This window comes from Oryctolagus cuniculus, chromosome 6 (assembly GCF_051225735.1).
Source record: "Oryctolagus cuniculus isolate XC-2025 breed Fujian yellow rabbit chromosome 6, ASM5122573v1, whole genome shotgun sequence".
Classification (NCBI taxonomy): Eukaryota; Metazoa; Chordata; class Mammalia; order Lagomorpha; family Leporidae; genus Oryctolagus; species Oryctolagus cuniculus.
In genome coordinates this window covers 1238750-1309831 of record NC_142872.1, presented here as the reverse complement: position 1 = coordinate 1309831, position 71082 = coordinate 1238750, and the positions used below count along the sequence as shown (strand labels likewise).

Below are 71082 nucleotides of genomic sequence, written 5' to 3'. Positions count from 1 at the left end.
GTGGGGGAGGCTGAAGCAGGTGGGACCTTGACCTCAGGAGTAGCTGACCTAGGTAGCAGGGCTGCAGCAGGCGGGACCCTGACCTCAGGAGTAACTGGCCTAGGTCGGATAGGCTGCAGCAGGTGGGACCTTTACCTAAGGAGGAGCTAGGTTAGGTCGGGTAGGCTGCAGCAGGTGGGACCTTGACCTCATGAAGAGCTGGCCTAGGCAGGGTAGGCTGCAGCATGTGGGACCTTGACCTCAGGAGGAGCTGGCCTAGGCGGGGGAGGCTGCAGCAGGTGGGACCTTGTCCTCAGGAGGAGCTGGCCTAGGCAGGGGCGGCTGCAGTAGGTGGGACCTTGACTTCAGGAGGAGCTGGCCTAGGCAGGGGAGGCTGCAGCAGTTGGGACCTTGACCTCAGGAGGAGCTAGCCTGAGTGGGGGTGGCTGCAGCAGGTGGGACCTTGACCTCAGGAGGAGCTGGCCTAGTCGGGGGCGGCTGCAGCAGGTGGGACCTGGACCTCATGAGGAGCTGGCCTAGGCAGGGCAGGCTGTAGCAGGTGGGACCTTGACCTCAGGAGGAGCTGGCCTAGGCGGGGTAGGCTGCAGCAGGTGGTACCTTGACCTCAGGAGGAGCTTGCCTGGGATGGGGAGGCTGCAGCAGTTCGGAACTTGACCTCAGGAGGAGCTGGCCTAGGCAGGGGAGTCTGTAGCTGGTGGGACCTTGAATTCAGGAGGAGCTGGCCCAGGTCGGGGATGTTGCAGCAGGTGGGACCTTGACCTCAGGAGGAGCTGACCTAGGCCGGGGAGGTTGCAGCAGTTGGGACCTTGACCTCAGGAGGAGCTGGCCTAGGCAGGGGAGGCTGTAGTAGGTGGGACCTTGATCTGAGGAGGAGCTGGCTAGGTGGGGGAGGCTGATCCAGGTGGGACCTTGACCTGAGGAGGAGCTGGCCTAGGCAGGGGAGGCTGCAGAAGATGGGACCTTGACCTCAGGAGGAGCTGGCCTAGGTGGGGGAGGCTGAACCAGGTGGGACTCTTGTTTTCTCCACCTCGTGGCAGAATTGAGGCACTCACTACAGGGCATTCCTCTGTGGATGCAAGTGTTGTTTTCATCCAAACTGCAAATACCCCCAGATGGTGTAGAAGGAAAACCTCATCCACAATTCCAGCATCACGGGAGAAGACTCCAGACTTTGATTAAAGAATTGGTAGGAAGTGGACACAAGCTTGAGAAAGGAAGATGGCAAGGAAAATAAACAGAGCATTGCAGTGATTCCAGCAGCTGAAGAGAGAAAACCGGTACTACTGTCGACAGCATGAACTCTGTAGAAGCATAAGGGCCAGTTGGGAATACAGGGAAGGACCGACTGTTGAATACTCAAAAATATTCTCATATCCAATACCATAAAATCAAGTCAATCATTCCTGTAGAAGCATTCGATGAGACCTATATAGGCCAGAAATCTGCCAAACTGATGAGTCAGTAGTTAATGAGTTTACTGAAAAAGTAAAATGAGAAGGATAATATAATTCTAGAAACTGGGGAAAGTTCTATTTAGGCCGGCTCTGTGGCTTAATAGGCTAATCCTCCGCCTGCGGCGCCAGCACACCGGGTTCTAGTCCCAGTCGGGGTGCTGGATTCTGTCCTGGTTGCCCCTCTTCCAGGCCAGCTCTCTGCTGTGGCCAGGGATTGCAGTGGAGGATGGCCCAAGTGCTTGGGCCCTGCACCCCATGGGAGACCAGGAGAAGCACCTGTCTCCTGCCATCAGATCAGCGCGGTGCACTGGCTGCGGTGGCCATTGGAGGGTGAACCAACGGCAAAAGGAAGACCTTTCTCTCTGTCTCTCTCTCTCTCACTGTCCACTCTGCCTGTCAAAAAATAATAAAAGAAAATAAAAAAAAGAAACTGGGGAAATGAACATCTTTGGATACGGATATGCGGAATGTGAATTGCCAGTAGTATTTAGTGATTCTGGAAACCCATTTGTGATTGGCTCACAGGGCACTGCCACTCTTCAGTCTTAATCTGTACCCATCACCAAACTTTGCTGAGCTGTGTGTCAGATCCGTCAAAACGGACAGCGCCATGCAAGCAGGTACCTCCCTAGACGCTCCATAAATCTAGCAAATCTTCACTAATCCACAAGACAACTGAAAATGAAGGCTCAACATCTGCAACATCTGTGCAATGAAGGCAGACAAGGGTGAGCCATTTGTAGTGAGAGGGACATGACTTTTACACTAATTTCCATGGCAGTGGCAAATCTATGTTCATTTTGTTCAAACTGAGCACGGCTGTTCAGGTCGCGGCAGGCGTGTTTCTGGCTGCTTGTTTCCAGCGATCACATTAGGAATATAAAGAGGGAGTCTTGGTTGCTGTATTTGTGTGCATGGATGTGTTTTTCATACTCAGAGGAGGAGCATGCACACGAAAGATGCTCAGCCCACCGTGGTGTAAATGTTTAAGTAACAATTATCCAAGCACCAACAGATAACAGTAATGACTGATTTCCCATGCATCAAATCCACAAGTTGTAACTCAGTCTCTATATGTCAAAAATGCGGAAGTAAAATATATTCCTAAAGATGTATTGTTTATTTCTATATTTTTAAGGATGTATTAATTTCAAAGGCAGAGTTACAGGGAGGTAGAGGCAGAGAGAGAGGTCTTTTATCTGCTGGTTCACTCCCCAAATGGTCCCAATGGTCAGAGCTGGGCCGATCCGAAGCCAGGAGCCAGGAGCTTCTTCCAGGTCTCCCGCATGGGTGCAGAGCCCAGGGTCTTGGGTCATCTTCCACTGCTTTCCCAGGCTATTAGCAGGGAGCTGGATCAGAAGTGGAGCTGCTGGGATTGCAACTGTCACCCATACAGGATGCTGGCACCGCAGGTGGAGGCTAAGCCTACCATGCCGCAGTGTCGGCCTGTATTGTTTATTTTGACTGAATAAAGCCTTCTTTTATTACTTTTCAAATATTGATGACGTTTCAAATTACAAACATACAAATAGTTTCTGATCCTGTATTTTATTCCTTTATTATTTCTGAGGAATTCTACATTTTATTCTTCAGACGTTTTTTAATAGATAAGTCCATTAAAACTCAAGTTGCACAGTTCACTTATTCCATTCACGTGTTCAGCAAATATCCCTGAGAAACTGCTGTGTGCAAACACTGTTGTGGGTGTGGTTTGGTCCCAGCCAGCAGAGCAAGGAGCTCTCATGACGAAGCTGAATTCCAGTGTCGAGAGTGGAAATAAGAACAGGTATGACCCTTGTCCTCACTATTCAGTATGACGGGAAGGGAAGGACAGTAGGAGGATGAGGGCCTCACTGTGGGTGGGAGCCTCGGGAACTGCAGGTTCGTGGTGGGAGGGACATGGGAGAGCACCCGGCCCCAGAGTGGTCTGAGCAGCCGAGGTCTGGAGGCTCAGGGAGGAGCCCGGGGCCCATGCAGTGCAGGAGCCTCGTCACTATTACACAGGCTCCGAGCACGGTGTGTGCAAGTGGATGCCCCCAACCCCAGCTGACAGCGCGTCAGCAGCCAGCTCTGATTATGCAGACGGGGATGACAGAACTGACAAGGCCTGGCTCCGGCCTTCTGTCTGTCCACTTACCTGTCTTCCCGCAGGTGGAGCAGCAGCCCCCATGCAGGGCGGCGAGAACCACAGTCTGGGGAGCGACTTCACTCTGCTGGGGCTCTTCTCCTCCCGCCAGGCCAGCCTGGTCTTCTTCCCGTTCCTAGTCTCCATCTTTGTGCTGACGGTGACAGAAAACGTGCTCATGATCTCGCTCATCCACAGGGACCCGCGGCTCCGCACCCCGATGTACCTCTTGCTCAGCCACTTGTCCCTCATGGACATCTTGCACAGTTCCAACATTGTCCCCAAGATGATCGCCGACTTCCTGTCGGGCAGCAGGACCATTTTGTTTGCAGGCTGTGGGCTGCAGGTGTTTCTGTCCCTCATCCTGCTGGGCGGTGAGTGCCTCCTCCTGGCGGCCATGACCTGTGACCGCTACGTGGCCATCTGCCACCCACTGCGCTACCCCATGCTGATGAATGAGAAGACGGCCGTTTTCCTGGCTGGGGGTGCCTGGCTCGTGGGGCTCCTCAACTCTACGGTTCACACGGCTTCCGTTCTCCTTTTCCCCTTCTGTGGCCCCAGGGCCATTGACCACTTCTTCTGCGAGGTCCCCGCCATGCTGAAGTTGTCCTGTGCAGACACATCGCGCTATGAGCGTGGCGTCTTCGTGAGTGGCGTCATCTTCTTGTTCGTTCCTTTCTGCATGATCTCTGCATCGTATGGCCGGATTCTTCACACCGTCCTCCAGATGAGATCCTCAGAGGCACGGAAGAAGGCCTTCTCCACCTGCTCCTTCCACATGGTCGTGGTGGGCATGTACTACGGGCCCTTCATCTTCACCTACATGCGACCCAGGGCCTACCACAGCCCCGGCCAGGACAAGCTCCTGGCCGTCTTCTACACCATCGTCACCCCCACACTCAACCCTGTCATCTACAGCTTCAGGAACAAGGACGTTCTGGCGGCAATGAAAACCATGCTTGGAGATCACTTCCTGCCTGAGAAGTGAACCCTGTGTTCCCATGATTTCTCTATTAACGCAGCAGGATGTCCACTGCGGGTTTCTCCTGAAAGCAAGTAAAAGCTTTGAACGCCCCACGTGTGGAAAGAAGTGGATGCTTCCAAACCCTGACAGTTATTAAGTTGTGACGTGTCTTGGCTTTTAAACTCAGGTCAGTATAGTTGCGTTTGCTTCTGTGATACTAATCACCCAGGTGCTATAAACTCCACTTGAAGTCTCCATTTTTCATCACTGAGCTTGCTTTGACATCTCTGCCTTTTAAAGTGAGAAACATACATAAACACACACATACATACATGTAAAATGTATGTATACATGATTGCAGTGAAATCAAGTTACTTTCTGCTAGAATCAAAATTATCGTTTTTAGGGCCGGCGCCGTGGCTCACTAGGCTAATCCTCCGCCTAGCGGCGCCGGCACACCGGGTTCTAGTCCCGGTCGAGGCGCTGGATTCTGTCCCGCTTGCCCCTCTTCCAGGCCAGCCCTCTGCTGTGGCCAGGGAGTGCAGTGGAGGATGGCCCAGGTGCTTGGACCCTGCACCCCATGGGAGACCAGGAAAAGCACCTGGCTCCTGGCTCCTGCCATCGGATCAGCGCAGTGCGCCGGCCGCAGCGGCCATTGGAGGGTGAACCAACGGCAAAGGAAGACCTTTCTCTCTGTCTCTCTCTCTCACTGTCCACTCTGTCAAAAAAAAAATTATCGTTTTTAAGAATATCCTGAAGTCATCTTGTTTCATGTATATATATATATATATATATATATACACACACACACATACACACACACACACATTCAGGCACAGTTGATCCACAACCAATATTTTAATGAAGAAAATAAATAAATGTTCCTATTTAGAATTCAATTAAATGACTATACCAAAAGCTAAAAAAAAATCACAGTTTATTGTGGCAAATGCTTGATTTATTTTTATTATAGCATATTAACTAAATATGTATTAAATAAACATCACCAAATGTTTAACTACATGTGAAGGGATCGTTTAAAGCTTTAATGGATGAAACATTATTTTGCCTTTCACAATGGGATAATTTAAAACATCAAGGATGTTAACTAAGTTTTGGTGAATTTGACATTATACTATATTGTAGTTGGGCATGAAATATGGCACCAAAATATTAAAATGAATTGGTCCCAGCCAGCAGAGCAAGAAGCTCTCATGACGAAGCCGAATTCCGATGGCGAGAGTGGAAATAAGAACAGGTACGACCCTTGTCCTCGCTGAGAAAATCAAATGAGACTATTGAATACATCATTAAATTATCTCCTGAAATCATGTTTGCTGATGTGGAGTATGTGGACATGTAATAAACGACTCTTGCCTAGCAGAAAAGACTTTGCAGTGATTCGGGGTTTTTCTGGCTTGCTTCTGTCCTGCAGCCTCCTCCTGTCCCTGGTGGGCTGCACTAGGAGAAGAAGGGAAAATTCTCTGCCACGATAGCATATGCAGCTATTTCTAGGAGTTGAAAGTTCACTACAGACACTGGTGTTAAAAGTACACGCATCGTATGCTGTCCATTTTTAAAGCCTCTTTTTGCTTTCCCAAGAGTCCTGACTGGGATCTGATCAGGGTGGTGAAGCTGAGAGCCAAGTCATTGCTGTCATCAGCAGGAGAAAATCCTGCCTCGGCGGAACAGACCTGAGGAAGGTGGACACCGTGAGTCAGAACTCTGAGATCTTCAAGCTCCAGACGAATATGCAGCAGCAGCAGCAGTGGGAACTGCCAGGAGGCTAACAGAACACAGAAAGAGTTCCACTGAGGTTGAGGAGAGCATAAAACTTTCGGGCAGAAAATACATAGCGACTGACACAGAGCGGCAAGAAATTCGAGGCCGAGAGTAGGAATGGTAGCTCAAACACAGGGAGCCTTCCACTATGTAATCAGCAGTGCATTAGAAAATCAATGTCCCTCACACTCTGCAATGTGACGTTCCCTGCCAGCCTCTCCTCCCATACAGAAATACAGGGGCCTGGAAACTAGAGTCAGAAAAAGTCAGGTCACCCTGGGTGCGTTCAGATGGCCGGTCCACGCGAGCAGGGGCCTTGTCCCTTCCAAGACAGACCTTGGTGATTTCTCCCCACAGAACCACTTTCTTTCCCCTACTGCTAGGTTTCTCCATATATCAACAGATGTAAATAAATTCATTAAAATAATACAGTTACTCAAGTAATTATTTTGGCAAAATGCTATATTTCTTTGAATTTAGGTTGTCTAAGCCAGCTTTTCCAGCAAACTGTTCAATCAGTCATGTAACTCACATAAACACTCAGACTGGCTCCAGCAAAGACAGATAGGTAGTTGCCATTTTCTCTCTTTTAAAAAAATATTTATTGGGCCGGCACTGTGGCACAGCGGGTTAAAGCCCTGGCATGAAGCACCGGCATCCCATATGGGTGCCGGTTGGAGTCCCAGCTGCTCCTCTTCCAATCCAGCTCTCTGCTATGGCCTGGGAAAGCAGTGGAAGACGGCCCAAATCCTTGGGCCCCTGCACCCACATGGGAGACCTGGAAGAAACTCCTGGTTCCTGCCTTTGGATCAGCACAGCTCCAGCCATTGTGGCTATCTGGGAAGTGAACCAGCGGATGGAAGACCTCTCTCTCTGTCTCTACCTCTCTCTGTAACTTTGTCCTTCAAATAAATAAAATAAATCCTTAAAAAATATTTATTTATCTGAAAGTAAGAGTTACAGAGAGAGCGGGAGAGACAGGGAGAGATCTTCCATCTTCTGGTTCACTCCCCAGATGGCTGCAATGGCCAGGGCTGGGCCAGGCTGAAGCCAAGAGCAAGGAGCTCCTCCAGGTTTCCCACGTGGATGGTAGGAGCCCATTCTTTGATGCTTTTCCCATTCTGCAAAGAAGAAAACAGTAAACACCAAATTAGCAGAATGATAAAAGTAATAAATATCTGAACAAAAAATTAAACAGAATAAAATACTAGAAAAAGTGTTGATCTGCGCAAGGTTCTTTTGTCAAAAATGAAGAGAAATTGAAAAGCTCTTAGCTGGTCTAAGAAAAAAAGATGACTGAAGTGAAATAAGAAAAAAAAACAGGAGAGACGTTAACATAGATTTCTCCAAAATTAAAATGATTATAAGATGCTACTGTGCACACTTCTATATCAGCAAATTAGATCAGCTGAAGGAAACACTGAAATTCCTAGAAATGTACAGTCTACCCAGACTGAATCAAGCAGAAATAGACAGTTGGCACACAGAGGAAGGTATTGGAGTAATAACTAAACATCATCTAGCAAGCGTGAAAAAGTCCAGGTACAGAGGGCTTCAGATTTGGATTCTAAAAAACAGTCAAATGAGAATTCGCACCGTCCTTCTTAAACTCTTATGAGAAGCAGAAGTAGGAGGAATATTTCCAAACTTATTCTGTTAGGCTAACAGCACCCTGATACCAGCACTACCCAAAGATGTCACAAAAAAACTACAGGTCAATGTGCCAGGTAAACAAAGTTGTAAAAACCCTTAATAAAATACTGGCAAATCAAGTTCAACAACTCATTAAAGTGATCAGACACCAAGGCCAAATGCAACTTTTCTTGGAATGCAAGGTAGCCTCATCATGTACAAATCAACAGTGTGACCCACAGCATTAACAGAATGAATTCAAAGCTACGTGGTACTTTCCATACATGCAGAAAAGGCATTCAACACAGCGCAGCCTACTTTCATGATAAAAACCCTCACCAAAATGAATAGAAGAAATTTATTCAACACAGTTGTTTGTGACAACTTAGAGGAAGCTGTGTGGTTGGTGTGCCATGTGTGAGAAGTTAGATGCAGAGAAAGTCACATGTGATCACTTACATGTGGAATCTACAAAATTCCAGTATATTGCAATAGATGAGGAGGATGGGGAGGTGTCGCTCAGAGTATAAAGCTTCAGTTGTGAAAGGTAAACACATCTAGATACTTAATGCACAGAATGATGACAACAGCTAGTCATATTTTAGTGTAATCTGGATTTTTTTAACTTTTATTTAATGAATATAATTTCCAAAGTACGACTTATAGATTACAATGGCTTCCCCCCCATACCGTCCCTCCCACCCACAACCCTCCCCTTTCCCACTCCCTCTCCCCTTCCATTCACATCAAGACTCATTTTCGATTATCTTAATATACAGAAGATCAGGTTAGTATACATTAAGTAAGGATTTCAACAGTTTGCTCCCACACAGAAACATAAAGTGAAAAATAATAGATGATTTTTTTTAAATGATGATGAAATCAGATCAGACCTACTGTCATGTTTAATCCCAGTGAGAGTCAAGTTGGGAATTGATAATTTCTTTTTTTTTTTTTTTTTACAGAGGATCAGTTTAGCATGCATTAAGTAAAGATTTCAACAGTTTGCACCCGCATAGAAACACAAAGTGAAATATATTGTTTGAGTACTCGTTATAGCATTAAATCTCAATGTACAGCACATTAAGGACAGAGATCCTACATGAGGAGTAAGTGCACAGTGACTCCTGTTGTTGACTTTACCAATCGACACTCCTGTCTATGGCATCAGTAATCTCCCTATGCTCCAGTCATGAGTTTCCAAGGCTATGGAAGCCCTCTGAGTTCTCCGACTCTTATCTTGTTTAGACAAGGTCATAGTCAAAGTGGAGGCTCTCTCCTCCCTTCAGAGAAAGGTACCTCCTTCTTTGAAGACCTGTTCTTTCCACTGGGATCTCACTCACAGAGATCTTTTGCCAGAGTGTCTTGGCTTTCCATGCCTGAAATACTCTCATGGGCTTTTCAGCCAGATCCGAATGCCTTTAGGGCTGATTCTGAGGCCAGAGTGCTATTTAGGACATCTGCCATTCTATGAGTCTGCTGAGTATCTCACTTCCCATGTTGGATCACTCTCCCCTTTATTTATTCTATCGGTTAGTGTTAGCAGGTACTAGACTTGTTTATGTGCTCCCTTTGACTCTTAGTCCTTTCATTATGATCAATTGTGAACTGAAATTGATCACTTGGACTAGTGAGATGGCATTGATACATGCCACCTTGATGGGATTGAATTGGAATCCCCTGGTATGTTTCTAACTCTACCATTTGGGGCAAGTCAGCTTGAGCATGTCCCAAATTATACATCTCTTCTCTCTCTTATTCCCACTCTTATGTTTACAGGGAGTAATCTGGATATTTGTCAAGATTTGGTACTCTCACAAAAAAGGGATACATATTTGAACACAAGCACTTGTTCATTGTTTACCTCTAGCAGTCATTATGCTATATACACTACATACATGCATATCAAAGTATCTTATTTTATATGTGAATTATACACAATAAACTAAAAAAGTGAAAAATAAATTTAGTGTCTTATAGATAGAAACTATATGCTTGGATCTTGGTTTTCAATCCACTCAGACATTCCGTATCTTTTAAAAATGCATTTATTTATGTATTTGCATATTTTGAGAGAGAAAGCACAAGCGCAAGCACTGCCCTCTGCTTGTGCAGTCCCCAAATGTCCACCCCAACCAGGGCCAGGTCTGGCTGAAGCCCGGAGTGGAAAACTCAACCCCAGGATCCCAGGTGAGTGGCAGGGGCGCAAGTGTTTGAGCTGTCCCTGCATTGACCGGAACCTGGAATCACGAGTGGAGTCAGGCATGGGTTCAAGTGCTCCCATGTGGAATGTGGCTGTCCGTGTGAATCCACATTTCATTACCGTCACTAAAACGCGCGAGAGGAGTTTGTTAGGAAAGAAAGCTTTATCTCAGCTTCCCATTTGGAGGATGTGGTTCAGAACTGGGTAGCCCACGCCTGGTGTCTGGTGGAGCCCAGTCTCGGTGTGTGTGGGGGGAAAATGATCGCCTGGTGAGCCAGGAAGGGAGAGAAAGCAGTTAGGCAGAATTTGCACTCAAATAGTCTGCTTCCAGAACTGCGCTCCCAGTGACCTACGGCCTCCTGCTGGCGCCACCTCCTGGCCATCCTCAATCTTTCAATCATTAACATGAAGACGTCAGAGTTGAAGCATCTACTGAAATGTCACTTTAATAAAGAATTCATAGTTGTTGTTCAGGTATAAAACAAGTTGCTTTCCAGTCCTCTTTCTGAACTTCTCACCTTGTCACTTGATAACACAGCACAATCTGATTATATGTACAACATATGGTCCTCAGCGTAAAGATGACAGGCCTTATGATTTTCAACTTTACATTAGTGCAAAAACAATGCACATTCACAAGGAACCAGACTTAAACTTTTGAGTTTTGCCCTTCTCCAGGGCACATATAACTGGACCTTATAAATTATATTTTAAAGGAACAACAATATATTGAACACTTATTCTATTTTTTAACCATTTTAATTGAAGACATCATTATTTTGAGTGAACCATAGTCGGTACGAATTCCAATTTCAAATTTACTCTTTTGACTTAAAAATGTGTTTAATTTATTCAGCTGACAAGAGAGAATGAGAGATCTTCCACCTTTTTTTTTTCTCTCTCAAATGCTCACAATAAATGAGGCCAGGCCAGGCAATACTGGGCATCAGGAATTCCATCCAGGCCTCCTCCGTTAGTGGGAGGAGGCAACATATTGGGCCATCACCTGCTGCCTGCCAGGGTTTGCTGGACGTGGGAGCAGAACTGTTACTCAAACTCAAGCAATCTGATTTGGAATGTAGGCAACCCAATGCAGTATCTTAATTACCACACCAGTTTCCAACCCCACCATTACTGGTGTTTTATCATAACATTTTAAATGATCCAACTAAATGGTCTTGATAACTTTTATGTAATGTTTCCATCAATTTAACTTCAGCATAACATTGAGAATTAGGAAACCCCACCCAATTTCTCACAAATGTCTTCTTGAGATCTAAAGATTTTTCAGATAATTGTGTTGATGCCTGTAAACATATCCAAGTTTCTTTTGATTTACTCAAATCTTGTTTAATGCAGCACCCAGAAATGTTTCCTCTGCAAGCACCATGAAACGGCAGCCACTGTGTGCATAGAAGATGCTGTCAGCAGAAAGTAGGGTAAACGCTGTGTTTGTAACCCCACTCAGCCCACTGCGGGCTGATGATTTTATGCAAGTTTATGTTGTGGGCCCTCACAACATAAGAGAATTCTTTCTCTTGGGAGAGTGAGGGTGGGGAGGTAATTAGCTTCCCATGGCTGCCCCCACTCGTGAGTTCCAATCACTGTGAAGAGGTTCCCCGTGAGATGAGCTGAGATGATGCAATCCCCAGAAGAATCAAGTCCCCACACTCACACACCTTTGGATTTAGATTGCTTTGGTTAGTATTTATTTCCTGGTGACACATGAGACAGTTATACCGGAAAATATTCCTACTGAAAGACCTATTTCTTTAGCTTAAGCATTCCATTTGTGATCCAGTACAAGGTGCTAAGTGTATCTGGTGGGTTTCCTGGTCTTTGTGAGACACCAATTAATCACCTTGAGGGTAAGTAAGTAGCTATAAAATGGATGTTTCTAAACACATAATTTAAAATATGTAACTATGGAAGATTTCATCACTTAAATTTCAGACACACATCCTTGGGTGGGCGTCAGAGGCTTGGGGCTGTTTTTGAGATCTTACAGGTGTGATGGTTCTGTTGTGTGAACAAAGATTCTTCCTCGTGTGGCTGCATCTACGAGGACTCCAGTGAACATCATTTTAATTGCATCACCACAGTGTCAGTGAGGGATCAAAACTTGTTTCTGGTTTTCTATTTAGCGTATTGTCTTTTTATGTCTTCATTAAAACTGGGCAATTTTCTCCAAGTAGTGATAAGGTAGTAGAATCTTATCAGCTTCAAAGTTAAGGTGGCTATGAAAGTCTAATTGTGAATCATAAAACAATCATTTGCAGAAAGTAAACTTTGTTTGAATTTCTCCGACCAAATGTACATTATTCTATTTTAAATAAACACTTTATGAAAGCAAGCTATTACAAAATTCTCTTCTCCTAATATATTTTGCATTTGTTGCTTGTTGCCTTTCTAGGTCCTTGTTGAGATCCAGTCCTATTGAAATACTCACTGCCACTCCACAGTTTCTCTGTTGTACTCTTACATTAATTAGATTCTATCTTCCATATTCATCATTCATCATTCAACATATGAAGCACAGTATAGTGCTTAGAAATCCAATGGGCACATGAATCAACCATTTCAAGTTTTCTTATTGTCTGGATGGATTTTTTCATACTGTGTGAGGTATCACCTCCATTTTAAGTTAACAAAAATGAATATTTTTACTTAAAAGAAAATTCCCAGGTTATATAAACTTTGAAATTAAATCTAGTACTTTGAAAGACCCAATGAAATGCAAAGCGATAGGGAAGTACAAAGGAAAGAAGGAAGGAAGGGGGGTGGGAGGGATAGAGGGAGGAAGGAAGGAAGAAGAGAGGGAAGAAAAAGAGAGAGAGAGGAAGGGAGAGGAAGGGAGGAAAGAGAAGTGAAGGAGAGAGAGGGAGAGGAGGAAGGAAGCAAATAACCAGCCCTAAGGATTTGGGGTGCATAATGAGGATAAACAGGAAAAATGCAAATGCTGGCAGCCTTAACTGTGCTCCATCTACTACCCTGAAGAAGCTCAGAGGTCAACAGTGTTTTCTGAGGGTGGGCTCATCATCCGATCACCTGATCATCTCATCGTGCTGGGGTGGGGGTGACGTGAGGGCCCACAACATAAACTTGCATAAAATCAGCAGCCCACAGTGGGCTGAGTGGGGTTACAAACACAGCGTTTACCCTACTTTCTGCTGACAGCATCTTCTGTGCACACAGTGGCTGCCGTTTCGTGGTGCTTGCAGAGGAAACATTTCTGGGTGCTGCAGCACAGGCCGTCCATGTTCACACTCTTCTAGTGGCTACAGGAGGAGGATGACAGTGATGGCTCTGATACAGTAAACGCCATAACGTGAACAGGCTCTGGCTCCTGGGAGTGAGAAGGGCTGTAAAGGAAAGATACGTCGATTACTCAGTCACCTGTTTGCCAAAAGGCACCATTCACTCTTGAGAATGTGCTTTGTGGTACCACAAAGACCATTTAATTTTCTCGGTTAGATCTGGAGCTAGTCAATTTGCCTGTTACCCTAAGAAAAATGCAATTTAATAGTATTGCTTCATTCATTTAAAACTTAACAATTTAAAAGTGCATATTGCCCTTTCACATATTTCATGTAAGGAAAATATGAAATAGATTGTCCATCATCTCAATTTTGTTAGTAACAAAGCAGAGGCTCAGAATGCGTGATTTCATCCAAAGACACAAGCTTAGCTGGTAAGTACAGGGAACGGAAGACAGATGTTTTGTGATTCTACACTCCAGCTCCCTCCACAAACATGTAATTACCTATGTATTTAATCATGTCTGATTTCTGTGAACGAATAAATAAGAATAGGATAAAAATTTGATGTTTGGAGTGCATACTAGTTACAGAGAGAAGACGTTTAGAAATAAGTGAGGCATTACCCACAGGAATGGAAGGGGCAAGGCAGCAGACATATCAAGGGCCATTGTAACCATGGTGACACACCACTATAGAATATGAAGGTTGGTGTTACAGGGACTGGAGTGGTCAGTTGGCGGTGGGTCTAGAAGCTTTGCTTACACCTTGGGAAGATTCTGGCAGATTTTGGGCAAATAATGAGTGGGAAAAGGTGGAAGATCCAGATGGAAAGACATGTGAGAAAAGGCATGTTTATGTCAAGATTTGTCATTCATCCCAAACATGAGATTTGTAGCACGAAATGTTAACATAAAAATAGTATTTGCATTACATGAACTATGGTTTATTTTAATTCTAGTTTACTAAAAATAGCAATATCCAGAAGAAAAACCTGTTGGATGTGAACTAAAAACCACCTCACTAATTTTTTTCTGATGTCCAGGTAATCAGCCATGTTGCATGATGTTGGTAAATCCTATAGCTGTTATTTTATTTTTGTTTTCTGGTTATACTATTTATCCTGATGATAGATAGTCATCAACTTCCTCTGCTATTTAGTTTCTTTCTTTCTTTCTTTCTTTCTTTCTTTCTTTCTTTCTTTCTTTCTTTCTTTCTCTTTTTTGGTAGGAGGGTTGTCTGTGTTAATCATCCAGTGTATGGTGTTCCATATTTAAAAGCAAACACAGGTCATGGAATAAATTGTTGATGAAGATTTAACATGAAAATATGTTTTTTAATTCAGCATTCCACACAAACTACTCTCCTCCCCACCTTGCAAACCATCAGAACATAATTTATAATGTGATACTTACAATGTATGAAATTCCAGAAAACAGAGGGCAACATTAAGTCAGAAAGTGGGCAAAATTATCTAGGAAACAGCAGTGTGCCTTACTGTGCTAAATGATGGGCTGACAAATGATAATACATCTTTGTCAAACTCTGACTTCCACAAAGTAAAGCTTTGCTTTACCACTAAGAGAAGGATTAAGAGTGTTTCTTAAAGCAATGTGAGATGGAGGAGTTTAGAGCTCGACCTGGGCAGTGGGGCTGCAGTGTGTCTGAGGAGCCTGGCCTGGGCAGCGGCACCAGACATGCTGGAGGAAGGCCTGTCTTGTTTTGCAGTGGGGCTCTAACTGTCCTCAGGTTGCAGCACATGGAGGACTTCCAATGGGAGCACCTCTTGTGGGGCCCATGCCTCCTTTCTTCATCACCAAGGGTAAAATTCCACAGGATTGTTCTTGAGGTGGGGTGAATGGCCCAAAGAATGAGTGACATCTGTGGAGAAACTGAGTGTGAAACACTCGTGATATAGAGAAACCTGTAATTATCTGAAGTCAGAGGAACATCTACAAAACACCAGCTCCACGGAGGAGAATCAGTTCTGCCTACCCACACATGTGTCCATAGCGAGGTCACCATGCCCAGTGCTAACAGAGCTCTGCTTTATTCTAGAGTCCGAGGTGTGAAGCCACGGAAGCCAATCTGATCAGGAGTGTTCCACCAGCAGCCATGGCCAACAGTGCTGGTGGGCATGAGTAAGAGACCCCTTCATTCAACCCCATCTTCAAAATACATTAAACATCAGTCTTTCACATTTTAGAGTATGAATCCAAACAAGACAAGCGACATTTGGTCAAGTCAAATCTGTAGTCACAACTTTTTCCAAATATTGTGGTATCAGCAATGCTGGTTTTAAAGGGTTAGCCTTCAAACAGTCCCATACGATTTGGAAAACAGTTTCCATACTGACGTGCTTTTTCTTTTGGAGCTGCGCGGCGTTCCCAAGGATGCCATGTTTGGAGAATTGCACCGGCACAGAATTCGTGCTCCTGGGCCTGCTGCAGTACAGCCCCGCCCACTTCTGTCTCCTTGCCCTCATCACTGTGATGTTCTTTGTCACACTGACTGGAAACAGCCTCCTGATTCTGCTGATCCTGGTGGACCCGCAGCTCCACACCCCCATGTACCTGTTCTGTTGGCAGCTCTCTCTCATCGACATCCTCTTCACACTCGCCATCATCCCCAAGACGGTGTCTGACTACCTGCTGCACAGGATGCTCATTTCTGCTGCTGGCTGTGGCACGCAAATCTTCCTGGGGTTGGCGTTAGGTGGAACTGAGTGTCTCCTCTTGGGCCTCATGGCCTACGACCGATACATTGCCATCTGCAAACCTCTTCACTACCCGCTCCTCATGAACTGGGCCCTCTGCAGGCAGGTGACAGCCAGCTCATGGGCGAGTGGAGCTGTCAATGCCTTGATTCACACCGTTTACACCATGAGACTCCCCTTCTGTGGGCCCAGAGAGATCCATCATTTCTACTGCGAACTTCCTGGTGTCCTGCGTCTCTCCTGTGAGGACACCTCTGCCTATGAGATGGGTGTGTTGATCAGCACCACGGTTCTGCTCCTTATCCCTTTCTCAGCCATCCTCGCCTCCTACTCACTCATCCTGATCACCATCATCCAAATGACTTCTGCCGAGGGCCGGAAGAAAGCTTTCTCCACCTGCTCGTCCCACTTGATGGTGGTCAGCCTGTATTACAGTGCCATCATTTTCATGTATATGAGGCCAATCTCTTCCCACACTTCAGGCCAAGACAAGGTAGCATCTGTCTTCTACACCATTCTGACTCCCATGCTCAATCCCATGATCTACAGTCTTCGAAACAGGGATGTGATGGGGGCCCTGGGAAGAATCCTAGGGGAGTGCTTGTCATGTATGAAAGCGCAGATGTGAAGAGCCGGGGTGGGGGATCCCAAGGTTACAGAAGGTGTCCACCAGGTGTTTCTTTGTGACCTTTCTTGACCTAACCACGCACCCATATCTACCTCTCCATCCATGTTGAGTGACATCTTTTCACTTGGAAGCAAAGTGTGCTCTGTCTCAGGACAAAGGCACAAAATTAAAAAAAAAAGAGAGAGAGAGAGAAGAAAATTTACTTTCATTGCAACCCTTTTAAAACTACATACCAAGGGACTGATGCTGTGGCATAGTAGGTTAAGCCTCCACCTATGACTCTGGCATCCCATATGGGTGACAGTTGTAGTCCTGGCTGCTCCACTTCCAATCCAGCTCCCTGCTAATGGCCTGGGAGAGCAGTGGGAGGATGGCCCAGGTGCTTGGGCCCCCATGCCTACATGGAGGACCCAAAGGAGGCTCCTGGCTTCAGATCGGCCCAGATCCAGCCATTGTAGTCATTTGGGAGTACACCAGCAGATGGAGCACCTCTCTCTCTCTCCCCCTCCCTGTCTGTAGCTGTCCCTCTCAAATAAATAATTTTTAAAAGAAAATTATAGGGGCCGGCACTGTGGCATAGCAGATAAAGAGCCGCCTGCAATGCTGGCATCCCATATGGGGACCTCCCAGCTCTCTGCTATGCCTGGGAAAGCATCAGAAGATGGCCCAAGTCCTTGGGCCCCTGCACCCATGTGGGAGACCCAGAAGAAGCTCCCAGCTCCTGGCTTCAGATTGGCCCAGCTCCAGCCATTGTGGCCAATTGGGGAGTGAACCAGAGGATGGAAGACCTCTCTCTCTCTCTCTCTGCTTCTCCTTCTCTCTTTCTCTCTGTAACTCTGACTTTCAAATACATAAATAAATCTTTTTAAAAAAGAAAGAAAACTACATACTCGATACCATTTTGTTAATAGTAACTACTTGCACTGACTTGGTGTTATATAAAGCATTTGTATCAAAGGCAAGGCTTCACAGACACCGGATTGCCCATATTTCCATGAGATTTTAGTAACAGCCATGTGATTAGCTCTGGGCAGTGAACGCTGGGACAGAGCAAGAGGCATCATTTCCTGTCTCCTCTGTCTTTTCAAACAGTGGAGCCCCTGGAACTCGTGGGGCAGAGGAGGGGCAGACCCAGTGGCATCAGAGTGTGGCTCTGTATGCCAACACCGCCTATTGCCATGGTTAATGCCAGGTGCCCTCACTAGCATGGCCAAGTACACTAGCAGGCTTTTTCTGATGCTCCTTAGGCTCAAGGGGCCACACAGAGCCAAGTTCTGCGGCAAGCACACGCCCTTGTTAACGATTTTGATGATTCCTCTGTACATGTGGAAGCCAACGTTCATGTTTAGAAATATAAAAAACTAGACCAAATCAACACATTTCTAAACTTTCTGGGGCTTCCCAAGACAACAGGAATTTTCCCTGTAGTTAAATACTGGCAGATTATTTGTCTAGACTTCCCTTCATGCCTCGGAGCCGGTGTTTACCAGTGCTGCAAGATTGTCTGTGGTTTCATCTGCCACGGCTGTGTGTTGTGTTGAGGACTTCGCTGGCTTGGTGCCTGTGTTGGGATTTTCCAGGTCTTTGGATTCTGTTCACTTTTATTTCATTCACACTTTGCTTTCTGAAAGGGACCACTATGAATTAGTTTACTGTTTCTCAGTAATTGAATCATCTAATCTCAAAACACTCCACTTTGACTCACAGAATGAAAATGAAGTAGCAAGCTTGCCCCTGCCAGGTGTCTGAAGGCCATCTGGAGGTGTGGTGGGTCGGCACGGGGTGCACACTCGGCCTGTGAGAACTCCTCTGCCCTCCTCTTCTTCCTTCTCCCTGAGACCCAGCAAGGACACGCATGGCTGGAGCGTGCAGATCTCAGGATGGGGACTCTTTGTGGTCTCAGAGCCACCTGGGCAAAGTTATCTAAATAGGAGCATGGGGCCCACTACATGCATAAATTAATGGAAAGGCATCCTAAGTTCATGGATTGGAACACTCACTGTTGTTCAAATGACAACACTACTCAAAATCATTTACAAATTCGATACAATCTGTATAAAAATCTCAATGCTACTTTTTACAGAAATAGAAAATGATATCTTGAAATTAATTTTAAATCTCAATCAAAGCATTAAAGCAAGTTTACAATGATTAAAGTAGGACAGTTTATCCTCCCTGATTTCAAAACTAACTGCAAAGCAACAGTCAAAAATACTCATTGCACTGACTTTAGCAATGATTTCTTGGATTATATCAAAGTCACAGGTCATGAAAGACAAATAGTTAACTTGTAATCCATAAAAATTAAAAATGTTTGTACCTCAAAGAACGCTTTCAACAGATTGAAAAGATGACACATGCAATTGGAGAAAATATTTGTAATTAATACGGACAACATACAAATATCCAAACTATATAAGTAACTCTACCTTAGTACCAACAATGGTCAAAAAGATTTAAATGGGCAGAGGATTTAATTACAGATTTTTCCAAAGAATATACACAGTGGGGCTGGCGCTGTGCCGCAGCAGGTTAATCCTCCGCCTGCATTGCCATCATCCCATATGGGCACTGGTTCTAGTCATGGCTGCTCCTCTTCCGACCAGCTCTCTGCTATGGTCTGGGAAAGCAGTGGAAGATGGCCCAAGTCCTTGGGCCCCTGAACTCTCACGGGAGACCCAGAAGAATCTTCTAACTCCTGGCTTTGGATCAGCACAGCTCCGGCCACCACAGCCTTTGTGGAGTGAACCACAGATGGAAGACCTTTTTATCTGTCTCTCTGTCTCTCACTGTCTGTAACTCTGCCTCTCAAATAAATAAAATCTTTTTAAAAATATACACAGTGGACAAGTTCATGATAAGATGGTCAATTTATGAGCAATTAGGGAAATGCAAATGAAAGCCACAATGAGATAAACCCTCATCCCTTTAGGAAACCTATTATCAAAAAAAAAAAAAAAGAGGAGACAATGAGTGCTGGCACAGGTGACAGGACTTGGACAAATCGGGGTCCTTGTGCATTGTTGATGGGGATTTTAAATGATAGCCACTGTGAAAAACAGCATGGTGTGTCCTCAAAGTGTTAAAACAGAGCTAGTCTATGGCCAGAAATTCTACTTCTGGGTGTAAATGAGACTTGAAAGCCAGTGCTCAAACATACTGTAAACACAGTTCATAGCACTGTGACCCACGGTAGCCCAAGTGTGGACAGGATCCAAGTGCCAGAGGACAACTGGAGAGCATGTGACGAGTCAGTGCTGTGGAGCATTCTGTGGCCGCGTGCTGCCACACAGGCCAGACTGGAGAGCACGTTCCCAAGTGAATGAGTCCTGTTTTGTGTGGAGGAGCGCTCAGAAGAGGTGGTTCCCACAGCTCGGACTGAGGAACAGGGAGCAGGACTGGGGCGGGGGCAGCAGGAGGCCCTGGTTCAGGGCGAGGGGGATGGTGCTGACCAGCACACAGAGGTATGCATCTAATGTCATGGAATAGAACAGCACACACAATTACTGTGCAAACTTATGTGATGTGTGTTTTACCACAGCAAAAAAGCTAGGGAATAGAAAGGTTAAACTGTACCAATAGGCACTTCTCCAAGAAAAACACACCAGTAATTCAATTACTGGAAACCATGGGAAAAATATAAGACCATTCAGGGCATTATCTGTAATAAAAAATGTATAATGTTTGATAGTTTCTAACTAGTATCTCCCAAAGTGATTAATGCTATCCTTTTATTACCTATTTTGAAACTTAAAAAATACTTTAATCGTTTACTAGTGATTTTTGACATAATGAGAATAGTACCTAATTCTTTAATTATTCCCCAACTCAATATTGTAAGAATTTCTGGGAATATATTTGTATTAAATTTATCACATTCACTTTAATGTACTAAACTGGCTAACCAATAAAATCACAGCTGACAAATAAATTAATATATGTAGACACATTCCTGCATGTAATTACTGAATTAAAATGTTACAATATATGACTCCATACAGTTTTGAGATATATTGGAAGACACAGAATAAATATATCAAATTCTCCATTGAGTTCACAGTTAATATGCCTAGGAAACATTTAAGGAAATTAGAAGAACTCAATCCGTGACCTTGGTCTTGTGTTATTACTGACTTATTCTCAGTGGACATTCCTGAGGGAACACACACACACACACACACACACACTCATCTCCACCTGAAAAGTGCTGCAGTAGTGGCTGCTGCGAGTCTTCGTGGGGAAACCTAAGATGTCAAGTACAGGGGTGAGAGGTGAGGACACACATGGGGCTGAAAAAAATATCCAGAGAAATTCAGCGAGAAAAATGACTGTTCGTATGACAGCAGGATGACTTCAGCTATCCAATCCTGTGAGTCTGAAAGTGCAGAGGTACAAAGAAGCATAGGCTAAATGCATTTTTATTTATTACGTAAAAGTTGGGATTTTTTGAAAGAGGTTAAGAGAAGTTTTATTAGAATTAATTAAGTATTGTTATTTACAATTTATTAAGTAGTAGATTAAGCAATTAACTTAACAAGAGAACTTGGAAAGAAAATTATATTTGACTGAGATGAACATAAAAGATAGGTGGATAGATAGATACTTTTCCCATCAAAATTGAAAAAGAAAATGGGCTACTCAAATACTTATAAACCCTTTAAAAAACAGGACACTCATTTTAAACCTAAAGCAAAGATTACTACACAACTCTTTAAAGAGTATCTTTTGGTTCCTTAATGCCCAGGGTGATATAACAACAAAACTGAAAACACAGCAAATGACAGACATTATCTAGACAATTTTTGACTAGTTTTACAGTGAATAAGATCAATGTCTGCACCAAATTATACTACATTCATTTTTTTTAAAAAACAGGCAGAGTGGATAGTGAGAGAGAGAGACAGAGAGAAAGGTCTTCTTTTTGCCATTGGTTCACCCTCCAATGGCCGCCACGGCTGGCGCGCTGCGGCCGGCGCACCGCGCTGATCCGATGGCAGGAGCCAGGAGCCAGGTGCTTCTCCTGGTCTCCCATGGGGTGCAGGGCCCTAGCACTTGGGCCATCCTCCACTGCCTTCCCGGACCACAGCAGAGAGCTGGCCTGGAAGAGGGGCAACTGGGGAAGAATCCGGTGCCCCGACCGGGACTAGAACCCGGTGTGCCGGCGCCACTAGGTGGAGGATTAGCCTATTGAGCCACGGCACCAGCCAAATTATACTACATTCTTAAAACATCGTCCATTTACACATAATAATGAAAATGAGTGAGGATATGTGCTAAAATATTCATGAACTCTAATGGTATTTCAAAATGTGAAAGAATTTATTTAGCCTTAAATGCATGCAAAATACTGAAAGAAAGAATAAAGTTTGGGAGGCAGATGCTGTGCACCATGTCCAGACCTGAGACAGACCCCTGGGCAAGTCACAGTCACCTTCAGATGGGCCGGGGTCGTGGATGATGTCCCCAGGAGTGGGCGCCTCCGTGTCAGTGCAGGGCATGGGAAGACAGGTGCCTGTATCTTTGGTGGATTGCCGTCTGCACTAAAATCATTCCAAACCACAACGATCTGTGCAAGGAAATGCGTATATAACCTGTGTGGCTGTGGTGATGTTCAGAAGCAGATCCGAGCTGGAGTCTGGGTAGGAATGGCTGAGTTTGTACAACAGGAAGAGGTTCAGGAGCTAACCTGTAAAGACACTCCCTGATTAAATGGAGCTGGGTTCTGAGGCGGGTTGGGTCCTAGCAGATGAGGATTTCTATGGTTCCTGTGAAGAGGTTGGAAGCTAAGGTATGAGAGCCCAAATCCTTGGCAGTGGTTGTGGAGGCTGCGACTCCTGCTTCTTCCCTGGAGTTTTGTAGCTTTTTGCTCTGCAGTGAGGGCACAGAAGAGAACAACTTTACATATCTAGAAATTGGCAATCAGAATTCACCATATATTTTTAAAATTATGAGTGAAATAATGCCCCCTGATTTTAAGAGAGGTTGACCCTGCCCTGTTGTGCCAGGAACACCCAAGAAAGGGATTTTATTTTTCAATGTGAGTGATAGGTGGCTGCAGACTTGAGGTAAGCCTTGGCATAAAAACATGGAAGAAAGATCACTCTTAGGGGTTATAAAAATATATTCAGATACGAGTCCATAATTTATTCATTTACATCAATTTCTATGCATATGCTTCTAGTATAAGATGTGATATTGATGACATTTCAATCTGCAGGGAAATAAAATACCCATATCATAATAAAGTCATTTGGAAATATATTATTCTCTAAATTCACAGAATACCATAAAGTCTTGTGGTCATGCACGTTTGCTTCCTCAAAGTTTATTTATGAGGTAGAAAATGGGATGCCTTTTTCAAACTATTCTGTTCTTTATAGAAAAGCTGAACTATTTCATGAATGAGGAAGTCAGCTAAAACAGTGAATTATAAATGGATTAGTGCTTCACGTGTAACTGTGGACTCTGCTTCCAGGGAAACCTGAACAAACGCTTCATGGAACACCACAATCACACGTGCCCTGATTTCATCCTCCTGGGCTTGTTCCCCCGCTCAGGGGCTGGGCTGCTCCTCTTCCTCCTGGCTGCTCTCGCTTTCCTCGTGGCCCTGCTGGGCAACCTGTGCATGGCCCTGCTCATCCTGCTGGATGCTCGTCTCCACTCCCCCATGTATCTCCTCCTCAGTCAGCTCGCCCTCACCGACCTCAGTTACAGCTCCACCATCGTCCCCAAGATGGCTGCAGACTTCCTGTCTGGGAACACGGCTATCTCCTGCACTGGGTGTGGCCTTCAGAGTTTCTTCTTCTTGACTTTAGGCGGTGCAGAAGCCCTGCTCCTGACATGCATGGCCTACGATCGCTACGTGGCCATCTGCTGCCCTCTCCACTACGCCGTCCGCATGAACAGGAGAGTGTGTGCACTGATGGTGACAGCGTCCTGGATGATGGGCTCCCTCAACTCCTGTGCTCACACTGCCTATGCACTGCACATCCCCTACTGCCGGTCCCGGGCCATCGACCACTTCTTCTGCGACGTCCCAGCCATGCTGACCCTGGCCTGCGTGGACACCTGGGCCTACGAGTACACAGTGTTCGTGAGCACCGCCCTCTTCCTGGTGCTGCCTTTCCTCGGCATCGTGTGCTCCTACGGCCGGGTCCTCCTTGCCGTCTCCCGCATGCACGCAGGGGCAGGGCGGAAGAAGGCCTACTCGACCTGCAGCACCCACCTCACCGTGGTCACGTTCTACTATGCACCTTTTGCTTACACCTATCTACGCCCAAAGTCCTTTCGTTCCCCGGCAGAGGACAAGGCCCTGGCTGTCTTCTACACCATCCTCACCCCCATGCTCAACCCCATCATCTACAGCCTCAGGAACAAGGAAGTGACAGGGGCCTTGAGAAGGGCGACTCAGAGAATCTGCCCTGTGAACGTGTAGACCAGGTTCTCGTCCGAGGTTCCCAGGACTGAGTGCAGAGTCTTTCAGAAGTGTGTGTGTATGGAAGCTGTTATTTCCCACCTAGAGTGGAAGGACTAACAACCACATGGAGAAAAAAATACCACTCACCTGGACAAAACAGCCCTATACATGCGTGTCTGCCTCCAGACTTAGCCTTCATCTTCATGGAGTTTTTGTCTGTTGATATCAAATGTATTTATTTACCACTGATACTCCTAAGTTGTCAATGAAGGTTATTTCTTGCCCTGTAGAAATGATAATAGAAATTGCCTAACAGAAGGGGTATTCAGCATCATTTCTGCCTTCCATTTCTTTTCTGATAATTTTCCATTTTGATTTTTAGTAAATCTAAAACAGACTGATGGCTGTTTTCTGAATGACTAAATCTAATTGAAATCATTAAATTCATTGTTTCTTTCCTTGTAGTCATTTAGCTTTCCTGGACCAGTTCCTCCTACCTTCAGTGTAGGCAACTTTTCCTTTTCGCAATTCAGTAGAGTTTGCCAAGATTCTGGAGTTCTTATGCTCTCATGGCTGGGAGAGGACGTGGCTTTGCTTTGTGTGGGGTCATGGATCTTAGTGCTTCGAAGTCTGGTCTGCTCTAGTCAACAACCCCTTCAAAAACATTGCGATAAATTCCTGATAAATTATTTCATTTATTTATTTATTTATTTTTATTATTTTATTTTTGACAGGCAGAGTGGACAGTGAGAGAGAGAGAGAGAGAAAGGTCTTCCTTTGCCGTTGGTTCACCCTCCAATGGCCGCCGCTGCAGCCGGCGCACCGCGCTGATCCGATGGCAGGAGCCAGGAGCCAGGTGCTTTTCCAGGTCTCCCATGGGGTGCAGGGCCCAAGCACCTGGGCCATCCTCCACTGCACTCCCTGGCCATAGCAGAGAGCTGGCCTGGAAGAGGGGCAACCGGGACAGAATCCGGCGCCCCGACCGGGACTAGAACCCGGTGTGCCGGCGCCGCAAGGTGGAGGATTAGCCTATTGAGCCACGGCGCCGGCCCCTGATAAATTATTTCAAAATAAATATTTTAGTACATCTATAGCTGGTAATTCTCAAAAATGAAGCTTTTCTTAAGATATCTAACTTTATACAAATCAATTTCATGCATGCAAACTTGAATTCATTTGAATATAAACTTAATCACTACCATTTCAATGATTTTTTTCACTTTGGGAGTGACTTGGAGAAATCAGACAAAAAAATAGTAGTTGCACGCTTCAGATGCCTTTATGCATTCCATCACTGTATCTTCCATTGCAAGGTAAATTAGTTTACAAAATTTTCTTTGTCATTAACAATTAGTTCACCTGGATCTTAATATGAAAAGCATTATTTTCCATTAAGAAACCTTCAGTTTTAATTGTTTCTTTTGAAAAGGATACGGGCTCTGAGGGAGTTCCCATCTCCTGCCCCCCGCATGCCCACAGCATCCATGACGGGCTGGGCTGAAGCCAAGGGCTGAGAACCCGGTCCTGGCTTCCCATGCAGGTGGCAGGGGCCCAACTCCTTGAGCAACCACCTGCTGCCCCCCAGGCTTTGCATTAGCAGGAAGCTGGAATCCAGAGCACAGCTGGGACCCAAACCCAGGCACTCTGAGTGGAATGCAAGCCTCTTAAATGGGTCTTAACCACTAAGGTAACAATCCACCCTAGTTTTCTTTTGTTAATTTGTAAATATTTTAAAAATTTATTTCTATTTCAGAAGTTGTAGCTATTTCTTTGCAATGCAGTGGATTTTAAAGCCATGGACTTGCAATGAACTCTGAGAGCCTGCCATGCTTTACTACAGTGGTCATGTGCACACTTTCATTTTCTTCTAATTTACAAAATAAATGAAATAGTTATTTTTAATTTTTATCATTTTAATTTTTGATGAAGAAAGTCGAATATCTAAGCTCCCTGGTGTGCCCTGCCTTAGCATTCAGATCAGGGAGTTAATGTTAAAGCAACACTACAGGGATGGGCTCTGGGCAGAAGAGTCATCCTCCCACCAGGAGTCAGTTTGCTGCCCACACGAGCCCTCTTGCATCCCAGCCAGTGCCTCTCCCACCCACTCTGCTACACCTGCTGCTGCCATCACCACTGATCTCACCACAGCCATTCCCTTGGGACCCGTGGTGTCCAGAACTGTTTGTTCCGATGTGGATGTGTGTATGCGCATGTGTGTGCAGTTGGGGAGCCCAGGTGCAGGCACCACAGCTGGACTGCAGCCGTGTGCTGATGCTGCCCTTAAACTGCTCCCGTGCACGCTCAGACATGGAGTGAAGAATTCCAGTCTGGCAACAGCAGAGCCATCAGTCTCATCCGGGTCCCTTCTCACTGCACGTGCACATGTCCCACACTACGGGGACTGCCCCTCATTCTCTAATTGCATCGTGGCCTCAGACAACAAGGTGTGCCGCGTCAGTTTGGATGATTTTGTTGCTGAGTGCAGGTACATGTGTACATTGTGTAAAAAGCCATAACTCAAGGGCGAGGTGCTGAAACAGAGAAAGCAAGTTTATCAGAGTACTGGTAAACCTAGGAGAGGGGGACGAGCATCCTGCTGAGACTGTCTGTCTGTCCTTTATAGCTGGTTTTACATCCCAGTGGCTGGACAGAGAGGGACAAAGCCAAAAGGTGAGAATGGCTGCAGACCCTTAGCAATGGTATCACTGGAACTCTCTGTCCTTCTTGAATTGACTTCAAAGATGGGGTCAGGTGAAATTGCTTCTTCTCGAGGTTCTATGTTGGTGTTTGCTTGGTGTTACGCTAAAGTCACAAATAATTTTAATTAAATGAAACTGATTCATGCCCATGGTACAAATGTCATGTGATTGAAAGATTTTGAAAAAGACAGGAAAAATATTTTAAATCTTAGGACACATAAAACCTTTTAAAACCATGATTAAAAATTCATAATTTAAAACGATGAGGGCAAACACTTAGCACAGCAGTTAAAAAACTGATAACACTTGTGATCCAGCTTAATGCTAACACAAGAGGTAATGTCTCAAATTCTGTGGACCTGCGATCCCCACAAAGACCCGGACACCAGTATGCTTTCTGGAGGGCACCTGGTTTTGCCATGAGAGAAGGCCTGTATATGGTCTGTTCCCTCCAATCAGTTCTATGAGCCACCAGTGGCAGGTCCAGCTCCCTCTAAAGCTAATTCCCAAGCCCATTCTTCCACTCCATGTAGTCGCTTGGATTGTCCTGCAGGGGCCCCCCGATTTGTCTCTGTGTCCTGCTGGAGGCTTTACTCCCTGCGCAGATTGAGAGCTGTCCTCGGTAGAGCTCCAAACCTGTGACCTCTGTGTTACTGCAGATTGTATTTCTCCTGACATTTTTGACAAACTATCATTCAACAGTAATATAGAGTAGGTAGGAATCACTTTCATTTAATTAAAAGTATTGGTTAAATTCGGATGCCAGTTGTACACCACTCTAAAACATGAGGAATGCAAACAGAGTGTCCCGGTACCGTGTCCCAGAACACACTGTCTTTCAGGTCTGTTTCATTTCCACTTGGTATATTTCATGCTTCCACTGAAAAGCCAAGGGAGGGAAAATCAACAATTATGTGTGGATTTATGCTAGTGAGCAGTCGCTTCCATGAACTTGCTCCTGCATTAAACACAACGACCGTGGGTCAGATCAGGGAGCCCCTGAACAGCTGTCTCCATTCCAACCGTGGACAGGGTGTGGGATCAGGTGAGCCGCTGACAGGTCCTCCACAAAATCCAAAGACAGTGTTTCAGCTCAGATAAATCCTGAGAGATATCCCCATTCTGTCCAATAACACTGGGTCAGTTCACATGATGCCAATTGTGTAGCATTCAGAACTTGAGGAACACAAGCTGTTTCTAAAGTTGATTATGTCACATTAACACACTAGAAGCTATAAACTGCATACGTGGCTCATGCAATATTTGGGCTGGGAAGCAACAGTCTGGTCTGTTCAAACACCATGGAGAGGGGCACAGGGGATGGGAGTAGGCAGCCAGGACTACTGCTTCTGGGAAGGGAAAATCCCGAACACTCTGGTCATGGCCCCCAGGACCTCCTTGTTCCTGAGGCTATAGATGATGGGGTTGAGCATGGGAGTGAGGATGGTGTAGAAGACAGCCAGGGCCTTGTCCTCTGCTGGGGAGCGCAGGTTCCTGGGACGCAGATAGGTGTAGACAAAGGGCGCGTAGTAACAGGTCACCACAGTTAGATGAGTGGAACACGTGGTGAAGGCTTTGGTTCTCCCCTGTTGTGAGCGCATTTGGAAGACAGCCAAGAGAACCCTACCATAGGAAGCAGTGATGCCCAGGAAAGGCAGGAGGAGAAAGAGACTGGTGCTCACAAAGACCATGTACTCGTACACCCAGGTGTCCATGCAGGCCAAAGGCAGCATGGCTGGGACGTCGCAGAAGAAGTGGTCAATGGCCCTGGACCTGCAGTAAGGAATGTGCAGGGCGTAGGCTGTGTGTGCCAAGGAGTTGAGAGAGCCCAGGGCCCAGGATCCTAGGATCATCTTAATGCACAGGCGCCTGCTCATGCGCACTGGGTAGTGCAGGGGGTGGCAGATGGCCACGCACCGGTCGTAGGCCATGGAGGCCAGGAGCAAGCCTTCTGAGCATGCCATGGTAAGGAAGAAGAAACTCTGCACCCCACAGCCCAGGAAGGAGATGGCTTTCTGTCCAGAGATGAAGTTGAAGGCCATCTTGGGCACAGTGCTGGAGATGTGCATCAGGTCCATGAGCGAGAGCTGGCTGAGCAGGATGTACATGGGCGTGTGCAGCCGGGTGTCCATGTGGATTAGGTGGATCATGGTTGAGTTGCCCGCCATTGCGAGAAGGAACACCAAGATGATGAGTGACAGGAGCAGGGCACCGGTTGGGTTTTGGGGAAACAGCCCCAACAAAGTGAAGTCACTGGAAGTGTGGTTCCATCTCTCCATGAATGCCAACCCCCTGTCTGCCTGAAAGGAAGAAGAGAAACCAGCGGGAAGCACAGAGGGGTGAGGAACCAGGGAACAGAGCCTTGGCTGTCTTTTCTTGGGGTGAACTTCCCTGTAGCTCTGCAGCCGACTGGGATCTAGTTCATTGTCAGAACCCTTGGCCCAGTCCAACCACCTCTAGCAAGTGCCTCAGCAAGTCAGGGAACCCAGGGGCTTCAAAGGGTTCATGGGAAATGGAGTTGAGAGACAGGTTCATTTTGCTGCAAAAACATGGCCTTCATGCATGGATTTCACAGCACACATTCTCCATGGATCATTTGGTGACCTCTGCTCTGACCTGCCTCTGGGCTCTGTGTCTGACCCGCAGCACCAAGGCTGTCAAGATAAACAGAGAGAGCGTCCTCCTGAGCCTCCTGGCCACGCACAGCCCTCCCACATGCTCTCAGGCCACGGGCACTGAGTGAACCAGGATTGCCCACACTGCCCAACCTCTCCATGTATTCATTCACAGTAGAAGCTGCCATGCGTGACTCGGAAACTTGCTGAAGGTCTAGATCCTAGGTCCTCCATTACCCCACCCTCACCTACATCTGAATTCCTGATCTCCCTCAAAGGCCCCAGGGGCTCCTGCCCAATGACCCTGTGGCTGGCCTCTGAGACTCATCCCTTCCCAAATCCTTTCTTTTTTTTTTTTTTTTTTAATTTTTGACAGGCAGAGTGGACAGTGAGAGAGAGAGAGACAGAGAGAAAGGTCTTCCCTTGCCGTTGGTTCACCCTCCAATGGCCGCCGCGGCCGGCGCGCTGCGGCCGGAGCACCGCGCTGATCCGATGGCAGGAGCCAGGAGCCAGGTGCTTCTCCTGGTCTCCCATGGGGTGCAGGGCCCAAGCACCTGGGCCATCCTCCACTGCACTCCCTGGCCACAGCAGAGGGCTGGCCTGGAAGAGGGGCAACCGGGACAGAATCCGGCGCCCCGACCGGGACTAGAACCCGGTGTGCCGGCGCCGCTAGGCGGAGGATTAGCCTAGTGAGCCGCGGCGCCGGCCTCCAAATCCTTTCTTTATGGTCAAGGCCCCATAGTCCAATAAGACTCGGTGGACTCCAGGCCAGTCTTCCATGTGGGTGGAAGGGACCCAGGCACTTAGACCCTCACCTGCTGCCTCCCAGGGGCATTGTCAGGAAGCTGGACATCGTCATACATTGACCTGGGTGCTGCTCGGGTTCTTTATTTCCCAGTTGCAAAGAATAGCGAAGTAACAGCTTGTGGTGATCATTTACTTTCAGAGCCTGAAAATCAACTGGACCCTCCTGTGGCTTTGCTAATTTTGACGGAAACGCTGAGTGAGGGTTTGCCAGAGCTAATGTGGAATTGATATTACAGATGAGTGACGGACAATGCTGTCAATAAAGAGTGCACAAGAAAGGACTGGATGGGGCAGATACCACCGGGCAAGGCTGCCTGCTTGGGTGACAGAGTCCTTGCTTCCTCTACCATTTAAAACTGAAAATGCATCCTCCCTGGGGACAGCGTGTGATGAGCAGGTAAAGTCATTGGTTCAGCTCTCCAGGCCATATGGGAGCTACGCATTGAATTGAACCAAGTACTTGCCTCAGAACTACGTTTGTGTGAGAGTTCTCTCTTATAAAGTGAAAGCAGATCAGTTAAGATTATTCTTGCACATAGAAGCCCTGGAAATAAGCAGAGCAGAGCCTCCTCTGGCTGCTTTCTTCATTGCTTTTTAAACTCAGGTTTAGATTCAAGGGAAGAAAGAGTCCAGCAAGGCTCCCAGCAGGTGTGGGCTCCACAGCAAGCCCTGAGCACAAGGGACTGAAAGTTTCCCTGTTCTCAGGCTTCCTGTTCAGAGGGAGACACAGGTTCACGTCTTGATGTCTGCTGTGCAGACTGGAGCTGGACACCTGATGGCTGTCACTACAGCCCCTGTGTTTCCTAGGCTGAAACCACACACGATGCCGGACAATGGAAGCGTGGTTGTTTTCAGGATCCTGGACTTGCAGCCTCAAGACCTGGGTTCTGGAGCTGGGCTCAGGGTCTATTTCCATTGATACCTCACCACCCTATTGGGCAGGGGCCATGACGTGCTGCACCAGAGTCACAGGAAACACCACCTCCGCGGTCCTACTTGCACCTGGAGAATACTGTTCCTGTGACTGTGGAGTGGGCCCAAGCTTAGTACCTCCCTTGGACATCTAGAAAGTTTATCGCTGAAATTTATGTACATTTTAAAAGAAAGAGATGAAAAGATCCATGAGCTATTATATGTAAGCATAGAAAATGAAGGTCCTGAACTTATTTTCCAGAAGTGAAGAGTGATCCACTCTTTCAAAAAGACTTCCAGACCATCAGCCCAAGACCAACAAGCCATTCGCCCGAGGCTCCGCTCACTTCCTGCCGACAGCTTGGCAGACAGAACTGAGTGAGCTGTGCACACAGCTTGTCCCCAGCAAGGGTCAGTCTCCTTGTCATTCCCTACTTAGCCCCTGAGAGGCCTCTTGCCCAGAGAATTCAGTTCTGAGCCTGGCTTCGCAGGCGAGAGCAGGTGCACCTTAGACTCACTTTTGGCGTCGGCAGTTTTTCATGGAGCTGCCTGTTTCCTGGACAGCACAGCCATTTCCTTGTGCTAGAGAAACTGCATCTCCATCATAACTCCTTGGGTTAAAGCTAACCCAGGTGTCAGGATTCAGCAGTGTTACTGGGACCTGCTTTGTCTCAGGTCCAGAGCGTATGTACTGGAAGAAGGAGCAGTTTTAGTGTGACACACTTCGTGCTGACAGCCCATTGAAATTTTACAATGTCCCAGTGCCACACGGTGCTCACACAGCGTGTCACCAAGGCAAAGATGAACGGACGTGTCACTGATCGATGGGCCCCTCATCAAACCAAAATCTGCTACAACTGTGAGAATCTCATAATCTGAAAAAAAATCCATGGAAGGGAAGTCCTGAGAAACGGTGTCATGCCTCCTTCCCCCACCCCAGCCCTTCTCCTTACATTAAAATCAGAAAACACCTCCGCCGCCCCTTGTGCACTCTTCCTCTTCCGCGTGTGCCATGCTGAGTGAACCCATCTCCCTCTCCTTCCACCTTGCTCCTAGAAAACAGACAGATGTTTCTCACGCAGCTTGCTCAGGTCCTGCGTGGAGCCCGGGGGCGTGAGGTGCTGTGCTTTACGTGCAGGGCCTCACCCCATCACCTCGACACATTCCTCCCTCTCCGCTAATTGATCCCCAATGTCCAAGTCCATGGGGACCCACGCCTCAGCCTTTCCACCTGCCCTGCTGGGCTGCAGATCAGCGCAGTCCTAGACTTGGATGGGTCAGCACCCCAGCTCCTCTGCTGCATTTGGCTGCTGCTCAGAGTGAGATGAAGAGAGGACACGGCTACCGCCTGAGCACGTGACCGCAGTGCTTGCGGGGCTTCGTCTGTCAGGGACTCAGGGTTACAGATGCAGAAAGTGTGTGTCCAAGTGCTCAACTGAGCGAAGTGGAGCTGGAACCATGGATAATTTCCTGACCCCTCTCTGCCGGGTTTGCAGAGGAATTACTGGGAATGGCGACTAAATAAATGTTGTTATGACAGAAGTGCTTTCTCCCATTTGTACTAGGGCAAACGGGGACCCATGAAAACAGGGATCAGCTGGTTGCAATATGTGGTGCCATCCAGCACGCTCCCACTCCAGATTGGCGCACCGTGGACAGGGAAGCAATGCAGGCAGGGAGACTGGAGACTTCACGTCTTTACAACAGGGGCTTCAGGGCACTGTAGGAACTAAGGGAGACAGCACAGTGTCTTCTTCCCAGGCAGGGATCAGCAGGCTCCATGAAGTCGAACCATCTCACACAGCCATCGAAAGGATATCCAGTGACACATACAAGTCTGTCTTCTGGATCGTGGCTTGTGCCCTAGGGTCTTGTAACATGTTCTCGGTAATATCAGTGCCGATTAAGACACAATGCCACACAGGACAAAACTGGCCAAAGGAGCTCTGCTGCTTGACACGTGGGATTGGAGGAGCTATGCACAGGCAGAGGTCTCATGGCCACTGTTGTCTTCTACTGGCACCCTCGGCAGTGCTGTCCCTGCATCTACCTGGAAGACTCCAGCTCAGTGAAGGCCACCTCAGCCTGGCAGTAGCCCTGCCCCACACAGGAAGTGAAACTCACCTCAGGGAACCCCAAACCCCGACACAGGCTCTCTGCCAGGTCACAGTCACTAAAAATAGTAATCCAGGCCTCCCCCACGCCCCCCTAAACACCAGCCCACTTTCACAGTCCTTAGAATCAACCGGGAGAAGAAAATGCAGGGGCTGGTGCTGTGGTGTAGTGGGTAAAGCTGCTGTCTGCAGTGCCGGCATCCCATATGGGCATGGGTTCAAGTCCCAGCTGCTCCACTTCTGATCCAGCTCTCCGCAATGTCCTAGGAAAGTTGCGGAACATGGCCCCAGTGCTTGGGCCCCTGCATCTGTGTGGGAGACCTGGAGGAAACTCCAAGCTCCTGGCTTTGGATGGGCTCAGCTCCAACCATTTCTACCATCTGGGAAGTAAACCAGCAGATGGAAGATCTCTCCTCTCTCTCCCTCTTTGCCTCTGCCTCTCTGTAATTCTACCTTTCAGGGGCTTGCACCATGGTGCAGTAGGTTAATCCTCCACCTGTGGCTCCAGCATCCCATATGGGCACTGGCTCTAGTCCCAGCTGCTCCTCTTCCAATCCAGCTCTCAGCAATGGCCTGGGAAACCAGCGAAGGATGTCCTAAGTGCTTGGGCCCCTGCACCTTCGTGGGAAACTCGGGAGAAGCTTCTGGTTCCTGGTTTCAGATCAGCTCAGTTCCGGCCACTGGGACCATTTGGGGAGTGAACCAGAGGATGGAAGGCCTTTCTCTCTACCTTTCCTTCTCTCTGTCTGAAAATCTACCTCTCAAATAAATGAATACATTCTTTAAAAAAAAAAAAAGAAGGAAAGTGCATCCAGAATTCAAATTCTCTTGGACTGAGCATCCAGCCGCCCTCCCTCCAGGCCTCACCCTTGGCCTTGCTTCCGTGGGTGAGCATGGAGGGACTTGCTCTGCCCACAGCTACCCTCTGTAGGGTCCACTCCTCCTGAGCCTCTCCTCACTCCACTCTGTGCTGCACCATCCTCATCCTCATCCACACAGGGACATGAATTCCCAGGAGAACTGTCTGTGCTGCTGAAACTGGTGTGAAGTCGGAGCCCCTGCCCAGAGGCTGAGACTCAGCCATAGCAGTGGGAGTTGTGGTCAGGAAGGGGGGTGCTGGGGGCAGGAAAGGGGTTTCCAGAGTCTCAACTATGAGGAGCCCGAGGGTGAGTGAGTTGCTGCTGTGGCATCTCCATAAGCCCACTCCGTAAGGAATAACCACAGTTGGGTTAACCATGGTGAAGAGGCTTTCTGAGAAGAAAGGAAGGAAGGAGGGAAGGAGGGAAGGAGGGAAGGAGGGAAGGAGGGAAGGAAAGAAAGAAAAAAGAAGAGAGAAGGAGAGGGAGAGATGATGAGGGAAGTATCATTATATTCTTGGAATTGCACCTATGGACTGTATGGAATGTATTCTGTCTGTATTAATAGCATTTTAACAAGAGAATTGGTGAGAACTGTGTTGTAGTAATTATCCCGCATTTTATGTGACCCTGAGAATCTAATATATTAATAAATTTCTTTTTTTTTTTTTGACAGGCAGAGTGGACAGTGAGAGAGAGAGAGACAGAGAGAAAGGTCTTCCTTTGCCGTTGGTTCACCCTGCAATTTCCGCCATGGCCGGCGCGCTGTGGCTGGTGCACCGCACTGATCCAATAGCAGGAGCCAGGTACTTATCCTGGTCTCCCATGGGGTGCAGGGCCCAAGTACTTGGGCCATCCTCCACTGCACTCCCTGGCCACAGCAGAGGGCTGGCCTGGAAGAGGGGCATCCGGGACAGAATCCAGCGCCCCGACCGGGACTAGAACCCGGTGTGCTGGCGCCGCAAGGCAGAGGATTAGCCTAGTGAGCCGGGGCGCCAGCCAATAAATTTCTTTTAAAAATAGAAGAAATCCAGGACAAAAGGGAAATATCGTTCTGAGACTCTACTTTCAACCAAGAAGTACAGTGACTAGCTCAGAAGGTCATTGAATTTTTAACTTTTTGAACTAGTTGCACACTATTTTTCACAGTGGCTTTATCATTTTGCATTTCTTTCTTTGGGTCTTTTTTTGATAGGTAATGAGAGAGAGAGAGAGAGAGAGAGAGAGAGAGAGAGAGAAACTTCCATCTGCTGGTTCACTTTCCAAAAGCCTGCAACAGTCAAGTCTGGGTCAGGCCAAAGCCAGGAGCCTGAAGCTCCATTCTGGTCTCCCACATAGGTGGTAGGGGCCAAGCTCCCAGGCTATCTTCCATTGCCTTCCCATGGTGAATAAGCAGGAAGCTGCACTTGAACCAGCACTCTGATATGGGCATGAACACTGCAGTAGCCTGTTACTCCACATGCAGTCCTTCCATCCACTTTTACATTTCTACCTGAGGTCCCAGACCTCACCAGCACTTGCTCTGTCTCTTCTTCGCACAGTGGCATCCCTGACGCTTGTGAGATCTTGTGATGGCTGTGATTTGCATGTCCCCCATGACTCATGGTGCTCAGTGCTGTGGTTGGACGGAGTTTCCCTCCCGAGATTCCTTGAAGCCCTAAAGTTTGACATGAATGGTTAATGAATTAATATTAATTGCTGACAGACTAAGCATGGCGTCTGCAGGCACTGGACGAGACACCAGCTTCTCTTGCTACTGCCTCCCATTCCACATGGAAGTCGGGAGACTGTGTTCCCTATCTCAGTGCTTCTGGGCTGACCACATGATCCTCTTCGGCTCCTGCCATACCTCAACGGGGGTTCAACACTGTAAATCTCCCTCCCTAGGAAGCTCCTCTCACACACTTAGGGGCGTAAAAAATCTGCCTAATGATCCCTGTAGACCGAGGTTTCTATCAGTTTGTAAATCTGTATATCTGATCTGGATACCAGCAGGCTCTGGTCTCTCAGACTCCTTCCCTTGCCTTGGGGTTTCTTTGTCCTGCTTGGGTGATTGCAAGTCAGCTTCCTGACCCAGCAGCCCACAGTGTCCCCACCACAGGGCTCATGAGGTCAGCTGTCTCCTCCACAGCTAACAGCTCCATGTTAGCTCCTGGATTAAGGATTTTTTTTTCTTTCCACAGGAATCCCAGGCCCTGAAAACAAAAGACAGCAGCCTACAGGTAGCCCCCAAGGAAACCAAAGCCTATTTGCCATTGCTGAAATTCCCAAATGAATGCAATGTCAATGTCACTAACCAGTCACAGGAGGGCCCCACACACAGCAGAGCAACCAGAGCCCCACACAGGAGCGGAGCACGTGCCCATCCACGCCACTTTCCACATGCACAACCCCTCGCTCCTCAGGAAACCTAGGAACTCGGAGACAGCTGTCTGGTTTCTGACTCTGAGCTTTAGAAAATAAATACCTCCTTCCTTCCACCAGCTGCTCAGCTGTGATTAGCTCCACGGTGGGACAGGGGGCTCAGGAAGAGACATGAGACTCATTTAGAATGGCTATTCTGGGTCACGGAATGGGTAAGGGATGGAAGCAAGATTAAAAGCAAAGCAAAACGGAAGGAAAACTAATCACACAGATTTGAGACTTGATTATCAAAGCATTGAAAAGCAGCTCAGGATTCACTCAAAGTTCACTTTTAGGTAGTTCATTTTTTACAAAAAGATTTTATTTGCTTATTTGAGACGTAGAGCTACAGATAGAGAGCGGGGAGAGACATGCCTTCTACAGGCCTTTCATCTGCTAGTTCACTCCCCAAATGGCTGCAATGACCAGAGATGGGCCAATCCAAAGCCAAGAGCCAGGAACTTCTTCTGGGTCTCCCATGCGGGCGCAGGGGCCCAAGTGCTTGGGCCATCTTCTACTGCTTTTCCAGGCCACAGCAGAGAGCTGGATCAGAAGAGGAGCAGCCAGGACTAGAACTGGCACCCATAAGGCAGGCCAGCACCCCAGGCAATCTTAGCCTACTACACCACAGCACCAGCCCCTAGCTAGTTCATTTAAGGTGATGTTTCTCAGCATGCAAAGAACAAGGCTTCAAAGGGTTCCTGGTGTTCCCCTGAAGTTTGAGAACCAGAAAACTAAAGTGATCTGAGCACTGGATTCTTCTATGGTGCTGGTTCTGAGCACCACGGACCTGCTTGCATTGCTATAAGATGGAGACACTGACACGTACAAGGGCTGTTTCGAAAATCAAGTCAAGCGCATGCAAGTTCTAAAATGCCCGGTGTTCTCACTCGCACCTGGAAATGATTGACAGGTAAAACCTATCCGTGTCATCACGACACTTAAGAAGTTGAGCAGTGTCTATTTCAGGCAATCTGGTGACACCCACGGAGGGTCCAGGTCTGCACTTGCCTGCCCCTTGCTCTGCCATTCTCACCTGGCGGGCCTCTTCTGCTTCCCACACAATCTGGGAGCTAAATCAGCTCACCACATTAGTTTCTGCTAGACAACAATTAAATACCTGATCCCCTGACAATGCTGTTTGCCTTTTAAAGTGGCTTTGCTCCAGGGAAGTCGTTCTGGAGGTGCAGGGAGTTAGGAGCAGCCAGAGAGGATTTTAAATAAGGCCTGAGGCCAAGGGCATGAGCAGTGTGAACCGCAGCCACCCTGTGGGAAGACGCCAGGGGAATCCATGGCTCACCGACCTGGGCTGCTCACAGGTGGGTGTGATCAGAAAGCAGTTAGGGTCAGATGTGCTGCTCCATGAACAACACAAGTGTCTCCCTTTCTCTCTCTGAAGGATGCACATCTAGGTGGACAGCTGTCCATCTCCTATTCCTGGAAGAGGGCAGTTTCTCCCACTTCTGGGAAAACAGCGTGTGTGTGTATGTGTGTGTGTGTGTGTACATGCCCATACATATACTCTAAACTGTTTCTAAAAAGTGTCTATATGGTTTTAACTTTTCCTCTCATTTGCAGGCATCTTAATGAATATCAGAATACAGCAGCATCCACATTCTCATGAATTTATTACACAGCCTTTTAGTTAAGGAATAAATATTTCTCTAAAAGCATGAGTGCAGCTGTTTATCCATAATGCCCCAAACACTTCATTTAAAATAGACTTGAATGAATTTTAGCAAGATGATCAAGCTGCATTACATGAAAGAAAAATTAAGTAGTAAATTTAAATTGATTTTTGTATACAATTATTTGATTGCTCCAGCACCCTGAAAAGTCTAATTTATTACATATTACACACAGGGTTTTATCAGTGTAAGAGAACAGAGTCAGTTGTTTGTTATGTTACCTATGTTACCAGTGAATGGCAGGGTTCTTGTCTTCGCGCAAGAAAGAATTCAGGCATGAGACAGAGAGTAGTGGAAAGTAAAATAGCAAGGTTTATTAGGGCAGGGACATCCGTAAGAACGGATGGGCACCTCTCCAGACAGAGCCTGAGAGAGAGTGCCCAGTCGCTCAGATTAGGGGAGAGCGGGGTTACATGGTTGAGTGGAATACACCTGGCCAGGCCAGGCAGGAGGCTCAGCAGAGAGGCACAGTCCAGTTGAGGCTCGGTTTTTTTAAGGAGATGGGTCTTTGTCTTCACAGATCTCCTCCTGAAACAAAAGACTTTATGGATGTAAATACTAAAACTCCTATCTGAGTTTTCCCTTGAAGGTATCAGACAGGAGGAAACCTGGCTGGCACCACCCTGAGTTAGAAGAAGGGTGAGCAAGACCCCCTGGAGAATCAGGATCTGGAGCAGGGTATTTGAAATGCAGATGCTGCACTGCATCTGGAAGATTATCAGGCAGAAGGGGCGGGGACCCCCAGCTGGCAGGTTATTGGGTAGAAGGGGGCAGGGCAGGATGCAGATACTGGACTCCCCCCCCCCAAAAAAAAAAAACGTTATCAGGATGACTTTGAGATGCATAGATGTCTTCTCTTTAGGCCTTTATGTCACACACTCATATCTGACTTCCTACCTAACAGTTACATTTCTGCTTTACAGAGTCACAGTTCCAAATGAAAGTGATAGAGTTAGCTGGAGACACACTTGTGTCTCTCTGTATTGTGTCGGATGCTCCCCTCTCTCTCTCCTGTCCCACTTGTACCTCTAGTCTTGGAATATTTAATTCTGAAAAGGTTATAACCATCTGCAATGCAGAATTTATTCTTTTCAAATCTTTAGATCTTACCTTCTCATTGCAACAGCCTTAGAGCAAATCATCAAATTGCCATTGTGTGCTGTGACTTTTAAGCTTGTGGTATGTAAAAAATAAAAGGCAACATAGGATATAGACTTAAAAAAAGTTGAAATTAAAATAAACTGAGAATATGCTAAATGATTTTTTGCAACTATTAAAAAAATCTTCCATGTGCAAGACATTTATCTCTTCGAATAATCTGTTTAGAAGATTTATAATTTGAAACATACAAATCAACAAAGAAGTAAAAAATAACTTAAAGCAACTTGTTCTGCATTCCACAGAGAATGACAGCCATGATTCTTTGCTTTCCCATGATTTAATGTTTGACTTCTAGCACACAATGTGTATTTCATATGCAGTACTCAGAAAATATCATTCCGTGTTCTTTGCAAGTCCTGTCACAAAGCACAGTTGTGAACCTGCTGTACTTGGAATGCCATGACTCCTAACCAAGCCCTGTCTTCCCAAGTCCCCTGTTCTTTTATAGCAATCAAAGGAGTGGGAAGGTGGCTTCAAGTTATGGTGGAGGCAAAGGAAGCTACAGCCAAGGAGTCAGCGGCTGTGGCAATAAGGAGAGAAAGATGCTTTCAATGCTGTTTGTGTGAGCACCAAAAACATAAAACAAGGGGCTGCGCAGGCTAGACAGAAGGCTGAGAAAGTCAAGAAGACTGGACAAAACATTAGGTGAAGTCTTGGCCTGTTTTGCCTGTTTCCCTTCACTTCACTTCAGCAAGCCACCCCAAAGACACTGGTGGTTTTTTGTTAATTAACAGATAAGTTTATTTTGAAACCATGTGTGGCCTTTCTTTTTCATAAAGTGCATTTTCCACACATTTTTTTCCTGATAACTTACTTTTTCCATGTTATGAGTGTTAGATCTGCTTGCATCTGAATGTACTTGTGGCACACACAGCAATTTTTAAAAAGATTTATTTGATTTATTTGAAAGGCAGAGTTACAGAGAGAGAGAGAGAGAGAGAGAGAGAGAATCTTCCATCTGCTGGTTCCTGCACCAAATGGCCACAATGGTCAGGGCTGAATTATCCTGAAGCTAGGAGCCAGGAGCTTCTTCCGGGTCTTCCACACGGGTGCAGGGGCCCAAACACTTGGGCCATCTGCTGCTGCTTTCCCAGGCACAGTAATAGAGAGCTGGGTTGGAAGTGGAGCAGCAGGGACATGAATGGGTACCCATGTGGGACGCCGGTGCCACAGGCTGTGGCTTAACCTGCAACGCCATATCACCTGCCCCACAGCAACTCACTGAGCCACAGACACTGCCCTTCTGCAGCCCCCGGCTGGGAGGCAGCTGTGCAGAAGCGGGGCTCCAGCTGCCCCAAGCTCCCGAGCTCCCGGCATCAGGGGAGTCACAGCATCAAGCCAGAGACAGCACAGTCCTGGCTTTGTGCAAATGCAGAGCCTCGGGGCATTGTTTGCCTCAGAGAGGAGCTGACTTTTTGCAGCTCTGTGCTCTTCTGTTCCTGCAAGTTTGCAGGTCATGTTCTTACTACGCAGCTCAAAAACCATAAAGAGCTGGTGGGGAGCACTTAGCCTGGCAGCTAAGACGCTGCTTGGGAGACCCGTGTTCCGCAGAGCAGTGCTGGGACTGAGTCCTCCTCCTCTTCAAGTCCAGCTTCTTCTCATGCACACCCTGGGAGGCAGCAGGTGATGGTTCTAGTAGTTGGGTCCCTGCCACATACATGGGAGAACCAGATGGAGTTCTGGGCTCCTGGCTTCAGCCCTGGCCCAGCCCAGCTGTTGCTGGCATTGGGATTGAACCAGCAGATGTCTGTCATCTATCCTCTATCTATCATCTCTCAATCATCTATCTCTGTTTCTCAAAATAAGTAAATTAATAACTTAAGAAAATTATAAACTTCAGAAATGCTTTTCTTATGCTCAATGTATTACAGCCTGCAAGCTGTGAGCCAATGGAACTGTGCTCATCTTTGTGGGCTCAGTAACTTTGCATATCCTTAAACACATGAATAGTTGATGAAATACTGAGATCTTTTTAAAGTATAGGCCTAGTATCAATTTAGGTATTTCTTTTTAAATGCACTTGTTTTTCTTTCTGAATCTGCTCTTCCTCTGTGAGTAACAACAGTGCTCCCTGGAGCTGTGTCCCGCACTCCTCACCATCTCCCTCCTGCCACCGGCAGACAGCCCCGTGCTCCCCTGCTCTGCTGCCAGGCTTCCAGGTCTCCGTGGTGCTGCACTTTGGCACGAGACTGCGCAGCATTTCTCTACAAACCCCTGTAGGCTTGGGAAGAAATCCTGCTTCTTCTGTGAAGTGTGGGCCAGGTGCTGAAGGGTTCAGAGCAGGAAGCATCAGACAAGAATGTCTGCGTCTTAACGATCTGGTTAAAGAGCCGGTTAGTGAGCGATCAGAGAATTTTCATCAATTACTTAGGAAACTATTACAGCTTAAAGGAAGATGCTCTTTTATTTACATGCATATATTTCATTCTGTGAGCATTCTGATTCACATGAAAACAAGTAACTTCTCTTGTTTATTTTTCTGAGGACCCTAATTTAAGTTTCCAAACACTGAAGACAAATCATCTGTGACTCAAACAAATATAAGCAGCATTTTTCCAAGTGACTTTTTTTTCTCAGCTGGTTAATTTTGGTTTAAGCATAGTAAAAACTCAATAATAGCAGTACAAGCAATATAAAAATGGCAAACGTGATCCTCGGCCATTATTTAATCCTGGACAGAGTGGAGTACATTCTCGACATCTGTTAAAACATTATAAAACTGAGTTAGAAGGGTATTCACAAAGTTCTGGAAAAACGGAATTTAAAACTAAGCTTATTTTGGTGCAAAAACTTTTGATATCCATGCATTTTTCACCAGAATATGTGTTTCCACGAACTTTTTGAAGGCCTCTTGTACGTGCAAGGCCAGATGGTGGCGAGTGGGTGGGAAGCCCCCGGGCCTTGCAGTCCACGGCCAGTGCAAGTCCAGCAGTTATGTAAGCACAGTCAGTGCGTCCAGACAGTGACCCTGCCTCTCTGCTCCTCCCATTTGCAGACATCATGGAGAAGAGAAACGCCACCTCAGACTTCATTCTCCTGGGGTTCTTCAACCACACAAGACTCCACCGCTTTCTCTTCACAGTGGTGCTGGCAGTAGCCACTGCCTCCGTGGTGGGCAATGCACTCATGCTGCTCCTGATTGCCCGGGACCGCCGGCTCCACACGCCCATGTACTTCCTCCTGAGCCAGCTCTCCCTCATGGACGTCATGCTGGTTTCCACCACGGTGCCCAAAATGGCTGCCGACTACTTGACCGGAAGGAAGTCCATCTCCCGCACGGGGTGTGGGTCGCAGATTTTCTTCTTCCTGACCCTGGCCGGCGGGGAGAGCTTCCTCCTGGCGGCCATGTCCTACGACCGCTATGTGGCAATTTGCCACCCACTGCGCTACCTGGTTCTCATGAGCTGGCGCTTATGTCTGCAAGTGACCGTGGGGTCGTGGATCCTGGGGGCTGCTGACGGCCTCCTGCAGGCTGCCGTCACCCTGAGCTTCCCGTTTTGCAGGTCACGTGAGATCAACCACTTCTTCTGCGAGGCTCCCGAACTGATGCGCCTGGCCTGTGCCCGCTCGTCTGTCTTTGAGTATGCCATGTACATCTGCTGCGTGTTGATGCTCCTGGTCCCCTTCTCCCTCATCCTGATCTCCTACAGCCTCATCCTGGCTGCTGTTCTCCACATGCGCTCCACAGAAGCCTGCAAGAAGGCCTTGGCCACCTGCTCTTCCCACCTGACTGTGGTGGGCCTCTTCTATGGAGCCGCCATGTTTGTCTACATGAGACCCAGGTCCTCCAGGTCAGCCAGCCATGACAAGGCTGTGTCGGCCTTCTACACCATCTTCACACCCATGCTGAACCCCCTCATCTACAGCCTGAGGAACAGCGAGGTCAAGGGCGCCCTGGAGAGATGGTTTGCGATATCCGTAACTCCAAAATGCCAGCACACTTAGGCCCATTGTTTAAGATGAGCTTAACTGCCTGAACTGAACATTTTAAATGTGACATTTTCTCTATTTTAATAATGAATTAGGCGAAAGTAAAGCTTATGAATCAGCATGAAAAGTTGCTAAGAACTGAGTCAATTGTATAGAGAAATTTAATGTCTGAGCATTTATTTTTATTTATTTGTTTGAGAGACAGAGAGAGAGTCAGAAAAAAAAGAGAAAAAATACAGATAGATCAGTGGTAGCCAGGTAGACATGAACCTATGTCTGTATGAAGGGGCCAAAGAAAAAAAATAAAAATTTCTGTGTGGTAGAATGATGAAAAATGTAGAAACATGTCAGAATTCATGGATCAAAAGCCTTGTCTTTGTTCAGTAGCTGGTTGGGTGGATCCCAGCCCTCTCTCTGAGGGAAGCTTCGAGGAATCTCATCTATCCTTCACCAAGGGGGCTATTATGAAGTTCTGGGAGGGATTCCATATCCAGTAAGCCCTGCACCCAGAGGGATTCTACAGAGAGGTACAGGGATTGTTGTGTCCGGTATGAGACCCTCCTCAAAACAACTCACAAATGGCAGACTGATGCAACAGCAAGAGGATTTATTACCAGCTTCTTACCAGCACAAACAACGTAGCACAGAGCTGAGGTGAAAAGCCCCATCCCTCTCCCTCCCAGCATTTTTATGCACTCGAGTAAACAAGTACATAGGTCACTACACAGGTAGGTGAGTTCCTTATTATCTATGCATTTCATTGGTGCATTTGAGCAACTCAGGGGCTAGGTGTCACACAGGAATGCAGAAGAATCTAAATTCCAGGAATAGTTTCACTCCCATACTCTTAGGCCTGTCTTTTTCTGGCTTAAAATAAAGCCTGTCATGGAGGAACGGTGGTTCTCCCAACAGGTCCTAAAAGCTCCTGAGACCAAGATTTAGCTTGACTTTAATATGTTGCCCCATATTTTATATCACTTAATCTTAACATACTGCACACTATTAAGTCTTCACTCCAAATGTACTTAATCTAAGCTAACTTAGGGTTTGAATTAATTACTCATACCTGAACTCCACAGGAGCAGAACTAGAAGACCCTGCCCCAGCCATGGAAACTGCAGTGAATGCAGACTGGGCTCTTGGTTCTTTACCAAGAGGTCTGCCTGGTCTGTCAGGTGTACTCTCTTCATCATACGTGGCTAGCATGCTTACTGCTTTAAAAAAAAAGAAATACAGATAGAGCTTCCATCCACTGGTTCATTCTCCAAATGCCCACAATGGTCAAGAGTGGACCAGGGCTGAAAGCAGGAGCCAGGTCCTTCAACCTGTTGGTGTCAGAGGTCCACCCACATAAGCAATTATCTGCTGCCTTCCAGGGTGCTTGTTAGCAGGAAACTGGAATGGGGAGTGGAGTCAGGACTCGAACCCAGACACTTCATAAAGATTTTCAGCATCCCAACTAGTGTCTGAACCATCTGGCCAAACACTCCACTCCACGGCAGACCCCGACTGCATCATCAAGCACCCACACTCTGCTCCATGTTAAACAATGTCTGTGTCCTCTGCAGAATGTGGTTTCCTGTGTGTATATTCTTTGAATTTTTGAGAACTGCATTCAGGGACTCTTCCAAGGAAAAATAAGAAAATCTCTCATTAGCTATAATCTAAAATAAAGGCAGGTGATGTCGGCAAGACGGCAGAATAAGGAAGTCAGCCACTGCTGTCCACACATGAACAAGAATCCTGCACGTACACAGCCAATTCTGTTTGTGGGAACCTCAAAAGTTGGGTAGGGGACAGTGAAACCTCAGTGGAGTCCAAGATGTGGGCAGGCTGTTCTGAGGGTGCAGACCCCAGCAGAGGTGGATAGACTAACTGCTGTCAACTTCCAATGCAGAAACAACCCTGCTCCCCAGGCAGTTTGGCTGCGGCTCTTTTGGCCTTGAGCCTGGGGCCAAAATCTTCCACCAAGGGGTGGAGGAGGAACCACGAACGTCAGAGCAGAAAGGCTCATCTATCCGTCAGTGCTGGCAGCTGGCAGTGGAGCTGAGTTGCTCGCACCCAGGCCCCACCCCCTGGGCCATGATCACTCACTTACCCAGGCTTCACAGCAAGGGAGCATCCAGGGCAGGCTCACTGGGCCCCACTCCACAGCAGACCCCGAACTGCATCATCTGCATTGAGCCATCTGGGTGCCTCCAGTGATGCTTCAAGAAGAAAACAACATTCCCCGAGTCATTTATGTCTCCATACATTAACAGTGAAAAATAAGCACACATAGTTTGAAAATCTCTGCTTACACTTGGACCCCTAAATACCTAAAACACTCAGGAGTTATGTCTTGTAAGTTGCATGTGATCCCAATTCTGGAAATTAAAAAAAAGCAGCTGGTAGAAACTTAATGAATACGTACATTGAGAAAGAGTTTCAGCAGTATCACTCTCAGTCTCAGGCTGAACACAGCTGATCTTAATTTCTGTACACCACTTTTCCCAAAAGTTAGCATGACCACTGGAAGAATTATTTTACATACACATCAAGAAATTTCAAGAGGATAATTAGTTTTTCAACAAATTTATACTTTTGATACTGGAGAAATTGCAGGGTTCTTGTCTTCGCACAAGAAAGAATTCATGTGTGAGACAGAGAGTAGTGGGAGGTAAAATAGCAAGGTTTATTAGGGAAGGGACATCCGTAAGGATGGATGGGGAGAGACTGGGTGGGGGGGGAGGGTGGAGGTTACATGGTTGAGTGGAGAGATTACACCTGGCCAGACCAGGCGGGCGGCTCAGCAGAGAGGCAGAGGGCTGAACGCGCAGTCCGGTTGAGGCCGGGGGGGGTTTTTAAGGAGATGGGTCTTTGTCTTCACACATCTCCTCCTGAAACAAAGGATTTTATGGCTGTAAATATTAAGAAACTCCTATCTGAGTTTTCCCTTGAAGGTATGAGACAGGAGGAAACCTAGCTGGTGCCATCCTGGGTTCAGAGGAAGGGTGAGCAGGACCCCCTAGAGAATGGGGATCTGGAGCAGGGTGTTTGAAATGCAGATACTGGGCTGCATCTGGGAGATTGTGGAAGATTTGTCAGGCAGAAGGGGCGGGGACCTCCACCTGGCAGCTTATCAGGTAGAAGGGGGCAGGGCAGGATTCGAAGACCGGGCTGCACCTGAAACATTGTCAGGATGACTTTGAGATGCAGCATATGCTGGACATAGATGTCTTCTCTTTAGGCCTTTATGTCACACACACATAAGCTCATAACTGACTTCCTACCTAACACTTTGACTTCTACTTAATAAAATACATGACAATGAATTTTTGAGATGAGTTCTGCCCCTAATCCAAAAGTTATACTCTATCTTTCAGAAAATAAACAGAAAAACAAGCCAAAAAGAACATACAGGATCTTCATGACTTGGGGTAAAGCAATCTATGAAAGAGAGCAGAAAACAAAAACCACGAAAGAAAAGGCTCTAAATTGCACTTTACTAGTATTTGAAACATTGTAATAATCCACAAAGGTCATCACAATATAGGTCATGGGCTAGGGAAAAAGGTTTTCAAAGCAGGTATCTGAGAAAGGACCTACTAAAGAATGCAGAAATAAACTCTGAAAACTTAACACCAAAAATACAAACACAAATTTTAATGGTATATACTTTGAAAAGTCTCATAGAAAATGAAATGATATGCATATGGCCCAGAATCACTTTTAAATAATTAGAATGGAAATGCAACTTGAAGCCAAACTGAGATACTACTGGACATCAACAAACAGGCTTGGCATTTGGATGGGTTCAAGTTCTAGCTCTACTTCCAAGACCAGCTTCCTGCTAATGCACACCTTAGGAGGCAGCAGGAGATGACTCCAGGACTGAAGTCTCTTCCACCCACATGCAGGATTGAGTTTCTGACTCCCAGCTTTGGCCTGGCCTGACCTAGACCTGCCTGTTTGTGGGCATTTGGGGGAGTGAACCAGCAGATGGGAGATCTCTCTGTCTGACTGGCTCTCTCTGGCTCTCTCCCTATCAAATCAATAAAATAAATGCATAAAATTTTTTTTAAAGATTTATTTATTTATTTGAAAGGCAGAGTTACAGAGAGGCAGCGGCAGAGAGAGAGAAAAAGATGTCTTCCATCCACTGGTTCACTCCCCAAATGGCCTCAACAGCCAGAGCTGGGCCAATCTGAAGCCAGGAGTCTGGAGCTTCTTCTGGGTCTCCCACAAGGGTACAGGGGCCCAAGGACTTGGGCCATCTTCCACTGTTTTCCCAGGCCATAGCAGAGAGTTGTATGAGAAGAGGAGCAGCCGGGGCTTGAACCAGCACCCATATGGGATGCCAGCACTGCAGGTGGCAACTTTTCCTGCTTTGTCACAGTGCTGACCCCTGTATAAAGATTTTTAAAACTAACATAAAATATTATAAAAACATGGAGTGGTCAGGGATCTTACTTATTGATGTGAGATAGATGTACAGCCACTTTGGAAAATAGTTGGCTGAAGAAGTAATTTTACTCCAGGATATCCAAGAAAAATAAAATGAAAACATGCTTGCAAATGTACTTGCTAATGAATTTTTATTGCAAGTACTTCATTGGAAAGAGCTCATTAACATGGGACTGAATCAGCCAGTATAGTCACATGGATACAATGGAATCATGCTCTTAAATAAAGCCAGACCCGGGATCTGCACATTCCCCTGTTTCCTGCCCCATCAGTACTGTTTTCAGTCAGTGTTGAGTTCTCTCCATCCCCATGAATGAACGTGGAGAGAAGCCAAGCATTCCCCTGTTGGTGACAAATGCACTTCTTCCTTTCACCAGGCAGCCCAGCTGTGGAAGTACCAGTATTTTGTGGCTAGTGCGGAAAATATTTTTTTCTTTTCTTTCTGGAACTGTCTGATAAGAACTCGGAGTACGTTTGGAGACCAGTGGGACTGCCCAGCTGTGGTTTCTCTTTGAGGAGGTGACATTTGAGCATAGATGTTCAGTAAGTGAGGTGAGGAAACACATTGTGGAGAGAGTTCCAATAGAGAAGAAACCCGAGGCCTGGAGACAGAGCTTTGCATGTGGAAACTCCTGCTTGGCGTGGTAGAAGGGTGTGCACAGCAGGGGACTGTGGGTACAGGGAGAGCCCTGGGGCACCAGCCAGGCAACTTGCTGGAGCAGGCAGTGGCTGTGGGGTTGGTTTGTATTTCCTGAATGTGACAGAAATGTACTGGACAGTAGAGAGTAAGGAAGCGTGCACTCTGCATTAAATCAAATGCTAACCAACACCCTCAGCCTTCTCCCAGGAGGCCAGAATTTTCACAAAGTGACCTTCAGTAAGCCAGGCTCTTGAATGCTGTCTAGCAGATTCCACTTCTGTGAGGGTGGAAGGCAGTCTTTCTCCTTGTTCCAGAGATTTTTAGCCAGGAAAAAACTTCATCTCGATGTGCGTCTTGCCTTTGATATTTAAGTGTGCTTGTAATTTTCTTGCATGCATCAAAACTAATTACTGGTATTGCCCAGCATGAAGAGATGTCAGGAGGTTGCTGTTTGGGTACTGAAGGGTGTTTACTGTTCCTACGGTGCTTAATATGCCTTCGGGAAAGTACCTGAAATGATTTTAAGGATTACAAGAACAAAGAATAAGAAGTTTAATTGGTTGTGTGTCCCATAGTTACTTATTGTAAAAAGCAATCAAAACCAAAGGGAAAATATCCAAATTAATAATGGAGCCCAAGAAGGTAACTGGATCCCCTCACAAAACTTGCTGACTTCACTAATTAATCAGCTAAAAAAAAAACAACAAACAACAACAACAACAAAAAAAAAAAAAAAAAAAAAAACAAGATGACATTGTCCAAAGAAAGCATCTTTACAAGCTCAAATTAGATGGAGGGCACATCCAGGGGCCTCATTCCCTGGAGTCAGCCGAAAGGAGGCTGTGCCCTCTCCGAGCTGCCACTGCTGGAGGATCTTCCAGCCCCCACATCAGGAAGTTAGAGGACAGACAGCCTCATCAGCAGCCAAGGCACTTCCCAGACCCCCTCCCCATCTCACCCCAGGGATAGGTCCCAGTCTCCTGCCCTCTCCTGGAGGAAGTGTGTCCCTGCAGCGAATATCCCAGAGTTTACCTCTCCCACCCAAGGAACTGCAACCTAAGACACCTGCCCCAGGGAACCGGCATTAAAGCAATACACAGGTATTTTTAGGGGTCACTCCCCAAGACTGGGATCGAGAAGGGGCTAAAATGCTCACATCCCAGTCTCTCCCTGGAAGGTGCGCCTGCATTTTCCCAGCTACTGTTCAGAGCTGGGCTCTGGTCTATGCTGCATACAGGCGCCAACCAGACAAGCATAGCCCTCTGGGGTCCTGACGGGTGTCCCTGCCCCTGCGCATGCCAGCGCTGAAACCAGGTCCGCAGATTTTCCCTGGGAGGAGTCTGTGTACATTTCCAGTGCCACGACTGCCGGGGCCAAGGGTTGGTTTCCTTGGTCTCCTGGCTCTGCAGGCTGCCAGTGGTCTGCACCCCCAGCCCTCCTTGACTGGGAAACTGAGAGGTGGCCTCCAAGGGCCCCTCCAGAGCTTTCCCGGGCAGGACCAGGGGCGAGAGCAGGCAGTAGGCATTTGCTGGAGGTCCTTCCCCAGCTTGGTGCTGGGATAGCAAGGGAGGCACCGGCTGTTGCTCGACCTGAGGACAGAAGGAAGTGGGACACTGAGCCAGCATCCACGCCGTTCCAGCTGGACAGACAGGCCGCAGCTCTGCCTCTGGGAACACTGGCAGTGCTCGGCACAGCACCATCTCCTGGGACCCCTCACAGCAGAGACAGAGTTCTAGAAGCACAGCAACACTCCTCCTGCAATGAGTGATGGGATCCTTTCCTGACAGGTTTGGGAGATGCTGTTTATATTTTATCTCACACGCAGAAATCAACACGGGGAGACGAGCAGAGTGAAGAAACAGGGCATGTGTGCCAAATACAAGAGAAACTGAATTTGTGGAAGCCGTCCTTAATGAAATGGAGGTGTGGGGTTCCTCTGACAGGGAGCTCCATGGACGGGCGCACCAAGCTCAGGGAGGTCAGAAGTGCAGGGCGAACAAATCGAATGTCAGAGACGGAGTGCATGACAAAAAGTGGGGCAGGCATTTGGCCTGGGGGTTACGTAGCGGCTTAAGATGCAACAGCTCATGCAGAGGGCCTGGGTTTGGGTCCTGGCTCTGCTCCCTTCTTCAGCTACATGCTGATGCGCCCTGCACCCTGGGAGGTGACAGGTGACACGAGTGAGTAGGTTTCTAAATCCGTATGGGAAACCTGGTCCCTGGCTTCAGCTTGGCCCAGTCCCAGGCATTGCATTGACAAGTGAACCAATGGGAGCACCCCCCCGCCCCATAAAACCCCATGTGTATGTGTGTCTCCCAAATAAATAAGTAAAATTTAAAAATAAAATATATGCCAGAAATTATGGAGCTGAAGAATACACTAACTGAAAGACCAGCACAAGCTGAGAAGAGTGAGACTGAAGCTAAGTCATCAGGAGTCATGGCGTGGGGCAGACTGATGGGCCAGGGACTATGGGACACCACCAAGTGGAATCCCACATGCATTCCAGAGCTCCAGAGGCCACATGTGAAGAAGTAGCAGCAGAGCACATCCCGCAAGTGGAGAGACAGAAACACATCCAGGAAGCCAGAAGGACACAGGGTGGGATGGATCCAGAGACCCACACTGGGAAACATCAAAATCAAACTGTCGGAGTGCTGTGGCATAGCAGGTAAAGCCTTTGCCTTCAGTGCTGGCATCGCCTATGGGCACTGGTTCGAGTCCCGGCTGCTCGACTTTTGATCCAGCTCTCTGCTGTAGCCTGGGAAAGCAGTAGAAGACCCCTGCACCTGCATGGGAGACCTAAAAGAAGCTCCTGGCTCCTGGCTTCAGTTTGGCCCATCTCCAGGCACTGTGACCATCTGGGGATTGAACCAGCAGATGGAAGACACCCCCCTCTCGGCCTTTCAAGTAAATAAATACAAATCAAACTGTCAGAACCTACAGGGAAAGGGTTTTGAAACAGCGAGAAAAGAAACTTGCTACGCACAAGGGAACTCCACAGACTGCAGCTGGTGTCTCAGCACGAGCTTTGCAGGCTAGAAAGAACCAGGAAAATACACTCAAAATTCTAGAAACTCAACAACCTGCCTTTCAAAACCATAGTGCAGATAGACTTTTTCAGACAAATAGAATCTGAGGTAGCACAGACACAGCACCTGCCTTATTAGCAGTGATAAATAGTTCTTCACAATGAACGAGAGGGATGCCAATCTAACACAAAACTACAAGAAGCATAAAATGCCCTGGTAAAAGCCAATACATCATCAACTTCTTAATATCTCAGCACTGAAATGGTAACAGGTAAATCAACTGGATTCCTAGGATGAGGGCTGGAAGACACAGCTACAAAAAACAACACAGCCACAATAATTTGTAAAGAGGGGAAACTATAAAACAATAAACTGTAACCTCCAAAGCACAAAACAAGGCAGGGAAGTAGAACCGTAGGATTTGTGTGCAAAGTCCACTTGTTTTCAGCCTGAAATCCTCACATACACACATAAGATGTTTTATGAGAGCCTGGGGGTGTCCACAAATGACCGACCTATGGTATACAAACAAGGATTTAAAAAAGACACAGATCATGTTGCTACAGAAGAGCATCAGGCCCTGAAGGAAGACACGAGAGGAAAGAAAGCAGGTACAACACCACCAGGAAGCCAGTGTAATGAGGTGGCACAAGCGAGTGCTTGTTTCTCGCTGCTGACTGCGTGTAGATGGACTTACTCCCCTGATCAAAGATGCAGTCCCAGGGCAGGCCTTCAGCCCAGCAGCCAAGATGCCCCCTGAAGTGCCTGGTTCCAGTCAGGACTCCTCCACTTCAGGTTCAGCATCCTGGTAATTCATGCCCTGGGATGCAGCACCCAGGGGCTCAAGTACTTGGGTCCCAGACAACCATGGAGGGAGATGTAGACTGAGTTCAGGACTCCTGGCTTCACAGCTGTGGTGGGCATTTGAGGAGTGAGCCTGTGTCTTTCAAGTAAAATGAAAATAAATTTTTAGAAAATTTTAAGATGCAATTATAATGTATCCTGATGTTGTGGGACAATGAGGGCAATCTGCTCCTGTCTCATGCCTAAGAATTTCTACATGGATGAGGCAGTGAGCAAAGTGAGATCTGAAAGGAAGAAACAGTCTGCTCCAATCAGTGAGGAGGGGAGTATAAGGCAGGCACTGCCCAAGGGAGCCTGCAAGTGCTGCTCTTTTATACACAAAGTGGCTCTCTCTGATTGGCCCCCTTTTGAGAAATGAGTACAGATTTAACCAATCAGGAAGAGGCCAGAATAACAGCCAGTCAGCAGGCAGGAATTGGTAACTGTATCTTAGCTTGCTTTCACTCACTCCTCTGGCGATCCCCAGGTGAGCCTCCATAGGTTGTGGAGTTCTGGAGCCATTGATACAGGAGCAGTGGCAGGAGGAGCTTGCAGCTCTAGTGGTTCAGGTCTGTACTTTGTCTCTGCGGCAGATCCTTCTTGCCAGATTCTTCAGGAGCAGCACAGCCCTCAGTACCACAGCTCTCAGAGCTCAGTGTCACAGCCCTTAGTGCCACAGCTGTCAGACCTCCATGTCACAGCTCTGTCACAGGCTTCAGTGTCAGTCACAGCTCTCAGTGCCACAGCTCTGAGTGTGATTACCCTCTCCTTCTTGTTGAGTCACTGCTTCTCGCCCCTGCCAGGCATGTAGACCGTTGCCACCTTCTGGGTCACAGTGTCTCTTCTCTGCTGACTCCACAGAGTGATGCTGCTGTCTCTGGGCTGCTACGTATCCTTCAGTGAACAGACAAGGAGTGACAAGGCCCTCTCGCAGCCCATAGGACCTGAAGGACTGGCTGCCCTGAGGTGCTTTGCAAGACTGCCTTATTCAGACTTTTATGCGTTTCTAAAGCTGGAATGTCTCCCTGATTGGTCGATCTGCTAATGAGGCATACTAGGTGAACCAATCAGGGAACTGATATTGGAGTAGCCGGTTTTGCACAGAAGTTTGGGGAATTCTCAATTAGGTCCGTTCAGCAGACTCAACAACTTCTGAAGAGCACATTGCATTTGTTTCTCCAGTCCCTGTCTGCCTTTCCTCAGATCCCAAGAGTTCCATCATGTCTTTTCTTTCCTATGTTTCCTATGTTTCTCTTTCCTTTCCAGGGGCCCCTGGAGTCCTAGCACCATGAGAGTTACTCCACCGCTAAGGACACACACAGATGAAATTCAGGGGCTGAACAAAGATCTGCGAATGAAAGCCAGACAGATCAAACAAAACAGACATTTGGGTAAAAAGACCTAAGAAAGACCACTAAATAATGATGGCTGGGTTGATTTCCCAAGATGATATAACAATTTGGAATGTATATGCTCCCAACAGTGTAACAACTAAATGTATAAAGCAAATATGAATAGATCTGAACAGAGAGATGGGCTGCGAACCATCACAATCATCGTAGACTTCAACATTACACTTCAAGTAACAGGTCATCCAGCAGGAAGATCAATAAGGAAATAAGGGATTTGAATGCACTTTAGACAAAACAAACCCAGCAGACATTCACACACCAAAACTTATGGGATGCAACAAAAGCAGCTCACAGACAGAAGTTCATAGCAAGAAATGCCTAGATCAAATATGAACAAAGAACTTCGAGGAACTAGAAAGAAAAGAAGTAAACTAACAGAAGGAAGAAAGCAACAAAAACTAGAGCAGAAATAAATATATTAAAGAATAGAAAAACAACAGAAACAATTAAATAGTCATTTTTAAAAAGGTAAACAAACACAGAAAATGCTTACCTACACTGAGAAAACAAAACAGAAGATTCAAGTAAACAAACCAGAAATGAAAGAAAATAAATCACAAATGATAAAGATCATCAAAGATGTTTACAAACAATGTAAGTCTAAAAATCAGATAAATTTGAGTAAATCAATAAATGATCAGAAAAAATCTACCAAGATTGAATCATGGAGAAATGGAAAGTGTAAAGAAACCAGTAATGACTAAAGAGACTAAAACAATAATAAAAATCTTCCATTGACAAAAGGCCTAGACTTTATGGCTCCATGGCTGAATTATTTTTAAAAATTATTTATTTATTTATTTATTTTAAAGGGAAAGAGACAGAGAGAAAGAAAGAGAGATCTTCAACTGTTGGTTGACTCCCCAAATGGCTACAACAGCCCAAGCTGAGCCAGGACAAATCCAGGAGCCAGGAACTTCATTCAGGTTGCCCCTGTGGGCTGCAGGGACTCAAGTACTTCAGCCACCATCTGCTGCTTTCCAGGTTCACTAGCTCAGGGCCTGGACTGGAAGCACAGTAGCCAGGACTCAGACTGTCAAAACAACATGAGTGTAGACACCCCAGGCAGTGGCTTAACCTGCTGTGCCACAATGCCAACCCCACAGATGGCCGAATTCTACCAAATAGTTCAATAAGTACCAGCACCAATGTTTCTTTTTTCTTTTTTTCTTTTCTTTTCTTTTTTTTTTACAGAGAGAAAGGTCTTCCTTCCGTTGCTTCACCTCACAAATGACTGCTACAGCCAGCGCTGCGCAGATCCGAAGCCAGGAGCCAGGTGCTTCTTCCTGGTCTCCCACACAGGTGCAGGCGCCCAAGTGCTTGGGCCATCCTCCACTGCACTCCCGGGCCACAGCAGAAAGCTGGACTGGAAGAGGAGCAGCCGGAACTAGAACCTGGCACCCATATGGGATGACAGCACTGCAGGCAGAGGATTAGCCAATTGAGCCATGGCACTGGCCCCCCAATGTTTCTCAAACAGTCCCAAAAATTGAGCAGGAAGAAATCTTTGCAAATTAATTTTGCTAGGCCAACACAGCCCTGACACCAAAACCAGAAATGGGCAATACAAGAAAATAAAATTATGGACCAATATTCCTAATGAAGATAAATGCAAAAATGTTTGACAAAATACCAGCAAGCTGAATTTAGCAGAGTATCCAAGGGTCATTGCCAAAATCAGGTGGGATTTCTCCCTGTGATGTAGGATGGTACATCACAAGTAAGTCTGTAAATTATTTATCATTTTAACAAAATGAAAGGGAAAACAACTTCATATCACTCCAGTAGCTGCAGAACAATGCTTTGCCAATATTCAACATTCATCATGATAAATATTATAAACAAATTATTTCTAGAAGGAATATACTTCGACACAACAAAGGTCATATATGACAAGCCCACAGCCAGCTTCATAAATGAAAATAGGAAGCTGAATGTTTCCTTTAAGTCAGGGAAAATGTAAGGCTGTCCACTCTCATCATTTCAGTTCAACACAGGACTGTAAATCTTAGCAAGGCAATCTTGAACAAAAGCAGCTAAGCTAGAGGGCATCATGCTACTGATTTCAAACTATATACCAAAGCTATACTAGTTAAAGTAGCATGGCACTGGCATAAAATTAAACATAATTACAACAGGGTGTCCAAAAATGAACCCACAAGCTTATGGTCAATTGATTTTTGATGAAGAAGGTGCAAGGACACCTAACATACAAAAATTGCCTCATGTAAGACCTGCAATTGTAAAGCTACAGAAGAAAGTGTGGGTCTGACACTGGGGCAGCTGGTCAAGCCACCACTTGAGATGCTGGCATCCCCTAGTAGAGGGCCTCTCCACTTCTGATCCAGCTCCATGCTGATGTGCCTGGGAAGGCCGCAGACGATGGCCCTGCCTCCTACATGGGAGACATGGATGGAGTTCTTAGAGGCTGCAACCAGCCTGGCCCAGTCCCAGTTGTGACCACTGGGCAGTGAACCAGCAGATGAAAGAATGCTCTCTTTCTCACTCTCTCTCTCTCTCTCTTTGTTTGTGCCTCCCTCTGACACTCTGCCTTACAAAAAATAAATAAATAAACCTTAAAAACAATAGAAAAAATAGAAAAACAACAGGACATTGGAATAGGTATAAAATACTTGAGAATAAAATAACGGCAAGCCAAGCATGGGATAAAGGATTAATATTCAAAACACACAAGGAATTTAAACAAACTATTATCAAAGAAAATCCCCAATGACCCAACATAAAAATGGGAAATAAGGGCCTGGCGCATGGCACAGCTATGCCGGCATTCCGTGCGGACACGGGTTCAAGTCCTGGCTGTTATCACCTGTACAGGAGCAGGGAAGCGAGGGAGCTGATGGGGAGCTGCTGTGTTGAGTGAGGAAAAGCGTACTCAGACAGGTGGGGACTGTCCACTATTGTCCCGAGGCTACTGTCACTGCCCCAGCAGTAGACAGAGGAAAGCAAAGCAGGATTAGGACAGGCCCTGGGCCCTGCTGCTGCCTGCGTCTCAGGCATCTAATAAAGAAGTAGCCCGGGGAGACACGTTGTAGACCACGTGCTAGGTGTCCACGTACTCATGATGTCACCCCCACTCCTCTCTGTGTGTTTCAAACATTCTCAAACTAAGGACTTCTTCCTTTTTTTACATAATTCTGTGCAGCTGATGGGATTGCTAAAATGCTCAAAATCCAGGACAATCATGCTGGATTCTCAGTCTCCGATGCCCTGTGCAACGTGAGCTGGGGAACACACCCCTTGGGAATGCGTGGGAAACAGGCTCTCAGTGTGCAGGGGGCCACCACATTTCTTATGGTAGATGCTACATCTATGACATCTACAAGGGAAATCTGTGCTTCTCTGTAACAGTGATACACTAGCCTACTTTCCTCTGTGCTTGTGAGTCTGAATTAACTTCCTGCCACTCCAGTAGCACTGTGGCTGAAAGCATTTTGCTGTTACAAGCTTGTCCTGTGGCTGGTAACTTTCCTATGCAGGCACAGGCTGGCAGCCGCTGACCAGTTTGGCGCAGAATTCAGAGAGCAGGGACTTCACAGCTCCCAGACTCCTTTCCCTGCCAAGTGTCACCACAGCAACCTCTCAACTTTGTCTCCTGTGCATTTTTGCTCCAAGGATCCCCATGGATCCCTGGGAACTTCCCTAAATCTTCCAATATGTTAAGGCTCCAATTAATCCCAAATCCCAAAGGGACAAATAAAGTTGCAACTCTTGCTAATTGGGAGGCTCTAACAGCCCTGTGTGCTCTGCCTTGCCAACCTCATTAAAAGTTTTCCACTGCAGTCCCCAGCGCCTGACTTAACGAGACTCCATCACTGCTCTCCCAATTAAGGCCCTTCCCGCCCCAGAGGAGCAGGGACACAGAGCTGGCGGCTTTGCGCCTTTCTTTCCTTGTTAGTCAATGTCCCCAGTCCCGCAGGTGTGGGGAAAGTGAAGCCACTTTTGTGATTACGTCGGCTTGACTTTCAACTTCCTTTCACCAGCTGTTGCTCATGATCTGTTGAGTCTCTCAGACATGTTACCCTGCACAGAAACCAAAACAGACATGTATGGAGGACAGCACAGTACATCCCACACACCCAGGAGTGGCTGGGAGGGACGGGGTGGCAGCCTGGCGGTCAGTGGGACCCTGGGACGTCCAGCCTGTCTTCTTCTTGATACTTCAACATGCAGGCATTGAGGACACTGCGCCTGAAGCCTCTCATTTCACCTGTTCTACATCTACAGAGGGCTGAGGCCCTGTCCAAGGGGCAGCAGGCATCACTGGCATTCTCTCAGGGACAGGCAGGCATCCTGGTGTGGGGGGCACTGTGGGTTCCTAAATCCTGAGACCCCAGATCCAAGAATTCAGGTCCCCAGCTTTCCCGCTTTGACTTCCTGTAGCCCCCGGTCAGCCACGCGGTGCTGGGGGCAGGGCAGAGGGCCCTCTCTAAACACTCGCATTTCCCCAGTCCTGACGAAGCCTCTGGGGCATGCTGTGCCATCCCAGGGACCACTCCTGTTCTTGCAGCACCCTGAGAGGCAGGGAATGTGTCTCCTGGCGCCAGAGGTGAGTGGAGGAACGCCTCTCTGTGAAAGGTTTTGTTGGTTTGGAGACTTGGATTTGAGCTATGCCGTTAGGTCTGTTGGTCACCATGCAACTCTATGGCCCTCATAACAGAATGCAAAACAGGTGGGGACATCTCTCCTTGCAGTCTTGCTCTGGGATCTCTTCCACGGCCATTCCTGAGGGAGGGGCATGAGGTAAGATGCACTTCTTCCCATGGGCCTCGGTTGTGAATATCTGGCTGCCTCGTGCCTGCTCCGGCAGGCATGCCATGGCCTGCCCGGCACTGGCACCCAGGCAGAAGCACAAGATCTCCCCGTCCTTCTGCTCACCTGAAGGTCTGTCTTCCAGATCCAGAGACTGTGCCACTGCCCAGCCCAGGGCAACCTGCTGTTCTCCATCTGGGGAGTCTGGGAGCCAAGTTCTAATGTCCCTCGAGGCCACATATCCTGACTTTTGCTGCATTTCTCATGAGCTGCTGGGCATTTGTCTCCAGGGCTGTAAAGAGCTATGGCCTGAGGCTGTGATAGGAAATCAGAAGAGAATTGGCAACCCCGTTCTCACTTCTCTATGGTCTTCACATTCTCACCTGCAGCCTGAACCAACAGGATTTGAAGGCGGTGGGTGAAAGCAGTGGCTGTTTCCAGACTGCGGTGCTTGTGAACAATGATCCAGGAAGGGTCTCCTGCAAGCCCGCAGGGTGCACCTCCGTGGGGCCTGTTTCTGGTTACAGCTGGAGGCTGAGCTGTGGGTCTGTTTATTCATGCACTCTGTCTCACTGCCTAGAGCCAAGCTGCTTTCTCAGAGGGCTGCACCCATCAGGCATCCACCCTCCCAGACCAGCATTCTCTGAGCTTGCCTCTTCACACCAACACAGTAAGCGGCACGCAGAACTGCTGACTGCGTGTGTGCCGTTCAAAAGCGTGGAAGCAGATGAGCTCCCATGGGCAATTTCTCCTCTTTCCTATCTCCCCTGAGGAGGACAGTGCACGTGTCTTCTGAAATCACACCACTAGTGACCTGGTGGTGGCGGGCTAGGGCCACGTCTCTTCCCTTCCTTCCCTGGCCGCACCCTTGGAGGGTCCTCTCTGCTGATGTGGCGGAGCCTGAGCCAATGTTTCAGGCTTCACCTTCTGCAGTCCTGGGACAGGGATGCTTACAGGAGGCGTGCTCTGGGAGAAGGTCCTCAAGACGGGATGGGTGTGCCACTGCTGATGGGGGTGTGGTGTCGATGCCCATGGAATGCAGGGGTGCTGAGCCTGGGGGAACGACATAAGAAGCACTGGAAACACAAGGATCTGGGATACGGCATCACTGCCCTCTGATCAGAAGGGAAACAGGAGCACTGCTATGCTGACTGTAATCATCTCTGTGTTAATTTCCCATAGGACACAGCAATGGAATTCACAGAAATGCTTCACACTGTCGCTGTCATCCCGTTGGTCCCCTGAGCTGTGCAGTTAGGGCCAGTGGGATAAGGAAGTGGAAGCTTTCATTACCCTCCCCGCGGGCAACAGTGAAATCAGAAGCAACAGTGCATTCCAGGAGGGGCATTTCAGAGACTGTTGTTGTGACATCGGAGCCCTGCTCAATCATAGCAGCATAGCATGGTCCCCACGGGGGAGAGCGGAGTGAGGCAAATGGAGTTGGCAGGGGCTTAATTGCTGATGCCTTGCTGGGTACGGTGCTCTTACTGCAGCAGGAAGAAGTTTGCGTGGGGCTCGGTGCGTGTCCAGCTGCATGTAAACACAAGTGGGTGTGAGTCGGCAAGAGAAAGACTCAACTTCTCCCATGCTCTGCCCTCAGGTGCTGATGAGAAACCGGTTTCACCCTTAGCTTCCAGTAACGCCTCTTTTTTCTAAATGGGATTCCTAACCTTAATGTATGGGTGTATCTTTAAATAGTAATATGTCACCTTGGATATTGCCTTACAACAAATGTTATTGTCACACAGCATAGGTGGACTTCCATTATCAATTGGAAATGCACTGTCATTTATGTTCTAGCACTTCATTGTATTTAAGTTGTTAAAATTAGCAACAAATGTATATATCTTCATTGTGCCTATTTCAGATCTGGCCCTGCATGTTCTCAGAGTTGTGTCTATGCGGAACACCTGTCCTCCAGCTGCCTGCCTGGTCTGTGGTGTTGATGTGTGGCAGTGTGTTCAGTCTTGGATGAGAACCACGAGCACTAAGTCATGCATGGACTCCTGGGGCAGAGTCGTGGCACCTGTGTTGGTGCACACGCATTGTGTGGGGGAACAGTGTACTCAGCACGAGCACGCACCAGGGGAGAGAGCGTGAGGAATTCTGCACATGGATTCCTCAGGATTCTTTCCCCTGTGGCCCCCTTGTACATCCTCACTGTTTCCTTGTGGTAAACTTTAATGTGAATACAGCCACACACGGAGGCTTGTGTGCCTTCCTTGTGAATGTGTGGGTAGTTTGGGGAACCTGCAAAGCAGGTGACTATGGAAACGGCCCCCAAATAAGAAAGCCAAGAACCTGTCCCATCAGCCAGCACTCAGGGACAGAAGTGGACAGAATCAACATGGTCATTGGCCCAGCAGGTGCAGGACAATGAGACTGGAAATAAAAGGTTTGGATATTGGATCATTGTTACCAGAGAAATTGCAGGGTTCTTGTCTTCGCACAAGAAATAATTCAAGCATGAGACAGAGAGTAGTGGGAGGTAAAATAGCAAGGTTTATTAGGGAAGGGACATCCGTAAGGATGGATGGGGAGAGACTGGGGGGGGGGGTGGCTGGAGGTTACATGGTTGAGTGGAGAGAATACACCTGGCCAGACCAGGTGGGCGGCTCAGCAGAAAGGCAGAGGGCTGAGCGCACAGTCTGGTTGAGGCGGGAGGGGGGGGGGTGGGGGGGGAGGGTTAAGGAGATGGGATGGGTCTTTGTCTTCACACATCTCCTCCTGAAACAAAGGATTTTATGGCTGTAAATACTAAGAAGCTCCTATCTGAGTTTTCCCTTGAAGGTATCAGACAGGAGGAAGCCTAGCTGGTGCCATCCTGGGTTCAGAGGAAGGGTGAGCAGGACCCCCTAGAGAATGGGGATCTGGAGCAGAGTGTTTGAAATGCAGATACTGGGCTGCATCTGGGAGATTGTGGAAGATTTCTCAGGCAGAAGGGGCAGGAACCTCCACCTGGCAGGTTATCATGTAGAAGGGGGCAGGGCAGGATGCGAACACTGGGCTGCCCCTGAAGCATTATCGGGATGACATCAAGTCTTCTCCAGAGGCCTTTGTCACACACACATAAGCTCATACCTAACTTCCTGCCTAACAGTCATGAGTACTAAACTGACAATGGAAGGAAGTTAAATCATGAGGGCTGATAAACACAGGTTGTTAGAGAAATCCTCATGAAATTAAAGAAAATGTGTAACATGAGGAAGAATCATTTTTAGTTGTCACAAGTAAGTCACAGGCTAGCTCCTCCTTCTCTAGGATGTTTTATTTCCTTTTACATATGCTTGAATCTGTGCAAGAAGTGTGAGTATTTCAGAATTTTCCTCATTCGGGCAGTTCCCTACACCTACAAGAGGAGGCTGGATTCAGGTCATATGGAAAAGCATGGACCAAAGGTTAGCTAGAAGCAGATTCCACCTTCTTGCTGGTGCGCACCCTGGAAGACAGGTGTGATGATTCAGGTTGCTGGGTCCCTGCCACCCATGTGAGAGACTTGGGTTCAGTTCTCCTAGCCACAGGTTTTGCAGGCACTTGGAGAGTGAACCAGTGGGTATGAGATTTCTCTCTCCCTTTCTAAACTCAGCCAACCCTCAGCCTTTCATATATAAAGTAATTTTTTAAGTCAAAAAATGTTCCTTGTGATTAGGTTAGGTATAAATTGTGCTCTCGGTACCCTCAGGTCCCCTGATCTGTGACCTTAGTTACATCTGCAAAGTAAATTTGTTAAATTGAATCAAGTGTGGCAAAACACTGCCTCCACAGGGAGTGAGCCAAAGCCCTACAATGTATAAGCCAGCTGTAACCCAAGGGTACACTCCTGTACCAGTCAGGTGATGCTCCACCAACTGCAGCTGCCAAAACTCAGCCAGTCAGAGGCTGGAGGCTACCAAACTAGACCAAGCATGGCGAACACCACGCTGCAGCGACTCAGACTCTGCACTGCTTCTCCAGCTGTGAACACAGCCTGCACCCTGGTAGTTTGGAACATTCTCAACCACTTTGCCCCTGAGTGCTGCCTGCTGAATGAAACCTTTTGCTGCTCTCAGTTCAACTCTGTGGAATATAACTTGTATAACTTTTAGCAATATTCAAGTCCAGTTTTTGCATTCATAGATGATGAATTAAAAATGTGTAAGACAAGAATGATACAAATCTCTCTAGAATATGTGGAAGATTATTTTCCAAAGTTTACTTATCAGGACAGTCAACTAAGCATTTGTCAATGAAGCACTACAAGTTAACCCAAGTGAGGGTTCTACAAGGGAACCTGACAGGTGACTTCATCGACACAAATAGTGAAAACATAGATTTAGTATTGAATTACATGATTACTAAATGAACCATCTCCATAAAGATGATTATAAAAATACAGAAAGGTCATAAAAAAGGATGTGAAAGAATCAGACATAGGTCAGAACTACCAACAAATGTAGCATCATCTGCTAGTCAACAAATAACACTGACACTAACAATGAGCAATCAAAACACAAATTTAGGAAAACAAGCCCATTTATAACAGAATCAGCATAAGTAAAACATGTGACACTCCAATAATAACATTTTGTAATATATATACCACAAAACTACAAAATATTCAAGAAAGAAAGGCTGAAATGAAAAAACACAAAGATATCTGGTATCTGTTAATTAGCAGAGTTATTGTTAAAGTAAAAATAGTCCCCAAATTGATCAGCACATGGAATAGCGTCCCTATCATTTTTTCAGAAACAGAAAGCTGATCCCAATGTTTATATGAGAATTCAAGAGGCCCAGAATAGCAGAAACAGACAGCCAAGAATAAAAAGTAAGAGGACCCACTATAATACCCAAGGCTGGCTGGCCGCGGCTCACTAGGCTAATCCTCTGCCTTGCAGCACCGGCACACCGGGTTCTAGTCCCGGTCGGGGTGCTGGATTCTGTCCCGGTTACCCCTCTTCCAGGCCAGCTCTCTGCTGTGGCCCGGAGTGCAGTGGAGGATGTCCCAAGTGCTTGGGCCCTGCACCCCATGGGAGACCAGGATAAGTACCTGGCTCCTGCCTTCGGATCAGCGCGGTGCACCGGCCGCAGTGCACCGGCCGTGGTGGCCATTGGAGGGTGAACCAACGGCAAAGGAAGACCTTTCTCTCTGTCTCTCTCTCTCACTGTCCACTCTGCCTGTCAAAAAAAAAAAAAAAACCCAAGGCCGTATAATATTAACATAAGATAGATATACAGATCCGTGAAACAGAATTCAGAGTCCAGAAATATATATATATATATATATATATATATATATAGTCAATTGATCACTGAGAGGAGTATAGAGAATTCAGTAGGGAAAACATGAACTCTGAACTAGCGGTGCAGTGACAACCAGATCCATGCCAGAGTGGAGCTGAACACCTGCCTCATGGCAGGTACACAAGGAAATCACATCAACACGGACCAGCGACATACACAGGAGATAAAACCGTAGCACTCTTAGAAGGAAACATAGGCTTAAATCTTTCTGATTTATTTGGGTCTAGATTCCAGAGAATATAAAGAGCTCTCATAAATCAACACCAAAGAGACAAATAATCCAATTTAAATGGCCTGAGTAGGCATTTCTTCAAGGAAGATACACAAATGATCAACAATAAATGAAAAAAAAATGCCAAGCATCATTAGTCAGGAAGTACAAATCAACAAGGACCAGATACAGTGGCTGCAATCCAAAAGTGGGAAGTGACAAACGTTGGTGAGAATATGGAGAAACTGGGTCTTTCTACACTGCTGGTGCAAATGTCAGAGTTTGCAGTCACCGTGGAAAACAATTGGGCAGCTTCTCAAAAATCTTAACAGTGACAGCGGCAGGAATTTGGTGGTTAAGGTGCTAGGTGGAGTACCTGCAGCCTGTGTCCGGGGCCTGGGATCACTCCCTGCCAATGCACATCTGGGAGGCTGTGCTGATGGCTCAAGTAGCTGGCTCCCTGACTGGAGCTGAGTTCTGTTTCCTGGCTTTTGCTGGCTGCAGCCCTGGCAGCTGAGATCATTTGAGGAATAAACCAATGGATTGGACATCTCCCTCATTTCCTTCTGTCTCTCTGCCTTTCAAGTAAATTAAATTTAAAAATTAGAAAGAATTACCGTATGACTGAGCAATTTCACTGCTGTGTAAACCCAAGAGATTTGAACACACTGCACACACAGATTTATATGGGTACGCATAGTACTTATTATTCATAATAGCCAATAAGTGAAAATACCCCAAATGACTATCAATGGTTGAGTGAATAAAGAAAATGTGGCACAGCCTTTCAAAGGAATACTATGATTTGCACCAAACAAATGAACTGATGCACTTCATCAAGAATGAATGATTAACAAGGATTCTTTTAGTGGCCACAAGAGGCAAAATCGCAGACAAAAGCAGTGGCTGCCTGGAAAAGCAGTGGGAGGGAGAGGGGAAGTGCTTACGCTTGCGAGTTTTCTTTATGGAGAACAAAAATGTTTGTAATTAGATAGCTTGATATTCACACTAAAATCCACTGAATTGTGCATATTAATCCACTGACTTTTATGGCACGTGAATTTCATCTGAAGGACGTATTGGGGACATTCTACTTAGTGCCTTCAAGGATGAGGCAGATCATAATATGTGGTCATGTCATTAAAACATAAAATCCAGGTTTATTTCAAACAGTAAAACTAAATCAACTTACTCAGAGCAGTAAAATATTCCACGGCAGAGACTGAATGAGCAGCATGTGACAGAAACCAGTGCTGTCTCCTTGGAGCAGGCAACGATTGTCCTCAATTCTCAGGGATGCAGAGGGCTCGGACCCGCAGTCTGCAATCTGCTAACAATCCCTGTGTAGACAGAGGATTAGACACGAGTCAGCAATCTGCTAACAATATCTGTGTAGACAGAGAATTAGACACGCTGTCTGCAATCTGCTAACGATCCCTGTGTAGACAGAGGATTACACACACAGTCTGCAAGCTGCTAACAATATATGTGTAGACAGAGGATTAGACACGCTGTCTGCAATCTGCTAACAATATCTGTGTAGACAGAGGATTAGACATGAGTCTGTAATCTGCTAACAATATCTGTGTAGACAGAGGCTTAGACACGCTGTCTGCAATCTGCTAAGGATCCCTGTGTAGACAGAGGATTAGACACGAGTCAGCAATCTGCTAACAATATCTGTGTAGACAGAGGATTAAACACGCTGTCTGCAATCTGCTAACGATCCCTGTGTAGACAGGATTAAACACACTGTCTGCAATCTGCTAACGATCCCTGTGTAGACAGGATTAGACACACTGTCTGCAATCTGCTAACAATATCTGTGTAGACAGAGGATTAGACACGAGTCAGCAATCTGCTAACAATATCTGTGTAGACAGAGGATTAGACACGCTGTCTGCAATCTGCTAACGATCCCTGTGTAGACAGAGGATTAAACACGCTGTCTGCAATCTGCTAACAATATATGTGTAGACAGAGGATTAGACACACTGTCTGCAATCTGCTAACAATATATGTGTAGACAGAGGATTAGACACACTGTCTGCAATCTGCTAACAATATCTGTGTAGACAGAGGATTAGACACGAGTCAGCAATCTGCTAACGATCCCTGTGTAGACAGAGGATTAGACATGCTGTCTGCAATCTGCTAACAATATCTGTGTAGACAGAGGATTAGACACGCTGTCTGCAATCTGCTAACAATATATGTGTAGACAGAGGATTAGACATGAGTCTGCAATCTGCTAACAATATCTGTGTAGACAGAGGATTAGACACGAGTCTGCAATCTGCTAACGATCCCTGTGTAGACAGAGGATTAGACACGAGTCTGCAATCTGCTAACAATATCTGTGTAGACAGAGGATTAGACACGAGTCAGCAATCTGCTAACGATCCCTGTGTAGACAGAGGATTAAACACGCTGTCTGCAATCTGCTAACAATATATGTGTAGACAGAGGATTAGACACACTGTCTGCAATCTGCTAACAATATCTGTGTAGACAGAGGATTAGACACGCTGTCTGCAATCTGCTAACGATCCCTGTGTAGACAGAGGATTAGACACGCTGTCTGCAATCTGCTAACGATCCCTGTGTAGACAGAGGATTAGACATGCTGTCTGCAATCTGCTAACAATCCCTGTGTAGACAGAGGATTAGACACACTGTCTGCAATCTGCTAACAATCCCTGTGTAGACAGGATTAGACACACTGTCTACAATCTGCTCCATCAGTGTCCAGATCAGTGGCAGACACAGCAGTGCAGACTGTAACAAATGGGATCAAGATCCTGAAGGAGACAAAAATACTTTAATTGTATGAATGTTTTTTAATAACATGCATTATCCATGAACTTTTTAAATACCCCTCAAATGCATGGATTTAAAAATGTTTGCATCAAATAATTTTATCTTTGATTCGTTTATCCCGTGAATGTTTTGAAGTACATCATATTTATTGGTTCACTTCCTGATGCACTCAGAGAGATCGTTCATTCAGCTATAAGCTATCAATACACCTGCCAAAGGAAATTGAGGCTATCCAGAGGAATATCTTAAGCCATTTTTTCAGAGAATCATCAGATCTGGAAAAATTATTACTATTAAACATAAATAAGCATATTAATTTTCAGGCTTTATGGAATGTAAAGAAATAGAAGAGTATACAATAGGTTGAAAAAGAATGGTATGAGGCTGGCGCTGTGACATAGCTGGCGAAGCCACCACTTGTAGGGCCGGCATCCCAAATGGGTGCTGGTTTGAGTCCTGGCTGCTCCATTTCCAATCCAGCTCTATGCTATGGCCTGGGAAAGCAGTAGAAAGGGGCCCAAGTCCTTGGGCCCCTGTACCCGCGTGGAAGCTCCAGCCATCTGGGAAGTGAACCAGCAGATGGAAGACCTCTCTCTCTCTCTCTCTCCCTCTCTCTCTCTCTCTCTCTCATATTGTCATCAAAACTTCTGGAATGTTAGCAGGAGATTACTGCATCCAAATCTTATCCCATTATTTTGTCCTTCCTTTGCTTAATTATGTGTGAATTATTTGTGAAACCAATTAACTGATATCTGACTGGAGGAAGGAAAATAATGCTTTATTTTATGAAAAGTGAGAGTAAGAGAAGTATTCAGGAATGAAATAAAAATTATATTTAAGAGTGAAAATACTTTACATGATTTTCATATTTGTGAAGGAAAAGGTAAAACCATCACATACAGACTTTAAAAATAATTATGTGGAACCACAATGACTAAGAATTCAAGGAGATAGTCCACGATTATTTTATCTAACTGTGCAATTTCAATGTTTCTTTGGTTATTCCTCTTGATAATAATGAGAAATCATCAAGAATGGCTTTAAAATACCCTGCATTCTATTAAAAAAATGAGACTCTAACTGTCTGAACACAGAATCCTGGCAGGTGCCCTAGTGGGGTGTGCAGGTGTAGGGCCCTGGGACGAGGTGAACTCTTTTTTTTTTTTTTTCCACAAAAGCACTTTAAAAAATATGGAACGCTTCACGAATTTGCGTGTCATCCTTGCGCAGGGGCCATGCTAATCTTCTCTGTATCGTTCCAATTTTAGTATATGTGCTGCCGAAGTGAGCACGAGGTGAACTCTTAAGAATGCTGATTCCAGCCAGTGCCACAGCTCAATAGGCTAATCTTCCGCCTGCAGTGCTGGCACCTGGGGTTCTAGTCCCAGTTGCAGCACCAGATTCTGTCCCGGTTGCTCTTCTTCCAGTCCAGCTCTCTGCTGTGGCCCGGGAAAGCAGTGGAGGATGGCCCAAGTCATTGGGCCCTGTACCCGCATGGGAGACCAGGAGGAAGCACCTGGCTCCTGGCTTCGGATCAGCACAGCGCTGGTCGCAACGCGCCAGCCGTAGCGGCCACTTGGGGAGTGAACCAATGGAAAAAGGAAGACCTTTCTCTTTGCTCTCCCTTTCTCTCTGTCTCTCTCTCTCTCTCACTGTCTAACTCTGCCTGTCAAAAATAAAATAAAATAAAATAAAATAAAATAAAATAAAATAAGAGTGCTGATTCCAGGTAACTAATGGCAAAGCACCGTGATGATGTTATTTCATCTAAAAAATGGGAAATCCAGCAGCCTGTTTTTCCTTCATGCCTGTGGAGTAAATAAGACAAAAGTCTGAAAGGATGAGAGATAAAAAAAAAAGGCAAGGACAGGCATTTGGCCTAGTGATTAAGATACTGGTTTGGGCCGGCGCCGCGGCTCACTAGGCTAATCCTCCGCCTTGCAGCACTGGCACACCGGGTTCTAGTCCTGGTCAGGGCGCCAGATTCTGTCCCGGTTGCCCCTCTTCCAGGCCAGCTCTCTGCTGCGGCCAGGGAGTGCAGTGGAGGATGGCCCAAGTGCTTGGGCCCTGCACCCCATGGGAGACCAGGATAAGTACCTGGTTCCTGCCATCGGATCAGCATGGTGTGCCGGCCGCAGCACGCTGGCCGCGGCGGCCATTGGAGGGTGAACCAACAGCAAAGGAAGACCTTTCTCTCTGTCTCTCTCTCTCTCACTGTCCACTCTGTCAAAAAAAAAAAAAAAGATACTGGTTTGGACACCTGTGTCCCATATTGGAGTGCTTGGGTGCAAATCTCCAGTGCTCACTTCCAAATTCCTGCTAATGTGGACCCAGGGAGGCATCAGGGTTTTAGCTCCTGTCACTCATGGGGGAGGCCTGGATTTATTTCCTGGCTCCTGGCTTCAGCCCACCCAGCCCTCTGCTGTGGCCAGCATTTAGAGAATGAGCCAGCAGATGGGAATGTCTCTCTCTCACTCTCTCTCTCTCCTCTCAAATAAATAGAATAACACCCTCTCAAAGGATTTTTTTTAAAGCACAGTGAAAATGGGGTCATTAAATCAGGAATGAGCCAGGAAACACACAGAAATTTTTATTCTAAATAGAGAGTTTGTATTTGTTAATCTAGGAGCAGAATCCTTCATTTGATCTTAAATGTCAGTGAAATTCACATTTTTCAGGATAGGTAGCTAACTTAGTCTCAAACCCTAGGAGGCCAACATGGCTGATAGCGTGCAGCGTTTAATTAAAGACAAGGGACAGGATAACCCTGTGGGGTTGCAGATTTAAGCCACACATGACCTGCTCCCTTGGCTTTCTCTAGAAAGGCACAGCTCTTGGGCTGCTCACCAGGAGGGAAGTCAGGGAGACTGCACTCATCACCCAGGTCGACAAGTGGAAACCCACTTTAGTCAGCAGCTGTCATAGGAGATTTTGGTATTTCGGAGTCCAGCACACACGGACATCGTTTTTCGTGGTGCTCTATTCCTTCACATCATCTATAAATTAGAGCGTTTTCTTGCTTTATTTACCACAGATGCTCTGAGCTTCAGCGACGCAGCAGCTCTGCTGTGCTAAGTGGATGCAGGGCGTTACTTAGAGCAGTGGAACAGCAGCTGGGTGAAGCATCGCCAGCACCACGGGACGCTGCACTGGGTCTGTCTCCTTGTTTCTGGTTTCAGTCTCTATGGGAAACTTGTAGACTCCACGTGTATGTCACACTCGCTTGTTTGATCAAGTGCGTATAAGAAACAAGCACACAGCTGACCAGTCAGGAGCCAGCAATCTGATAAGAAAACATTTCCAAGAGTCATTGCGGGTAAGTAACAGCGGCACTCACTGCAATGGTATTTAAAAAGTGTGGCAGGACTGCAGAGTGATAACGCATATCTGAAAATGAATACTGTGAGGTGCGCTTCGATGTGGCATTGATGAAAGTTAACTTGTTCTGTCTACACTGCAGGAAATGACTACATCTCAGAGAGATTTATCATTTTGGTGACCGAGTGCTTGGCGGAGGCTTCAGACATAAACTAGTCTTTGCCGTTTATGTAACAGAGGTAGGATCACACGTGTTCTGTGAGCTCAGCACACACAGAGCTCAGGCCGCACCGAGTGAAGAAGGAGGCACAGAGAGAGACGCACGCGTGTGTGCTGCAACCTGCAGGAGGTGAGGAGGTGACGCACAGGTCAAGAATGGTGGGAGGGAAGACGCTACATGCGGGGAACACCTCCTGCACCTGCGTGTGGCAGAGGCCTGAGAGGAGATGCCTGGGTGTGCACTGGGTAGCAGAGAGCAGATGACCTGAAATCCGCGCAGAGACTAGAACAACTTCCTGCAGCACCTTGCAAGTAAGATCCGCAAGGAGACAAGGCCCCTTCTGCAGAAACCTGAGTCTCTGGAGCGCTGAGCCTCTGCGAGGAGCAGTGCCGGCTCTTTGTCTTTGGAGGTTGGAACGTGATTTGTGTGCTGGCAGAACGCAGCACCTTGAGGGCAGACGTGGGATTCAGCCATCCCACTGACTTTCTCTCGCCTCACTGTTCTCTCGGTTATTCTCTACTGATAACAGTTCCTGTACAACTTCTTTCTGTGATTACGACCTCCTCGCTGTATTCTGTTGATTTTCCCTTTCTCTACTCAGCCACCAAAACTCCTTCTATCTCCTGTCTCCAACCCTACTTTCCTCAGTTTCCCGTTTAGCCCATAAATATAGAAGCACAAGTTAGCCGTTCAGCTACAGTGTATTGCAGGGTGCATTAAAGA

General features: G+C 46.8%; 5 protein-coding genes and 1 non-coding gene across 6 annotated transcripts; 4 read left to right on the top strand and 2 right to left on the bottom strand.

Moving 5' to 3' along the window:
• Window positions 1-3022: 3022 nt before the first annotated feature.
• On the top strand, window positions 3023-4891 carry LOC149125892 (olfactory receptor 2AJ1-like). Its single transcript, XM_089334614.1, has 2 exons — window positions 3023-3240; window positions 3606-4891. The coding sequence occupies exon 2, from the start codon at window positions 3623-3625 to the stop codon at window positions 4565-4567; it is 945 nt and encodes a 314-aa protein (XP_089190740.1). The 5' UTR covers window positions 3023-3240; window positions 3606-3622; the 3' UTR covers window positions 4568-4891.
• A 10919-nt stretch (window positions 4892-15810) lies between these two features.
• LOC100340369 (olfactory receptor 2AK2-like) lies at window positions 15811-16761 on the top strand. Its single transcript, XM_002723422.3, has one exon. The coding sequence runs from the start codon at window positions 15811-15813 to the stop codon at window positions 16759-16761; it is 951 nt and encodes a 316-aa protein (XP_002723468.3).
• Window positions 16762-23257: 6496 nt separating this feature from the next.
• LOC100340117 (olfactory receptor 2L8-like) lies at window positions 23258-24196 on the top strand. Its single transcript, XM_070075708.1, has one exon. It carries the CDS (start codon window positions 23258-23260, stop codon window positions 24194-24196), a length of 939 nt encoding a protein of 312 aa, XP_069931809.1.
• Window positions 24197-28217: 4021 nt separating this feature from the next.
• Window positions 28218-29156, bottom strand: LOC138849999 (olfactory receptor 2L13-like). The gene has a single exon (XM_070075711.2). The coding sequence runs from the start codon at window positions 29154-29156 to the stop codon at window positions 28218-28220; it is 939 nt and encodes a 312-aa protein (XP_069931812.2).
• A 13278-nt stretch (window positions 29157-42434) lies between these two features.
• On the top strand, window positions 42435-43379 carry LOC100339874 (olfactory receptor 2T33-like). The gene has a single exon (XM_002723420.5). The coding sequence runs from the start codon at window positions 42435-42437 to the stop codon at window positions 43377-43379; it is 945 nt and encodes a 314-aa protein (XP_002723466.4).
• A 24627-nt stretch (window positions 43380-68006) lies between these two features.
• LOC127489558 (U6 spliceosomal RNA) lies at window positions 68007-68113 on the bottom strand. The gene has a single exon (XR_007917465.1). It is a non-coding gene; the product is annotated as a U6 spliceosomal RNA (small nuclear RNA).
• Window positions 68114-71082: the final 2969 nt, after the last annotated feature.

Excerpts from the sequence above, each read along its gene's own strand:
- LOC100340117 (XM_070075708.1), top strand. The coding sequence starts at position 23,258 with ATGGAACACCACAATCACACGTGCCCTGATTTCATCCTCCTGGGCTTG.
- LOC149125892 (XM_089334614.1), top strand. The coding sequence starts at position 3,623 with ATGCAGGGCGGCGAGAACCACAGTCTGGGGAGCGACTTCACTCTGCTG.
- LOC138849999 (XM_070075711.2), bottom strand. The coding sequence starts at position 29,156 with ATGGAGAGATGGAACCACACTTCCAGTGACTTCACTTTGTTGGGGCTG.
- LOC100340369 (XM_002723422.3), top strand. The coding sequence starts at position 15,811 with ATGCCATGTTTGGAGAATTGCACCGGCACAGAATTCGTGCTCCTGGGC.
- LOC100339874 (XM_002723420.5), top strand. The coding sequence starts at position 42,435 with ATGGAGAAGAGAAACGCCACCTCAGACTTCATTCTCCTGGGGTTCTTC.